General features: G+C 31.9%; 1 protein-coding gene across 5 annotated transcripts; it reads right to left on the reverse strand.

Annotated features, from left to right (window-relative positions):
- Nucleotides 1-7,906: 7,906 nt before the first annotated feature.
- LOC127725769 (uncharacterized) lies at nt 7,907-50,319 on the reverse strand. Of its 5 annotated transcripts, none has more exons than XM_052233035.1 (2): nt 49,528-50,319; nt 7,907-9,252 (listed from the first exon to the last, which is right to left on the reverse strand). In XM_052233035.1, the coding sequence occupies exons 1-2, from the start codon at nt 49,986-49,988 to the stop codon at nt 8,091-8,093; spliced, it is 1,623 nt and encodes a 540-aa protein (XP_052088995.1). In that variant the 5' UTR covers nt 49,989-50,319; the 3' UTR covers nt 7,907-8,090. The 5 variants fall into 5 exon arrangements, with proteins under 5 accessions (XP_052088995.1, XP_052088997.1, XP_052088996.1 ...); XM_052233037.1 differs by lacking the exon at nt 49,528-50,319 and adding an exon at nt 31,355-31,476; XM_052233036.1 differs by lacking the exon at nt 49,528-50,319 and adding an exon at nt 28,267-28,650.
- Nucleotides 50,320-72,089: the final 21,770 nt, after the last annotated feature.

Raw genomic sequence — 72,089 nt, forward strand, 5'->3', positions numbered from 1 at the left:
ATTATAAGCCTGGTATTTCTAATGAGTTTTTACAATCACTTGATCAATGCAACTGCTGGTTGACATTTCATTCAGCATTTCTGTATTGGCACGAAATATCAATTATACGGTTGTATATACTGTAGTTTTTCTGAAACTATTAATAATTCGAAACTCTAAGGTTTTCTACCCCTATGCCTATAGATAGCTTTAGATTTTTTTTTTGCACAACTTTTTTAAGTTGATGATAAAATTGAGAATGGAAATTTTTTTAAGTTGATGAGTTTACCGTAGACAAAACGCGCGTTTGCCTAACAAATTATAAGTAAAGCATGTTTATTGAGTTTTGTATAACCACTGGGTCATTTCACTGCTGTTGGACGTTTCGCCCCCGAGGATATCACCAGCCCATGACGTAGTCAGCACTTTTGTGATGTCACGAAACACAAATGGTACGGTTATTTGCTGTGAATTTTCTGTTTAAGAAGACCAGTAAAAATATCTGCAAATGTTGCATCTTTTTTTTTTTTACAAAAATATTTTTTTTAAAGATTTGACACCACATTTTAAATTCTATTATAAAATATAATCGTATTTGGCAAAACTTTTCGGAATTTTGGTTTTCCAACGCTCCTCAACTTCGTATTTGATTTAGTTTTACAACTGTCTTGGTTCGAGTGCAATTAAAGAGCCTAATGTATAGACGAAACGCACAACTGATGCACGTTCGTTTGACGTCTACTTTCGTGATTCATCTTCAGTCATGGACTTAACGAAATAAAAGCTACTAAGGAGTGAATATTTGAAATGTCTGAATAGCTGAGTGATTGTATACACATATATCATGCTTACAAGGGGTATTTGCCAAAAATACCGGTTGAGAGGTAAAACAATTTCCAGAGCCGTTACGAAACATGTATTTTTGGCAAATACCCCTTGTGAGCCTGATATAATTATTTCATTCCACCGAATGCTCTTTGTATCCATCTTGACCTTAGAATTTTTATTCCTCCTCAGAAGCATCTTCAAATGGATTTTCGACCTGCTTGGCTGACCATCTTGTGTGTTTGTACTTATTGTTTTCTAAACCAAAAGTCTAGAGGTCTTCGGAAGTCGTGTTATTTTTTGATATGGTATTTCCCATCTGCTGTGGTATTTGCTAGCAATTACCCCGGTACATGGAATTTCCTAATGACAAATACACCGGCAAAGAAAAAAATCTCAATATATAAAAATTTTGTGAAAAATACAATTTCTCTCATCCAATCAAAATACAGCTTTATTACATAATGTGGAATTATACATATAAACCACTAACAGAAACGCAAAAGTTACAATTTTTTGAAGTGATACATGTCTTAATGTGCATGATTTAATGGAAATATGGTGCATAAAATATTCCTGAGGCGAGCAGATTTACGATATTTAAATTTTCTATCTTTCCTGCTATGTGGAAAATAAGAATAGAGGGACTGTATGAGCTTTTTATAAAATGATACAGTCAGACTAGAATTATCTTTATTTAAACTAATATTTCAAATAAATATCACGCTTTTTTTTCATACTCTTCCTCGACGGTTGGGTATCACCAACAAAAAATGTCTCTTAAATACTGAAACAGAGTGATCTCTCTTTTACTAGATATATCATGTATATCAACGTATAGAGCAAAAACCGCGAATAAAAGGGCCAGTCCTTCAATTGATCAATTTTTGTAGTAGACATCTAAATAACTTGTGTATCGGCACATTTTTCATTTCTTGTAACCAATTTCGAAGAAAGAAAGTTAAAACCCATAGCCAAAAGAAAAAAGAAGAAAATACAAACAACAGTTCATAAACACTTCATAAACAATAAGCAACACAAAGTCCTAAAAATCGGAATGAACTAATGTGTTCTGGAAGGATAAGCCGTTTCTTTCCCAAATAGTTGTACTCCGTTGATCCTTTGCAATAGGTGTTATGTTATTTAAGAGGAGGGATTGCAGTATGACACAACTAGTCTTTAACGGTCAACTAATTCCATATGGCATAAGAAAAACCTACAATAGTTAGATAAAAACAACATGAACAAATAACAAGTCTAATTGTGAAGAAATATGATTATTCCGGTATTACAAAGGTCCACGGTTGAATCCCGTTTTACAGAGTAGACTCGACCTTTTGTACCTTAGTTACTTGTTGGGTTTATCCATGAATCACACGAAGGATTTCCTCAATTGATGTTGAACTGCTTGTCTGTTGGATTCCTTTTATATTGGTTATCGTTTTTTTTCCATTTTTGCAAATTTTGTGTAAACTCTAATTTCGGAAGTTATCGCTCTTTTGACAAAGAATCAGATTGGTTACTGTTTCGCATTTACTGCATGCAACAATACCGTGACAATATCAATTTGGTTTCAGGCGTCATTGACGATAAATGATTTATCAGAATATGCATATATGGTACATATTCATGTACATTGTAAATGTAGTAGTATTGTTATTAATTAATCAAATGTATTGCGAAACGTCATTTTTTGTTCTGTTTTTTGTTTTTATTTTTCAAAGAAAGATTAAGGATGTCAAATACAATTATGGTTTTAATTAATTACAATAAAAAGTATGATTTTAACCTTTGGGATGGGGTGTTGGAGTTTGGGTCATATTGCTTAATCTCTAGTGTTTAGGATTATATTTTGAATATATAAATGGGATTTGTCTGATGAATAACCACTCCATCGGCTCAAAGCTCAATTTTGAATCTTTATTTTGATAAAAAAAATATACAATGCATAAAGTTAAATATTTTGTAAAATGTACAAATGATTATTTTCAACATCAATCGTACATGAATATTAAATAAAGGCAACAGTAGTATACCGCTGTTCAATAGTCATAAATCGATTAAGCGAAAACACATCAAGTATAAGAGAAAAACAACGGAACAACAGAAACACTGAACCGCAACTAAAACAAACGACAACAAAGCTTTTTTTTCACTAAATTTGCTTTTAAAAATTGAGCAATTAAATAAACATATATGTGCAACAAAAGGATATGTTACGTCTTGACCAATAGCTGCACCGTCGTGTTGGTCATGACAGGTTAAATCCGTTGTCCAGTTGCTTTCGATGATGATATGTTATAAACGAGAGTTTTCGTCGTAACACAGTTATTTTTCAACAGTCAACAAAGTTCATTTGGCAGCCGAAAAACTTTAAAAATTATAAAGTCAAAACAACAATATTCGAAAATAACAGCGTATAGTATCTAATTTATCGAACAAGACTCGACCTGCTGTACCTTATACGTTGCATTTGACCATAAATGACGGGACGGATTACATCGATAGATTTAGAATAGGTTGACCTATTGTATTCCTATTATTTTGGTAATCACTCTTATTCAATTTTTTTCAAGTTTTCAACTCTTACTTCAAATGTCTAGAGTTATCGCTCTTTTCACAATGATTCAGATTAGTAAATGTTTCACATTTTCACATTTACTGCCTGCAATAAGACTGTGACATTTTTTTATTTGTTTCAGGCGTCAATGACGAGAAATGAATTATTAGAATGTATCACAAAAACCTTTGTTTATTTATATTGTAAATTTAGTAGTCTATTTATCGAGGCTCTATTTTGGAAAACAAAAATGTAATAAATAAAATCGAGAATGGAATCAATATAAATGAACTTTATTGCGACACGTATTTTTGAGTTTTCTGTCTGGTTTTCATTTTCAGATGAAGATTTAAGGTGTCAAATACATATATAGTTTTAAATTATTTGCAGGAAAATGCATATATTTGTTTACCTTTGAACGGGTGGGGTGTCTGATTTGGGGGTCATGTTGCTGAATCTCAAGTCTTCAGGTTTATCTTTGAAATATATAAATATGTGTGTCTGATGATTAATCACCCCATGGACTCAAAGCTCCATTTTAATCTTTATTTGAATTAATAAGATACAACAATACCAATGATTTTTTTAACATCAATCTTACATGAACATGAAAGCTTTTTTCATTAAGTTTGCCGTTGAAAACTGAGCAATAAAATTACCATAATTGTGCAACGGAAGGATAAGCAGTTTATTTCCCAATAGCTGAACCGTCGTGTTGGCCATGACATGTTTAATCCGTTGCTTTCGATGATTATATGCAATAAACGAGGGTTTATGGCGTTACACAAATATTCTTCAACGTTTAACAAAGTCCATTTGGAGCCCTAAAACATAAAACCTAAGTACAAAGATGAAATAAAAAATATTCAAAAATAACACCGTCTAATTGTTAAGCAAAACAATTATCTCGGTATTACATATGACACCGGATGTATCTAATTCATCAAACTAGATTCGACCTGTTGTATCTTATCCGTTTGATTTAACCATTAATGACGCGACGGATTCTGTCGATAGATTTAGGATAGCTTGTCCTATAAGGTTCCTTTGGTTTTGGTTATTGTTCTATTTTCTTATTATTGGGTGTACCCTCTAGATAATGTTGCTAACTTCAGATGACTTCATCAGAAGTATGTGACTATTTATATTTGGTTTAAGGTGCACTAATGAGGAATACATTTTAGAATGCGCATAAGGTGCATGAAATAGCTTCGATACATGTATGGACAACGATTCTGCAAAATAGGAAATAAAAGGCTTGTAAAACACTTACGACGTTAAACAACGCCCCCTCAAAAAAACAAAACAAAACAGATCACAACACTTAAAGCGTGAAGGTTAAAGTGATTACTCCGGGAAATGGAGTTTTTTTTGTAAATCTCACCATGCGTCTTTCCTCAAGTTATGATGATTTAGCATTCCTAATAAAAGTTTGTCTATAAATACGAACAATGATGACGTAAGTAAAAGACGCATGCCAATATGTGTCACGTCATCTCTGGAATAAATGTATTTAATGGTCAAACAACTGTCGATGGTGACCATTTACTTTTTCAATGAGGATAATATGTTGTTTGACCAATTCCTACGAAGACAGTGTTTTATTGGGTGTAAGTCGGTTTTTTTAAAAATTTTCACAAGAAAATGTTCGTCTGATAAATAGTACGTATGATGATATGCGAGACGCGTAATTAAGCATTGAATTGAAATTAAAAGTGTAGTTAATAATCTAAAGCTGCAGCCTTGTGGGGGAATTGATTGTTTAATTATTAACACGAGGCCTCCTTGAAGCTATTTATCCTAAACTGCATGTAAATTATCCATGTTCAACTTGTATATTTCAATTATTCTATGTTAATTTTAAGCAATTGTAAAGAAACAGTAGTGATTTATCAGTTTCTGTAAAGAAACTAGATCTGGTTAGTTACAATTACATAATATTCAGTGAGTGAAAATTATTAGAATTAGATTACATATGATATTTGATACATGTATAAGACTACATGAGCCATTGCAAGTTCGTGTACTCATATTTTGGTGACTATTGTTTTCCTTTCCTGTATATGGTGGTCTTCTTGTTTCCTTTTATGGTATTGCGTTAACGTTTTTACACTTTATAAGCGTAACGGGCGATGTAAACCAGGTCTTTTTTTTCTGGCACTCTTTGTTTTGTAATTTTCCAAGCTTGTTTTGGTTTTTCAGTTCACGCCAATGCTTGAAATACTCTCTTTCCCCTTTCAGAGGCATCCATAACGAGAGTTTACATCTGACATGATTTCCGGTATTGACATGTTGCTGGTCTTGATATAAAATACTGAATATGTCTTTGGAATAGTTTGAAGGGTCATGCATGCATATATCAGTTGATGCTTGATTTATCTGATTTCTGTTTAGATTTCGAGAGATTTTGTTGTGTCCTTTGTTTGACTGTCTGATTATATTTTTTTTATAAAATGCTCTATCGACTTATCTTTTTATCAGTGTCAAAATTTTTTGTTGTAAGTGCAGCTAGTGTTTTTGTCGCCCTGACTCGATTCGAAGCGGGGCTGATATGAGACTGTATGTGTCCTTGTATCCGCTGTAGGCATCAGGAGCGCTTTCGTCCATATATTTCTTGGATTTTGATAAAATTTGGAGAGAGGCCTATATTTACAATATCTTGTCAAAGTCGGAAAACCAGTGATAATCGAACAATTTGTAGTAGTTGCTGCCCTTTGAAATATAAATGATGTGAAAAATATGATGTTTTTTTTGTTTTGGTGTCGTTTTGTCCGGTTGTTTCATTGGTGTAGATGTAAACACCACATCTACTTTTATTCATACTGTAAGCGCCATCGTTCCATTTATTGCTTGCTTGTCCTCTTCCATAAGTTCCTATATTTGTGGTACAATTCACCATATTATGATACAGAAATCATTAATTTCATTTTGTAATATGTTTGTGGGAAATTGACAGTTTGCATAAATTTTAGCTTTCAGTTTGCATAAGGGATCTTTTTTTTTTGTGTTGATCGCGTGTTCCAAATTTTTTCCCCCGAGATTCTTTTAATTATTTGTTCAGGGATCCTCCGAAAACTCCTTCATTTACTTTAAGTCCAATAACCAAACAATAATTATTAAATTACAAAAACCGACTTTGTTAACAAGAATCCTGGTTAATGAATTAGAATTTATTTCAAACATAACATTAATAAACAAAATGATAACAATTTGCATAATCACATGTGTAGGAAAATATTTTTTAACAATGCATAGACAAATAGATAAAAGCACAACAGATTAAAAAGGCAACATTTTAACTTAAGAAAAAACTTATTATTATATTTTTCGACCATGCACTTTCGCTATCATTTAGTTCTTTCAATCGAAAAGATTCGAAGCATCAGTTCAAATTTAAGACAAAAAGTATAACATTATCATACCATCGCAATAAAAAGAAAAAATGTTTTCGTATGTTTCCAGAATTTGTAGACTATTCAGAATCATTTGTCGACTGATAATCGATAGTTTGTCTAGTTGTGAGATAATTTGTAAGCAGTGAAAACATGGCTTGGAAGAAACTTCTGCCACGATTACATTCAATAAATGAAATGAAGCTACATGTGATCAGGTCCTGAGATTGAGCAGTCACGTGAACACTTACCGATGCATACGACCCTATAAAAATGAAATGGGTTTTAATCAGACACAATTTTTCATTCAGAATACATATATTGCCATCTCGCTAACATTTGAAAATTTGAAAATGTAAGAAAAAAATCTTATTAATCAATTTAATACAGCTTTAAAATATGTGACTTTAACATGTTGGTCCTGATCTACTCTATGGTATATGTTTAGTATGACATAATCTGTTTTTTTTCTCTTTAAACATATAAAAACCTATTACTGGGTATCATTACTGCGGATACAATAGGATATTTATTCAGTTTGCTATTAAAACAATTGTTTTTGCTTTCGTGTAGAACTGATTTGTGTCTGCCATTTTGATTGCCGATGCAATATTGAGGATTTTGCAATCCTATACAGCAGATTTTTACTGTGTTTCCTTATGCACCTGCAATCCCAATGGCTGATAAAAGGGTGTGCATACGAAATGGTGTAATTGTAACATTATTTTTGCTTCGATGTTAATTTTATTTAAAAGTTTTCTTCTTTACTATATTGTAGTTTGCCTTATTAGTTATGCACTTAAACGGTGTTCCGTTAGGTATAGCGGAAGAATATATATTAAAAATTTTAAAACAACTCACTACTTGAATTTTGATTATTCATACGAGTTTGCACAGAGCTTTAAGACTATGCTGTAACGATCGACAATGGCACTTTTTTAAAAAAGTTAATGTATCTAAATAAAACACTATTTGTATACACCTTATCGCTAATCCCGCTTGACCCGAGAATCAGTCCCGCTCGAACTTTTGACGTCATACAACAATCACTTTTCCATTGTGGCGTCAGATATTTTCTATTATGACGTCAAAATTTTACGGGAACTTGTGTGATGTCCAGTAATGGCGGACAAATAGCGATAAGGTGTATTGTTGCAGTACTTATGTTTACATCAATTTCGGAATTTGTGACAGGTTTAAAACATTGTGACCTTTAATTTATCTTAGAACAGATTTAAGAGGCAATGAGAATTACATGTAATATAGATGGCTTAAATTATAGTGCAATCAAACTATCAGAGTGACATATAATCACAACCAAATAATATATGATGCTATGAAGTTGATTCTTGTGTCAGAGGTAATAAGCTATGGTACGGACAATTTTCGAAGTGACACACAGTGTCAGTAGTGTGAGAAGAATGATGGTCTTCTATAGATATCAAGGTATGAACGTCATTCAAATGGTCTCTGACCTTTTTATCGGGATCCGCAGCTGATTTTATCCTTTCAACTGTTTTTTTCTTCTTTTTGCGGAATGTATCCTGTCGCTTAAGTTTTCTACCCGGCGGATTTTGATATGATTTTATCTGATGAATAGAGTCAACTTTGATCGAGGGTAATACAATCGGACCAGATCTGTCAGTTTTACTCGAACTTTCATCGAACTCATCTGTCCTATTTGTTTTAGCACTTTTATTACCACTGCTAATTTTTGGAAGAAATAAATGTAGTTCTGCATGCGATTCATCTACCTTAAAGTCTACTTTAAATGAGTTATCCTGATCTTCTTTTTCGTCATCATCGTTTTCACTATCTATATCGTCTACATCTTCCTCTTCTGGTTCTTCACTTATTGTAGTAATATTATCCGGAATGTCAGAAATTGTAGTATTATCTTTATAATCTACCACTTCGTCCGTAATAAATGTTGTGTGCTTCTTCTTTTCAGTTCTAGCAGTGACATCTGGTGTTTCTGGTGTAACAGAATCAAACAATTCTGTCTTCTCTTTAACTATTTCCGGATCCGGTTTTATAAGCGAGACCACTTTCTTTTCGTTGATATTGGCATTTTGTTTTAACAAAGTTTTCACTGTTTCGTGCTGAGAAATTATTTTAAGTTTTTCTGTAGCTTCAAGAAGTCGCCGAAACGTTGGCGAATGACTTCGTTGATGAAATCCATATTTGGATGGAAAAAGTATTTTTTCCTTTTCTTCCTTTTCATGTGTGCGTAAACGGTATTGAAGTGGTTTTACCAGTTCTGCAAAAAACCTAACGTCTTGCAAATTGTCTGTTGTATCGCCATTAATGACATGATTTTTATTTTTACGAGATATTATTGAACCGGAAGTAATATTTGACCAACTACTTCGTAATTTCCTTGTCGAATGAATTAAATGTTCCGAATGTTTATCGTCACGGATCACGTACTCACTATTGTAACGTCTGAATGTATCTTGGTCTGCTGGTGGTCCTTGTAGACTTAAGCCTTGAAGTCTAAAAAGGTAAGAACAAATTATTAAAAAAAATCATCATAATATTATGACTTCAAAAAAACTAGAGGCTCTAAAGAGCCTTTGTTGATTAACCGCATCGTCAACAATGGCCACTTTTTAGCAAAAATCATCATTAAAGAGGAATAACTTTCTTAAGAGTTAACTGACAATTTCAGTAATGTTGACGTATTTGTAGAAATTGTCCTGCTGATCATTTTTCCTTGTTAAAGTTTTTATTTATCTATTATACTTTTCAAGATAATAGGTCAAAACGCAAAAAATTGAGATAATCGTCATTAAAGGACAATAACTTCAACAAGGTGTCTACTAATGATTTCGTTCATGTCGACTTATTTGTAGATCTTGTCTTTCTGATCATTTCTGCTATTTAAAGTTTCTATCTATCTATTATAGTTTAGCAAAAATTTAAAAAAATCGTCATTAAAGGGCAATAACTTCAATAAGGTGTCGACTGACGATTTTTATCACGTTGACTTATTTGTGGATCTTGTCTTGCTGCTCATTTTTCTATCTATCTATTACATTTTTCGAGATTATATGAAAAAGTGCAAAAAATGGTAAAATTCGTCGTTTAAGGGCAATAACTCCTATAAGATGTCGCCTGACAGTCTTGATGTCAACAAACATTTTGAAGATCTCACCATTCTTAAAATTTTTGCCCCGTCACATTTTCTGTATCTACAGCAGTATTCAAGATAATAAACAGAAAATGCATTTTACCTCTATGTTCTAATTTAGCCATTATTAATTATTGAAGATAGAGAGAGTATAAAGTTTGTTTCCATGTTGGTTTTGTGTGTGTCTCTTTCTATCATTCATTAACTTTAGTGAAGTTGCCAAAGTGTAAGGGTACATTTTTAAGTTTGAAATTGTGTTAAAAAATACTCTTCAGAGATCCAGTTTTTATTTAACAATTAATGAATGATAGAAAGAGACGCAAACACAACCAACATGGAAACTTTTATACCCTCAATGATTAATAAGAACATTTCGTAAAAGTGAATATTGAATCTGAAACTTAATTCAGTTTCGACCCGTGTCACATAAGAAAACTGTTTCAAACACAAGAAAAGGGGCCATTTTTGGAATATACCTTTTTAGAATGATATAATCTAAAGGATCAAAGTAAATTTCATTGTTCATACAATAATAACAGTACTTTCATGGTATTCATTGTATAAAACATTGTTCGCCGATCACAACGTTTTGGTGAACGCTTTTTAAGATATTACCCAGAATGCATTACACAATGCAATTGTGAACACAAAAACAATGATTTATGTACGTACGTAAAATAAAGTGTTTACTTTTTTAAAATAAAATCTTACTCGATGAGAGGACCAACAGGAACAACTTTCGTGTCCATGGTGATCTATTCAAATCTGTATATCCAGTACATTTAGTATAAGCAGCTTGTCAAAAAATAAAACAAATAAATATGAGCATTAAACTAAGTCGGGTGTCCTTCCATGGTATTTTCTTTGGATTTAAAATATTAAACGATAATTAAATATCGTTCCCAAAAAGAGACAGTGATATCTATACATCAACATTCTGACGATTTTGCTGTTTTGGTTTTGTTTAGTTGGATATTCATATTGACTTTTTTAGTTGGTAGTCCTATCTAATTAATATCTAGTCTGAAAAGTTTTTGTTTTTATGTTCAAATCTCGAGACAAAACCTTTCTGACTAGTATTTGGGTGGATATAACAATCAGATATTCTGAAATAAAAATAATATATTCTTTTTATATTTTATCTTGGATCATGATCAATAAATCGTAGTGAGAAATAATCATCTATTTTTTGTAAAAATTGTTCTTTTATGTTTCAGCGAATCCTCCTAAACTAGTTGACTGACATATTCTTTCTACATTAAGGCTTTGGATAAAAAAAAATTAAACTCACTAATTCGGGACAGAAAGAATAAACACATTTATAAACATTTAAAAGAAATAACAATAACAATAAATTGTTCCCACGCAAAGGTATAACATTGAAAAAATGTTTTGTGTATGTTATAGAAAATATCAGGTGCAAATAAGAGCTTAAGGACTTGGGGTCAATTAATAACCCCTTTGGAATTGTTAATTTGAATAATGAAAGAATATGTATGAAATAGAAATTGGAAAGCATTGTGGACTTGTTTCTCAGATCTGAGGTACCGGAAGCCAGTGATGGCTTATTTGCATTAAAGGTAGGTTGATTGTTTTCAACACAAGCCACATAATGTCAAGCATTGCTTTGGCTTGTAACGACAATCATGTTATTTGAATTTAAGATATGGGATCTATGATTGCTTGAAATTGCAGAATTCAACTTATAATGAATAGCGGTTATGAATGAGTGTTTTTTTCTTAGCAAATAACCTATTATGTATTGTTGTTTCCATAACAACACTGTTCTTTATATATTACAACATGTAATATGTTACCATTACATTTGGAATATTTGATGTAGAGTACATTCTTCGTTCGCATTTTGGAAGATCATCAGGAAATAACTTCTAAGACAACAATCAGTGAGATCACTAATCGGAAAATTCTACGTAATATAACTCCAGCATTTCAGAAATGAAAACAAAATTGCAACTACATAGATTTGCATCCTATAATAAATATATGGAATTGGTTTTTGATTTATTTTTCTAATATAAAATGTATATAATTAAAAGACTTGAAATGAACGATCATTTATTGATATTAAGATAGACATAAAAGACAAAAACCATGTGCCGCCCATCTTATTCTAACCTTGTTTTGTTTTTTAACCAGGACTTTACTTAAAAATTCAATTTCAAGGTACGTAAATGAAACAAAAGACACGTTTGTTTTACTTTTGTTGTTATGTCAGCGAAGTTACATCCTTTTTCCATAATATTCCATAGAGCCGATATCCGTTTTTCTTCAAATAAAGTGATTAATAAAAAATATTCATTTTGCATCATATCCTCAAGCATATACCGGTATTCAATTACTTTATTTGCTAAGATCCAAATTATTAAGTAGTAATTAACGTCTGCTTCAAATGAAATAAAAATATTGATACATTTAAAATCTAACCCGAAACATATCCTGTTCCCGAAAAGACACCAATTAACCATTCCTTTATAAGAAAACATTCAAAAAAATTATTTTACCATTTGCAGAAATGTCTGATAGTGAAGGTATTATTATAATTTCCTGAATCTGTTCAGATCGCGATTTTAGACATCAGATGCGGATCCAGGATTTTGAAAGGGGTGTGGAGGGGGGGCAAAGTACCAATATATTATTACCTCTCAGTTACCATGATGTGGTTACTGTAAAATTGTTCAAATACCAATGGAGCTTTTATTATTCGAAACATAAGGTCTCCTGTTTTATGAAACGCGGATCTGGCGTACAAAATTTTGAATCCTGGCATCTAGGATGAGCTAACTTAGGGGTGTTAAGGATATATTTTTTGGCGGACAGAAATATAAAGTTTCGGAGTATTTGTTATAGGAGAAAAATACTTTCAGGTACCTTAAAAATCACAAGAAATCTGATTTTTTAGTCTATAATGTTGTGAAATAAGATAATTGTAGTAACAATAGCAGCAACAAGAAATAATACGAAACATTATGTAATAATCAAACAAATAAAAATAATATGAATGTGAAAAATAGATAATAAAAAGTTATGAATATGAAAACTGTTATTAAAGTCGGTGAAATGAGAAACACGAAAACAGTTACGGAAAACCAATGTCAAAATGTAAAACTAAAAGAATTCTGTAAAACAATTTCTGTAGGGAAAACTAATATATGTGTTAGATAACGTTTGACCTCTCTTACCTCGAGAGTGTATCTTCCATCATGGACATAATCCTTAAAGTAAAGCCTCTCCCTTGCAGACCTGGGCTTATCTTGAATAATTTAAAATATTTGACTGGTTAATCTTCAGCTTATTTTCGCCCTTACCACTCAGTTATCTACAATTGTGATCAATACTATTTCGTATCAACTTTAACAAAGATGTTTTCAAACCATGGAAAAATCCACCCGACATTGTTCCGAGGATTAGCGGAAACAATTTCTTGATTCTTTCCTTCCAATTATATATTTAAGTCATTAAGTTGATGACGTTTAGAAAGAATCACTACAGATTAAAGTTACTTGTAATTGATTGAAAGTACAAACAATTTTAAGTCCTTTGTTTACGAGTTAAGATAAGGGTTTTTAAATAAAAATCAATTAGTTTGACATTCTGAATACACATTGAAAATCAGTTGGTTGTTTAGATCCACTACCCATGAGATGAATTGTGGACCTTCATTTAGAGCAAATACATCGGTTGTTTAAATATGTAATAAACCTACCAACAGATTCAGGGGATTTGTGAAATCCATTCAGCCTTTTTAATTACGAGTGAAATTAATTTTTCAGTTGTTCACATTTGACCAATTTGACAGCTGTATAAATGAAATGTATTCAAATGAACCCTGTCACGAACAATCACTCTAACAATGTTGAGGTCAGCAACAACGAATTTGTAATATAGTTGGTGCAAACTCATAAAAATAGTTGAGAACAAATGTCACTGTATTCCAAACAAAGAGAAGACTATGATTGAAAAAAAACCAGATTATTTACTTACAACTGTTGAGTAAGTTTGGAATTTTCAAATATTTTGGCCTCGTGCATCACAGAGATGCATTTATTATCGAAAGGCGCATCTGGTGCAGTTAAATTGGTACCGCTAATATTATTACAATAAGGACACATTTTATTATTATGATACTGGTACTACGCAAACTATCTTTTTAGACTTGGTGAAAGTCTCTCTTCCCGAATTAGTTTTAATAAGTTGCAGTTTACTGATACCAATTTTATACTGACTTCTGTACAAAGATTTAAACAATGAATGTGTTATACCTTTAATAGTTCCTATGACAAATTCTCAAATATCGATTGTTTTTTGTTTATCTTAAAGAGAAATCAGATCTCATATCAGCATACATTGGATGGTACATAAGATAGTTGTGGTCCCCAGAAATAAAAGATGCATGGAGTAGTACCTATGGCAGGAATTTATATTGCATACAAGCACCTAAGTTATTCATTAAAACTGCAACAGTTGCTTAAAAATTTTCATACATTTAAGGTTTAACTGAATAGTAGTTCCAAGTTTCAATATCCTCGATATGTCGTGAACATACTAGGGACGCACATATTGCCAGAAGCACACACTGGTATATTGTCAGAAGGATGATACTATTATACATAACGCCATAAGCACACTAAGAACACATATTGCCAGAAGCACGAAACGATCATTATAAAAGGTCATAAAAAAACCAAGGACACATATCACCAAAAGCACACTAGGGGCACACATTCTTTCAGAAGCACAATACGGTAACATATGTTGTCAAAACACACTAGGGGCTTTAATAAAAGCTACACAATATAAAACAAATAAAGCCTACCAACCTTGTTTCTTCAGGAACTGCAGTTATAACATTTCTTGTTGGCTTTCAAAATTATATCCAAACGTTACGAGCACACCTTGCTTTAAAGACTATCATACCTGTTCGTACCTATTAATCAACTTAACATATATAACACTTAATACACTTTTGACTTATCTTTATTGTTTCAGAAGTATCAATGCAGTACTTAACAGAGAAATGGCGTTGCTGGTTAATATAAAAGTAAGAGACTTCTCTTTTGTCAACAAGCTCTATATGACATGTCTAGCAAATAAAACAGACCTGATCACTCAATAAGTCATCAAAAGTTTCTACAGAAACAGTAAAACCATAAATAAAAGAGCACTCGACAAAGACGTACAGTTTCTACAGAAATAAACAAAATATGTAAAATAGGTATTTGGTTTGTTTACTCTCAATACAATTAGTTGTTAATATTGATGAGAGCCTGTAAAAGATTGTATAAAGTTTGACATAAATCGATCAACATACGTGCACTTTTAGTACTTTTAAGCTCTTGGAGGGATACAGAGAAACAGTGTTAAACAATACTTGGTGGTGTATTTAGAAACGTATTCACAATAGATTAATCGCTTTAATCCCATTGAATACAGAATTCAAACATGTAAATGCTTTTGAAAATGAATATGAATGTCGTGTTTAAAAGGCATGGAGTACGATATTTATCTCTTAAAATTGAATATTCATTCATTTATCATTATCGAAAAGCAAAATTTTGATAAACTGTCAAAAATGACAATATATAAAAGGTAGACTAGTGAAAACTGTCACGTGCGTGTTAAAGTTGTTTTAAGATACCAAGGGAACTTGATAAAAACCTGACATTAACAAAGCACACCAAAGTAAAACAATAAATAAACTTACCTTTAATTCATACAAATATTTTTTCAAGTGTCCCTTAAAGTTATAAAGATCAGGATTAAAAACAGCAGAACAAAGCTTAATTATATTTAAATCAAGTGCCACTGTTCTGCCAAATGTGTCATTTTGTTTAATAAAAATTATCAAGCACTTCATAATGATTAATATAACTTCAAGATACTTCTACACAAATCGGTTTTAAACGAAAAATTTCATTTAAACAAAACGTATTAAAAGTATTAACTAATGTGAAAACATATGACAGTACATCCAATAAATGAAATGCTTTTTCATTGTCACTCTTTTTCATTTCTGAAATTAACTCATTTTTGAAATTTAAGAAGATTGAATTGAAAAATCAAAATGTTGTGAAGCCCCCACACTTAAAAATAAAAAGATGTTTTTAATATCAATGTTTGAAATAATTCAAGAACCAGTGACGTAACATTTGTTCATGAGAAAACTAGGGTTATGAAAACTGTGATCTGATACTATGAGAAACAATACAGTTATGTAACCAATATTCATTTAATTTGTTTAGACTATGTGCTGACACAGCAAATACATCAGCTACTTTCTCAGTAAGAACGAACATTACTATGTATTGTATTTTGTAAGTTAACGACATCTTACGTATTCAGATAAATCACAGAGAATACATTTTGTTTCGGTCGAAAAAGCCGTTGTTATATTTTAGAGAAATAAAAAATATTTTTTCAATAAGCCGTGGATTTCAGATAGCTGTTTATAAACATAAACAACGCAAAATCCATTTCTTGAAACAAAGTCAATCATTTTTCATGAAGACTTCAAAATAAGGAATTGCAATTACATTTATAATTTTTTTCAAAGATATAAGTTCGAGATAAGTATATTTACTCATGAGATCAAAATGAGATACAAAAAACAAAAACCAAAACCATAAATATCGCTTATCCGTCCATTTACTAAACCCACCTTTTAAGGGAAATATAGGAGCTAAAATAGATATAGAATGAAGTTCACCATAATAACGACTCGTTAGTTCTTTTTAATAATGTGATAAAATTTACAAAGACACTACGGTGACGACCTTTAACATGAAAGACCTGTATATAAAAGGAAATGCCAAAAAAGCTATCAACCTCTATGATTTGTTTCTGTTAAAGCAAATACTTTTTATACATTTTTTTTAAACTGAGTAGAAAAATATCTTTCTAACAATAATTAACCGCTGTAGAACGATAAATTCATAGATCATGTAGGTTATTTGTAAAACGCTGAAGGGATATTGGACTAAACTTCTTACAATAGGACGAAGTATTACATTGAATACGTTTCTATTTGGCATTAAACATTTTAGAGATCTGAATTTTATACGTCGGTTATAGCATAGTATGTTAAATGTAGCACTTCCTTTAAATGACATGAAGAATATTCAATTATGTTTGAGTAAAGCGTTTCTTAAGAAAGGGAAGTACTAACGTGACTGTATTTAAATGAATAATCAAAATTCATTCGGATTCAGGACTAACTATTTCCGGCTTAAATATATTTTTTAGAGATTTTATTTGTCAAAATTCACATCTGGTGCTTGATACAATATAACATTAAATTTTGCAATTAAGACATCACGAAACCCAGGACAGACAGCACCAAACGTATGACAGTAAGGACTCAATAACACCAGTAGGTAAAAAAACAACTTACAATTTCTGATACGTTAAAGCATACATGTTGCTATCATCCAAAAAGTCCATATAGGTGTTATCTAATGTTGGTTAGAAATCTAAATGTCGAGATAGAAATTGCATTGTTTAATAATGATAATGAGATTTTTAAATGCCATAGCTACGGACCAGTACAGTAGAAGTCTGTTTTCAGTTTTGTATATTCTTATAAAATATTCAATATGCAATTTATCAGATGTATTAGGTTTCCCAACGTGAATCAATTCATCATTCATATTTTACAAATAGAAATCAATTTCACACTCTAACGCATTGTAACAAGATATTGGAATAAAGAGGCATGAAGTCTCGCAATGTTTCTGATAAAAATAAAACTTTAAAATAACGCATTGAAATGAAATGCAGTACTTGAGGAACTATTGCATGTATATATATATATATGTATTAAATTTATATTCTAATCCCACGTTTATTTATATATTTTTTTTATGTCTTACCATTTAAAAGAAAAGCCAAGATTAATTCGGTTTAAAATACAGTGCTTTGTTTATGTCATATCTTAATTGGTTTTTGTTGTTGATGGTATGTTTTTGATAGTTTCTGTTAAATCTATTCACAGCTTTTATACACTCGGTACAATTAAGAGCTTGTCAAAGTGTATTGACACCTGTGCTTCTAAAGAATGCTGTCCTCTGATGTTTTATGTTTTATCGATGTTTACTGTCCTATTGATGTATACTCCACATCTTGTATTCATAGTCAAGACAGAAAAACAACCTTTAACAGACATGGACTTGGAACGAATAGAATACAGTTACATTTAAATTTAAGATAAAACAAGACCCACTAAATTGGATTAAACAGCGTTTAGACGTTTGTAATAGTGTAATTAACGTACAATTGTATATTTGTTCAAAGCAGCTGACTTTATCTATTGTCCCCTTTGAAGATCACAAAGATATTTCTTCACTCTATTACGGATGGGTTTAAATATAATTAATTTCATGTTAATGGAATGTAAACCTATTGTTTAACTGATTTTTAATATACAGTATAAAAACAAGGAGAAGGGGTATAATTGTCAATGAGACAATTACAGTGTATCCACCAGAGACCAAATGACGTTGATGTGAGCAACTTTATATAGGTCACCGTACCAGGCTTAATATCTGTTACGCCAAAGGCGTTTTTGTCAACACAAGTTTCATCAGTGCCGCTCGTATCATAATAGTTGGAATTCTCATTTATTTCATACTTTACACTGCTTGAAAATTAAAATAGAGAACAGAGAAAAAAAGTTTCGTGTACTTTTTAGTATTGTATTTTATGAGTTAAGTCTTTGAACAAATTACAACCTACGTATTCAGATCAATCTCAGAAAAAAATGTTGTTTCGGTCGAGGAGGCCGTTGTCAGATAGTAAAGAAATAAATCTATTTCATTGAGCTGTGCATTCCAGATAGCTGTTTATAAAAATAAACTATGCAAAATCCATAGTTTGAAATGAATCGAAGTCAATTATTGTATTGAAACATGCAGGTTTAGGGACTGCTACCGCATTAATGTCAATTATTGTATTGAAGCATGCAGGTTTAGGGACTGCTACCGCATTAATGTCAATTATTGTATTGAAGCATGCAGGTTTAGGGACTGCTACCGCATTAATGTCAATTATTGTATTGAAGCATGCTGGTTTAGGGACTGCTACCGCATTAATGTCAATTATTGTATTGAAGCATGCAGGTTTAGGGACTGCTACCGCATTAATTTTTCCATAGATATAAGTATATACCTCAACAACAGTAAATAAAAATATATATAAAAAAATAGGAAATAAAAAATAAAACAATATACATAGCTTACCATTCCATTTTCTAATCCAATCTCTTTAAAGGGTTTGAGAGCAACAACTATCAGAAATTTAGTTCACTAAACTAGTACAATTACAACTCGTCTGCTCTTTTTTCATATGATACCAGATAAAGACACTACTGTTAAAAAATGAAATGATCGGAATTCCAAAGAATTACCACCGTGTATAATTTGTTTCTTTTAAAGCAAATACTGTTCTGCTCTTAACAAAATTTAGAACTGAGTAGAAAAAAACTTTCCATTATTACAACAATTAAAGGCTATATAGAACTCGAAATCAACAATAAGTTCAAAGATAATATAGATTATAGTTTAAAACAGAAAGAATATTCAGTTAAGGTAGCACAATACAACAGCAACTAAATTTTATCAAAATTTCATTTTCAGTTGTTTTTGTTACTTCTTAATATTCCAAAACCACAGAAGAAAAAAATATTTATATATCTTGCACTGTTAATGAGTGCAATGTGTAATTAAACTTCTCAGATCATTATTGTAAAGGTTTATCATGGTAGGCGGAGTTTTGACAATATCGGTAGCAACTGACTTACAGCAAGGTCAATAATGATATAATATCTCCCGCCAGATCTGATGTTTGATGCATAGGGTGTGCATTTTCTTCATATATTTAGAATTGTTGAAAAGGAATGCTTTCTTACTGGTCAACACCTAATTGATTTATGATTAAAGGCCAATCCTGAATTATCCCCATGGTACATGTGTGAATTGTATTGCAGTTAATGGGGTATAATTAGGAAAATTCTTATTTATTCAATTGTGACACATTCATTTTCGTCATGAAAATGTAGTTTTAAATGAATTTAGTGCCTAGATGGGTGCCCCTATATGCCTGATTTTCATACATGTTGTTCCTTGACCAGTTATCTTCAAAACCGCGTCTAACAGATTTCTAAAAACATCAATAGAACAAATTTTATACCCAATTAAATTTAGTGATCTCTCATGAATTGAGGTTACAAACTTCATTAAAGGTTTATGAGAGAATGAAGTACAATAGGGAAAATCTGAGACACTATTTTGGAGGTCAACACAAACTGTGTTGTGCAAGAATCTATAAAATATTTTGGGATGGTATGAATAAAAAAGAAGCTAATTTCATTGAAGTGTGGACATCACAATATAGCCACTAATTACATAATAATTAATTATGTAATAATTATGTCATAATACAATTATCACCATTTGAAAGATTAATCTTTCTTCTTTCTTTTGGTACCTCATTTATAAAATTTAAAGCTGGATGAAAGAAATTAGATCAGTTTAAAGTTGTCTGATTGGGGGTGAAATAATCTTTGTATTGTGCTACCTTAAAGGGAAAATTCGCGATTTTTTACTTTTCATCTTATTATGTTCATAACACCATAAAAAACATATTTACCAAGTTTTATCTGGATATGAACACTAATAAAGAAGAAAATTGGGAATTAATAATTTAATTTATTCTAACTTCCTGACTTATGTGACGTAGTTTAAGTCTTTTTGCATGCCGGGAGTGAATAAATCTCATTGTAAGTCTTGTTCGTTAATCAACTAACAACGCGATTTAAAGCGCATCGACGACTTTTGGCGTAGCTATTAACCAACTAATAATTAAGAAAGTAAAGTGATCAGCCGTGCAACTTTCAAAATTAAAATGTACGATTTATATTTAAAGGATTTCTGATATGATAAATTATAGTAATAAAAGTAAATCATACAATAGAATATATTTTTATGAATTATTTTCCGACGAATATTTTGAACAAACATATATAACTGATATTGTTTTACAAATGCATGTTTGTATTCTCACCTGAAGGCTTTTACCTCAGTCTAGCAAACATTTCCCACTGTTACTGTGTAAATACAATGTGTATTGTACTGAGACACTTAGTGACTATCTGTTGAATGCGTGGTTAAATTCAAGGTAATTAAAAGATTAGCATTCTGTAATTCTATTCTTTTGATCTTCACTCGGTGAATTTTAGCCAACACGGTTCACAGTTACAGGTGAGAACAACATTTCGTATGAATGATAAAAACATTAATTATTTGGGGAGGAATATGGTGGCAAAATACCTGAATCGCCGTTATATACATGTATATCTTTTATATTTTGCGTAAGCTTAATTTTAAAATAGATAGGTGAGTATTTTGTTGTAACATCGAAATTCTGAATTACTTTCAATTAAATAATTTTATAAATAAAAATGGCCCACGAAAACGAGCGTATAAACCAAACACTGTACTTACTTTTTCAAATTATCATGGGTATTAACCTTGAATATTTCAATGTTTAGAGAAAATTATCGCGGTTACATGATTAATATGGCTTGGTCCGTCCACAGCGATCTATATTTACCTAATCGGGAATGCCCTTAATAAAATAATTAAAATCTCACAACGGTATACATACTTTAGCTATTTGACCAACGATGTTTAAAAAAAATAACAGAATCAATCTAACGTCAACTTTCCTTTTTTGAATGGAGACAGACCGGCGGAATCAATTTTCAATGTGCTTTATAATATCTTGTACCTTTGCAAGACTTATCATTCATTCATAAACCCACTATATACCAGAGACATATATGTCAGTCTTAACTGACAAGAATACACCTAAAGCGGACAAGCAGTATATTCTTTAAGTTTCTGTGATTTAATACCAACAGAGACATATAATACAATTGTATTATATGTCTCTGATACCAAGAAAGAAAAAAAACCTGAAATTAATTTGATACTTTGATACTCAATATTTTTTTTGGAAAATATTCACATCCTCGTTTGGTTTGAAAATAAGATAAGAATTTGGTATACAGAACATGCAGAATTGTGAATGTCATAAAACCTTGTTATATCAGAAACCATTATAAATGTGAACCTGTATACGTAAGACCTCATGGGACGTCACCTAACCACATACATGTAATATACAAGTAGCTCTGTTATACCCGGAAATGTCAAGGTAAATCACTACCGATACAGAATGTACCAATGCAAAGAAAATTCTGATGATTGTGAAGCATGACCATTCATGATTTTAGAGGAGTTTTAGGTGGAAATTGCCGGTACGATTTAAATTCTGACTAGATTTATTTCTCTCAAATTAAATCACTGAACTTTAAAAAAAAAAAAAAAAAAGAAAGAAACCTACGCCCAAGATCAGAATTCTTCATGTTAATTCATAAATACAACGTTCATATTTTGTAACTTTCGATATACTTCACCTCCGGTAAACGGACAGAAAGTCACAGGACAAAAAGTCACAAATAATTTGTTGACAATTGTTTGAATATATAGGAGAAAGATCTTGAAATATTTTCTTTTTATTACATATATTCATTTTTAAGTTTAGGAAATTGTTCATAAGCCTTGATAAATGAAAATTTATTAAATTTTAATCATGCAAAGGATATATTTCTTGGCACAGTGAAGCCATTTAAGTACCAAGCCACTTTGGCATTTTGTTTTCATAACAATTATTTAATCATTATTGATATTTATTGAATAAATTTTAATTACAAAGTTGCTTCATATATAATAGTTCAAGAAAAAACAAAAATTAAATTTTTTAAATTAGCGTTTTCTTGTTTGAAGAAAAATAATCTTAAAACTGAATTGTGACTTTTTTTCTGTGACTTTTTGTCCTGTGACTTTCTGTCCTACATTCTTCACCTCCAACCACCGCCCCCTCCCAACCTGGGAACAGTATATCTAACATTACAATGTTTGTGTACCTGCCCAAATCAAAAAAAAAAAAAAAAGAAGAAAAAAAAAAGAAAGAGATGAACGGTAAGTCACATCAGATTTAAATATTTATATGGTTGATTGTCGTTAACTAGAGATGTATAGTTACATGTCTCTGCGTTAACTTATAAGAATGACAGGAAAGTATATACTTGAAATAGATTTATGATGAATAATATGCAACTGCAGCACCCCTTTTATCAAAGTGTACATGCATGTATTTTAATGACTGTCCGTTATTTCGATTAAGAATGACAATTGTACGTGAAATTCTATAGTTGCCAGTGAGACTTTTTTTTTACCAGATATGCGACTTTTCGTATTTATATTTTCTCTTATATTACTCTCATTTAATATTTTATGCATAAGTATAATATTAGGAATGGTTTATCCCCCCTCCCTTTTAAGCTAACTAAATAAATTAATCAACCCTCTAGCTGACCAGACGTAATACATCTACTATCAGTCTATTCGGAGTGTAGTTTCTTTATTTCTTCAAATAAGCTTTTTGGGGATCATTAGTACATACGTCCACTGGCATATATATTACATGCAAGTCGGAACAGGAAAATTGACATGAGGTATTACCGGTATAATAGAACCATGTTAACATTATTACATTATTATACATAATACACAACCATTGAGATGATGACGACTTTCTTAAACTGTTCAAAATAATCTAATTGAAATAAAAATCTGTGATTTTACTATGTGCATAACTTCGATGAACCAAAGCAAGTTAGATATCGACTTGTATTTAAATCAGATTGGTTTTGGATGTTTCTCTCGTATATTCAATATACATGTATATATTCCAAATTGCGACTATCTATAGTTCCGTAACCTTCTATCTAGGCGTATAATCCAATGATCGACACGTGCGTACTTTTTGTTAAATCAATATTTGTACGTTTCAAAATGTCCATAATTATTGACAACGAGTAATTACTTACATTTTCCCCAATTTACGTTTGTAAAATATGTAAATATATTTTTATTTTATCAAATCTTTTTTTGGAATTATTTAGATTTTCATAATTATTCTCTACGCCATAAATGTTATTTACAAGCGTATGAGTTTAGTCATATATATAATGGCTATTATATCTATGGTTTAGTAAAGACTAGCATATCACTATCGGACATGCAAGACAAAGATGTATATTCACCTGATAGTTTCAAAATGGAAAGTTACAAGTTATCGGCCGTGTACACTTCTCAATACCCTCAGAGGTGAAGTGATGCACGAACTTGCTTTATGTAATTGTGTAATAAGAGTTTTAAAGCCCGACAGGAAATCGCTTGAATACCTGGACGTGTCAACTCACAATACCTCTGGGAACAATTCCTTTAGCCATGGCCATGCTGGTGATCAGATAAGGGAAGGTCCGAATTTATTTAAATAAGATTATTACATAAATGAATTATGAACCAAGGATTTGTATAGTGAGAAGGATTGGAATCTCGCGGTATATCGACACTTCTCGCGTATCGTGAGATGTTGCGTACTCGCCACTATAAATTTTATACGCGCCTGTTAGTAAATATCCGGTTGAACAGCGTGTATTGCAAGATAATCATTTCTGACTTTGTTTGTTGTTTGGTTTAGTTTGTTTTAGCATCTTTGATCAATATTTTGTTTTAATTCGCAAAGATTTCATGATTCCTTCTGAGTATGTCATATTGAGGACCTCTCTCAAGCTGGAAAATATTTTTTACATTTGGCAGTTGCCGAAAATGATCGTAATTATGTTGTTGTTTTTCTTGTAATCGTAACTTGAGTAGCCCAACACATCTTTATGATACTAGTAATAGCTGTTTAAGATAACCCCAAAGAGAAGGTCAAAACAATTATTTATTTTCGCAGCTTGTCTTTGTCCTTTCTTCTAGTATATGAAACTGACCCAACTACCACAAGAGCATTGACCATGTTGACAGTTAGAACTTAGAAGAAATCATACAGTCTTCAAGAATAGTCAGTCTCCATACAATATCTGTATGTTGATTTTTTTTTATCATAGTTAAGTTATGAATAAATTTAACAGAATCAATATACATGTACAAATGTACGTCACTGAAAGGTCCGCAACAAATGAGAAATTAAATGAATTCATTGATTTTCAAGAATTCTCGTCTGTTCAAACTGCAAATACATGAGTTGTGACTGGAACTATAGAGGTTTGAGTTCATTGAAGGACTGACAGGAAGTTCAAAATAAGTTCATGATTATAAACAACAGTAAAATAGAAAATGAAAAGATATGGAGTAAATGTACATGTACATGGGACGAAATCGCACACAATACATAGAAAACATAGAAAATTATCAATAAACATGGCTTTTATTCCTGTTCTTCATCTTACAAATCCTTGTATGAACACACTAGATTTTCGAAAACATTTTTACACGGAACACTTAATTTATCACTTTGAACTTTTAAACTAATTTCCATTAAAATTTCTTGTTTCAAAAACTTAGTAAAAAAAATCAGTTTTAAAACGACAGACCATAGTACTAGTTATTCAAAAAAAAATTATATATAATTACATTTTCCGTATCAAGTTAGTTAGGAAAGGTTGCATGCACAACTATGTCTATTATAATTTGTTTTGTGACCCGGGAAACTGTTTAGGCTTTCCTTGTCGGGTAAAACTGTGACAACCGTACGCTTGACATGATATCGACACTCAATTACGGCTACGTTAGGTTACTGCTTGTTTTGGTCCTTTGTGGTTTATAGATATATCGTGGTTTCTATTCAGGGATGATGTCAAAATGGCCGCACGCGGAGAAGTGATACTCTAAATTTAAAATCGATGGTGATCTCTTATCTAGCAGAATTAAACTTTAATATTTATGAATTTGTGGTTTTTTATACACAATCAACATAATATCAATTTTTCATTTTTTTGCGAAGTTTCCCTTTAAGAGACTAAGAGACAAGCACTTATTGACCACCTGTGTAGAAGTTACTGTTATCTAAACAATAAACAATTATAATCCCCTAAAAATGTCTAGGGTTGTTACCACATAATCTTCATCAACTGAAACTGATATTTAACACATGTTTACAATCACTGAGTTATATACTGTCGAAGACGAGGCTCATTTTCCTTTTGATTGCAACAAATTTGAGGATGATAGAAATTATATGTTAGCTAGCATTAATTTAATTTTTGTATTAATAATATGAGCAGTCAAAACAAAATCATCTGGTTATTTAGTGTAGAAAATGTTGATTTACTTAAAATAATATGTAATTCTATATACAAACATCTGCCTTAGTGAAGATTATTTAATGGAAATTTATGTGTGTATGTACATTTGATTGGACATCTTAGAAATATATATTGTTCTGAATATCACAAACATACTAGCCGATTTTTTTTTATATACATATTTATAGAATACATAATTTATTCAAATGTTCTCTTATATCCTTAAGGCATCGTCCCCTGGTATCAACTACAGTAAAATATGTGTAAATGTCTCGTTCCTACCTGTATCAAAAGCAAACAAGGTAGCATCATAGGTAACTTGAATGCAATTGATACCAGGGGACGATGCATTAGGTATATAAGAGAACATTTGAACAAATTATGTATCTATAAATATATGTAAAAAAATAAAAGTTTTAAAAATCGGCTAGTATGTTTGTGATATTCAGATCAATATATATTTCTAAGATGTCCAATCAAATGTACATACACACATATATTCCCATTAAATAATCTTCACTAAGGAAGATGTTTGTATATAAAATAACATATTATTGTTAAGTAAATCAACATTTTCTACACTAAATAACCAGATGATTTTGTTTTGACTGCTCATATTATTAAAATAAGAATTACATTTTGCAATGCTAGCTAACATATAATTACTATCTTAAGAAATTAGACTATGTATATATGCTATTAACTTTAATAGTTTATTCACATAGTTTATTTCTTGCTATTGTTTTAGCTTTTGTAATAAAACAGTCGAAGATAGAAAAGGCATCCTTATCAGATAAGAAGAACTTTGAACAATTTAAATACGTTTAGAAAAATTAAATGTAAGCTCTGATGTAAGATAAAGATACAGATTAAATTAAATTAAACCGCATTCATATGTTTTTAATAGTGTAAATAGCATGCAATTGTACTTTATTTAATCAGCTGACTTTGTCAATTGTTCTATTTGGAGATAACAAAAATATTTGTTACCTCTATACATGACTGATTTCATGTTAATGGAACGTAGAACTATTGTTGTAACTGATTTTTGATATCTATCTATATTATTATAAGATTATTCAATAACAATTCCCGTCAACTTTATTCTTTTCACTAAAAAAGATTGAAGGTATAAGCTACAAATGTACTCTTCATTCACGAAATGATTGAGAAGTCAGTAACTTTAGAAGTTATTTCAATATCAACCCATAAAACAGTATAATAATAGATAATAGAAATATGTGCTTAATTAATATGGTTATTATGATTTCGCACCAGGGATGTTGCTTTAATACGTCTTCACGGTCGATCGCTCTTATGCACATTAATCCCCACACCTACAATCTCCTAGCCCGGTTGTATGATCTAAATTGAAATGAGATATGGTCGACCTAAGATGTGTGCTATCTAATTATATATCTTTAAAATATTCTTGATTATTTATTTTAAACATAATTCAAATGGAAGTAGTGGAAGTTTATTTTCTACTTATGAGTTTGAATGTCCCTTTGGTATCTTTCGCCTCTCTTTTTTAATCTTCAGTGACATCGAATGTTTAGAGTATCATTTTACCGCAGATGTGTCGTGTACCAGTTTTAGAGTTCTTATTTTGTACGATTATTTTATCATACTGTAAACTATGTCATGATTTATATCCATAGCTACAGATAGTATTTCAACATAACAATACTGTTTAATAGTAATGTTTATCTATATCCTTAGAGTATCATACATCAAGCATAATGCTAAGTTTAATGAAAAACGTTTTAACTGACTACTAGCAAATTGGTAGCTTAGAGACTTCATACATATATATTGAAACTATTGCTATCTTATAGTTCGTTTCTGTGTGTGTTGCATTTTAGTGTTTCTGTTGTGTCTTTGTTCTCCTTTTATATTTGATGTGTTTCCCTCAGTTTTAGTTTGTAACCCGGATTTGTTTTTTTTTCTCAAATCGATTTATGAATTTCGAACAGGGGTATACTACTGTTGCCTTTATTTGGCCAAAGGAAATATATATTTTTGCAATCCAATTTACTCAGGAGTATCCTTAAATGTCTAGTCAATGTAGGAACCTTGTGTAAAATGATTACAATTTTAATTTCAAAGAAATTATCAATGCTTATCACTCATCTTATAGGCATACCTTGCAAGTCTCCGATGTGGAAATCGTCCAAATGTTGGATTTATTCTCTTGTGTAATTTGTAATCACGATGCGTATATAATAATTCGTGTATAAGCACGGACATACTGAATGGCCGCCGCAATACTTTTGAATCGTTCCGAACGTTATTTTCTGTTAATCGCACTGCCATCATATTTCTATTTCTTTAAATGAACTCAAACACAAATATTCAAGTTATCATTTTATATCCTCTTAATATTCCACAAAACAGCTATAACAATATTTACAATATATTACTACAAACCGCAATGTAGAAAAGAAACTAGTAAACTCTTAGAAAACTTGTTCATGTTGTTACTAACATACTAAATTTATGAAGTGTGTCAATTTTGCCTTGTTATGCCAACATTTTTACTTTGTTCTAATCATTAGAACATTTGATCTTATATTAATTCACAACAATAGATCCAATAATAGTCTTTAAATGTGAAATTCAATATATTCACATTTTGAAAATGGATCTGTTTTGAAGGTTAAGTTGGACTGATTACGACGTAAGTATGTACATTGACGCATTGTTTCATTACACCATTTTATCATACCGAGTTGGTAATTATGCATAATTTGTAACTTTGTCGAATTAATTTATCAGTGCTAACATGATAGTCAGCAAAGCAACATTGTATCACAGGTGGCAGTAACATAAAATAAATAAATTATAGAATCATTACAGTTTTGGTTTTCCTGATGAAGGTGGATTCAAAATCTACTACTATAAAACTGATCACATATGGTAATGACAGTATCATCTGAATATGACAGAGATCAATTACATTTGAAGTACTTTTCTTGTTAAAATTCGTATATACAGAGCTCAGTCAAAACTAAGGAGAGTAGAAGAAACTCTATTTTGGCATAATACCAATCATCAAAGGTTTATGTTTAAACATTACTTTTGTAAGACCAGTTTTAGAAATAATAATTATGTCAATAACTTCGACAAGCGATAATAGTAAAGTTACGTACAGACATACTTATTATCATATGATAGAAGCGGACTATAGTCAAAAGAGTATATCGACACATCTTCAATTCAGTGTATATCTTAATTACAAGCCTATGTCTTTGATGAGTGTTTTTTGGAAAAAAGTAAAATAACAAAAATACTTGACTCCAAGGAAAATTCAAATCGGAAAGTTATTCAATACATATACAAATCACTAGTTAATACAGGAATCGAACATTATAATCGGTGAGCAAAAAGATGTAATTGACCATTCATAAAAAATGAAAGCAACACTTTATAAGTGTGATGCGTCCGAAGCTCTTTTTATTGATTACTCTTCATCATTAACGCCCAAAGCCGAATATTTGAAAGCCAAGGATTTATAAGAACAGAAACAGTTGAGGAGGAAAAAGAACAAAAACGACTTTAATATAATAGCCAAAACTCCATCTAAAGTCAACTTTGCCTGCAGGAGTTAAGAACTTTTTTTTTTAAATCATGTACCGAGGTACTGACTTCGGAGCTGACGATACCCTCTGTTAATCCATAAGTTTGGCTAAAAATAAATAGAATACAAACTGACAAGAAACATAACATGCTTAATATTTGGAAACCCAGAATAAAATAAGAATCTCGGTTAGCATTAGCTGTCATTAAAGCAACGGAGTCAACATTGAATCGAACAAAATATATCTTATTAACATAGCTTTTCCAAACAAAACAAAAGTTGAGTTATAAGATTTGAAAAAGTGGAAGTAAAAACATCACTGTCCCAATTTCATATACAAATGTATATATTATAGAAACATGCTATCTAACATTATCATTGAACTATATATGAACTCATGACGGCAAAAAGATATTCATGGACTACAAACGCCCAATGGTACGACTCTACTTGGTCGCATTGACATTTTTTTTTTTAAAGTTTTGACTGTATAAAATTTACTGTAGGCCTAATTATTGTAATTAAACCAAAAGTGTTATTGATAATACTTCGGTTAAAGAAAATTGCTAGTTCAATGACCAACTTAGTTTTTTTTTTAAAGAAAGCCTTCACAAAAAAAAAACTGTTAACATGATTAAGACATTAAGAAAGACAATGCCTATAGATTAACAGCAAATGTACACTTCTTTTCTGTGGCTATATTTAGGCATAACTATACATAGCTAATGTTTAGAAAGCTTTTTGAATAGTTGACTGACTTTTTCAGAAAAAAATAACATTTAAATTCACTCAAAATTAAGTTAACTAATTCCGAAATAATTGTTTACTTAATGTCAAACAAAAATAAGAAGGGAGACCACTGATGAACAAATTTATCTATAAATATGCACAGATATACATGTCCAATTTATTGATATGGTCATAATTATAAATTAACTGTATACAAAACTTTAAATTTTTCGAAATACTAAGGATTTTCTACCCCAGGAATTTATTATTTTAGCTTTATTTGGCAAAATCTTTCGGAATTTATATCCTCAATGGCTCTACAAATTCGTAGTTTATTTGGCCTTTTTAACTTTTTTGATTCAAGCGTCACTGATGAGTCTTTGGAGATGAAACGCGCGTATGGCGTACAAACTTTTAAACCTGGTATCTATGATGAGTCTATTTACAAAATTTTCAACTATCAAACAAAAAAAATATCGAATTCACGTCCATCAAATATGGGTTCAAACGCAAATTACAGGTAAAATCATGTCGAAAGCATAAGTAAAAGATAACTGAAATTTTATCGAACGGCTACCATGATTCTTTTAAAGGTCAAGACAAGTCAAGAAAATAAAAAAGATCCATATGAATATCTGTGTTAACCCCATTTCAAAAAGATGAAAGCACTAAGCATCAAGCGAAATTTTCAAATGAAAATCTTAATTTGACATTAAACTGTTTGAATTTCGCGAAAACTGACAAATTCCCTTACATATGATACATCTATTACATGATACATATTCGCAAGAATAGCAATGTTATAATATCTACATTTTTTAATTATTAATAAAGAACATTGAACATTGCATTTTCAAAAGATAGACGAAAGAAAAAGTCCTAATACAACGGATTATGTCATGATAATTGATGGTACAACTTTTACCTTTCATAAGATAGCAGTTCCAGATGTATTCCAGTAAATTCCAATATAATATTTGGCCGCTTATGGTAATGATAATTACCATAACCGGATTTTTGTGATAGACTCATCTTATTATTAATCTAGGTATTTCAAACATCTGCCTATTTATTTTAATAAGCTTTTATATAAACTATTTAATACTATCTTTTAGAATATGGACATTATTGTCATTGATAATACAAAAGGTAGCTAAACTGTTTACATACCAAAATGACCTTCAGTGCAATAAACATTCAAAATAGGTTCGTATATTATAAACGTAATTACTTGTTCATTTTAAAGGCCACGTTTTGTTTAAGACGGGTCTTAAATAAAGTACATAATCTACACATTCACACAACACATTTACTTATAGTGAGCTATGTAATTACAACCTATTTCTAGTATTACAAAAAATAGCCAAATCCTCCATTGTAACATGACTAACTGAAAAGAGTTCTGAAGCATGAAACTCAGTTACTACTAAACTAAGGTAAATATTGTGCTGTAAAAGAAAGGCGAAAGATACCAAAGGAACATTCAAACTCGTCGTTGATATATTAACTCATCATAGATACCAGAATTGAAATTTTGTACGCGCAGACGCGCGTTTCGTCTACAAATGACTCACCAGTAACGTCGTAACTATGGACAGATTCCTCCTGACAATCACAGGGAAAACGAACTGTACAGTAATTTAGAAATATAACAAAACTGAATATAGTTAGAAATATTGATAACATAATCTGCCACTGGATTTTATCAATCAACTCTCTGAAAATCAAGTCGGATGAAATCAGAGTCCGAAAAACGGGAAAAAACCTAACATTTTCCATTGAACATTCCATATTCATGTAAGAATAACTACTGTGTGAAATTCTAAATAACACACATATCCCACTTTCATTGTACAAAGAGAATTGACGAGTAATTGGCATTTCAACTACGTTAAATGCCGTCAATAAATCATTCCTTCGAGGCTGTACTTTTTTTTAATATATGATGACAATAATTAGTAGAAGAACAAATATGCAAAATCTGCACTTAAATCCAAATGCATCTAAAAGCAAAGGCTAAAATCATTATGAAATTAGTCATTCTTCTTCGAAACCCGGCCTGTAATATAAAGGTAGATCACATATTGAAATGTTTTGCACATTTCAATCATGCTACTTGCACAAAGCATAATTTCATTCAGCAAATTAATTTATTTATTATTATGTTACTTAAATAAAATTTGTTCAATCTCGTCGTAAAAGGCGGAAATTAAATCTGGTTTACAAGATTTTTAAACATAGTTATCCTCTACTTTGACAGTTTTTTGCCGATAAATTATCGATAAATCAGTACGATTTTAGAATTTGAAATAATTCGATAATAACAAAACTGGATTTATTATATCTGTCTATCATGTATACTTTGTCGGAAGTGCTTATTTTGCTAATGCGAATATTATCTGTGAATGTATCAATGATGACGTTATTCGTTTTTTAAAGTATTTTATGTAGACTTCAGAAATTAAGGCCACATTACGTTGAGCCAAAAATACAGTGCCCATAAAGATAGGGTCATATACCATTAGTAAATGAATTTTAGTCATAAATAGTCATCTTGATCTAAACATAATCTTAAAATAAAAACATTGAGTCTTGTTAAGAGTGTTATTTTCAGACATTTTCTTGCTGTAAATACTGGACTAATCGGACATTTTTCTTGAAGGCAACCCTGTACTGTTTAGTACCTTTTCAGACATTCAATTCAATATGTTGTTGTTTTTTTAGGTATTTATCACTATTATTATACTTCAGGTTAAAATGCCAGATTTTGATTGGTTAATAAGAGGGTGATAATTTACTCTATCACATGACTTATCCTTCACAGAGACGGTTGATCAATTGTGCGCTTTATTAAATAGGGATGTTTGTTATGCACAAGACGTCATAGTGATAGAGCAGATTGCTACCCCGAGAACACATTGTCAACCGAGGCTATGTGTTATTCATATACTAAACTTAGACTTAATTATTCTTAATTGACTTCAAACGAATTTTCGGAACAGTACTGAATTTATGGCAGTGGATATGTCCCCAAATCTACTGTATGACTCGTGGCATATTGATTTATTGTTCAGTCTTTTAGGAGCTGTTCTGATCAAACTGTCCGTTTTAATTCAAAATTGGTTGACTAGTGAACGTATTATATTGAAATCCGATGATCTTATCCTTTAACCTTTATGTTATTTCTAATTTAAAAACTAAAACAGATATTTGTTTTCAAACCTTTCAATTCTCTATCATTTGATGTTATGGTGACAATACGCAGTCAAGTTAAACAAAAATACAGCACATATGTATTTGTGGGATTATTGTTTTTTTTAATTTTTTAATAATGAAACCAAAAAATAACAGAACGTTAATGTTGTTACTTTAAAAAAAAATTAAAACCCTTCGATAGATTGATAATTTACAATATTTCCATTGACAAAAAGAACTTATCGACTCAATTAGTTTCGCTTTGAGGCAGATCAGTGTATTATACAATTCATTTGGAAAATTTTTATAACTTGATATGGCTTTGCGACACCGTTAAAATGATTTGCATACGGGTGATATAGTTTTTACATAAAGTAGTGATATATGCAAGATATTAATATTGTCTTAAGTACACATTCTTCGTACATGTATATATTTAATACAAATTTCATTTCTTTAATTTCAGTATTTTTATTAGTTTACAAATCCTTTAAATCTGGAACTAATACATAAGATTTGTGTCCTAGTAAAAGTGTTTTTATAAAAAAAGAAATTAACGAAAGAGGTAAGAAAAATGTCTTTATCTTTAATTCACACAAGGGTTTCAAAAAGTCTTTCAATTGCTTAGCTTCATCTGTGTAAATTGAGCTCATAACAACATGTTCTATTTTTATCTATGTAACCATATCATAAATGCAAAGATTCGGGCATATTATGAATAGTTTGATGAATAAAGAATTTTTAGAAACCCAAAATTCTATAGGAAGTAAAGTAATGTGTTGTCCTTCCGATACAAATCAATTCGTTTTGGTTCAGGGCGTCTTTTGATGTAAAATTCTGCTAATACATGTAAAAGAGGTATGGCCCGGCATGAAAAATTGTGAAACAATTCAAACGAGAAAACCAACAGCAAAATTATGCTAAGACCACAAATGAAAAACAAATATATCAGACAGCAACTAACGACAACCACTGATTTACAGTCTCCTGACTTGTGGCAGGTACACACATTATATGGCGGGGTTAAAGACGTTTGTGAGCCCTCAATCCTCTCCAACCTGGGACATAGGTGTAATAGCACAACATAAGAACAGACTGTAAAAATCGGTTGGAAAGGGCTTGTCTCATGCATAAGCTCGGTACTAAGCACAAAACCAACTGACAGAAAGACAAAGGACACAAAGAACTGACATAAGAGTACTCATAGCTACTGAAAGCATGGAATTATTATATCAACTTTTCTCTATATTGCTTACATGCTGAAAGCTGGTCAACTTTTAAACTAAATACTGTTTACCCCAGACTAAAATATCAATCAGTAAACCTCCAACGGATTTAGTGTACATACGTTATAAGTAGTATGAGAAAAACATTTCCTTGTGCAATTCTAAAATATTAGTATCGACAGGCTGTAGGAATATAAGTGTTCATAAATGGATATAAATACATGTTTAGTTACAAGTTAAACTATAATATAATTAAAAAATGTTAATGTAAGTACCGATAAACACAATATTCAAAGATTATACAGCGTTAATTTGAATACCTGAAAGATTAAATAAGTTTACATATATTATTTCCAAATTTACGAGCTCTATGAATAACCGTGGTCAACGTAAAAATTAGGATGTGACATGCCGTAAGTGAAAGATTTCTAAAGGCATAGCCAAACTTCCAAACCTGTATCTATTAAAGAATTTATTAAAGGGTTTAAGTAATTTGCTGTAACGAAATCCCTAACTTAATAATTTACCAATTGTACAAAGATCACGACCATTGAAGTCTAGAACGTCATCTTCATAACAATACAGGAATAAATCTGCTTTTACAGCTTTAATTCCAATAGGAAATTGAATTTGGTTAAGTATGTAGATAAAATAATCCAAATTTGCCATAAGTAAATCTATGAAATCGCAGATCAAAGTTCATGAAAGTATTTTCTAATAAACCGTAATTGTCGTCATTTTTTTAAAGTTAAGTATCAGACTTCAGAGAATTATGATTGTTGATATGATCGGATTTTGATAAATCGTAACTGACGTCATTTATCCTAACTGAAGTACTTAACATAATGGGTTTGTTCACTTTTGAGAAAATTGACATAATATAACATTGTGAAACACGGCTATAAAAAGTGTCGTCAAACACAATGAGCCATGAAATAAAAATTAGAATAATCCTATTTTGACAATATGTTAGATTTCTATATATATGAAATCAATATCTACAAATTTCAATAAAATGTCATCTGTAAAATGCCTTTTGTAACAACACCTTGTGGTAACATATAAAAGTGTCATTACACAGAAAGGTCTTTCATCAACAAACCAATAAGATGTAATTTCAGATCTGACTAAATACTTGATTTAAAAAAAAAAAAAGATTTGACAAATTCATTAAAGAATCTAGATTTACTTTTCTTACCTGTCAATGTTAAGCATGATAAATGAATTGAATTATGTCACAAGTTTTAAATTATACGTTAAATCGATTAAGGCCACACTAAATTGAATTTTAGTTCTTTAAAATCACTTGCACTAATTTATGACAGATTGATTGATTGATTGTTGGTTGCTTAACGTCCAGTGGCAAATATTTCATGCATATTCAGGACGAGAACAAATTAACAATAAATACAATAGGTAGGTTCTGTAATAGGGGCGTCCGGGATTAAGGTCGGAGAAATTTAGACTGCCACGGGAAATGGGGGTATATTGGATAGGGACAGTAATTTAGCCTTGCAACAGGTCACCTACGGACCCCTCAAAGAGTTGTTGCAAGGGTTCTTAACGTGCAAAGAGCGTGGCACTCTCTTTACACGAGGCATCGGATTGAACGTCCCCATTCTGACCGGACGTAATTTATGACAGATTACGTTTGTATGTAATACTAATAAAGTAGCATTGCACATAGTAACCAAATGCCTTATTTTCGCGTACATTTTAATAATTGAAAAAAATATAATCACGCACTTCTATTAAGATAAGATTGAGATTTATTCAATAACTGAAATGCAATTAAATAAAAAAAAATTGCATCAAAAGTTTCCATACACTCCTTTCTACAACTGAATATCAAAAGCAAAAAAAAAAAAACAAAAAATCCCTCGCTTTCACCTTAAAACTAAAGAATTACATATAGCCTTGGTGTGGCCTAAGTACCTACCACACCAGTCAAATTCACAGCCATGAACGCGACAATCGTAAACATGAATAGTATACCTGATATGGATTTATTTATGTCACTGTAAAAGTATTATTGTTTAAAACCGATAAAACAGTTTCTATGATCTTTAAACTAAAAGCATATGTTTTACGGTATGATACACACTTTGAACAAGTACTTGACATGGTTCCTACGATCAAACATTCTCAGATTATTTTAATCCGGTACGAAGACATTGGTCAAACGCTATATACAATAATCTTTTACTTTAAACACCAGGGCGGATTAACGTTGAATGAACTTAAAACTACTATCACGCGACAGGATATTGGTCTCGCACCAAGTTCCCGTAAAATAATTCCACTAACTGAAATGTCAATTACATCACAAATCGCGTGACGAAGTAACATAACTGTCGATATATCGGAAGAAGACATCGAGTTTATGCTCTGACAAAAAGGAAAACACAAACTTAATATTAAGTATCAAACGTAACAGCAACCATGGAAGTATTTCATCCATACTAAAACAGTCGTCTTTATAACAGATATATCAAACTAATCAAATTATATCACATTTACCAACTTATGAAATTAACATGTTCAACATAATGTCATGTCAACAAGTCATAAAACGTTATTTAATTATTGTGTTATTTAAATTTTTTCTTTCTTTCTTGCAAATAGTTAAAGCTTGAGTTGAATAACTTGAATAAAATTCAGGAAGTTTTAGGTATAAAAAACAGAAACGTTGCAGAAAAATAAATCAAACACAACTACAACAATATTCCTTTATGATTGATTAATTGATTGATTGATGTTAAACGCCACTTTCAACACTATTGTTCTACTTCGTTGCAGTCAGTTTTTATTGGATGGGGGAACCGGAGTGCCCGGAGAGAACCACCGACCCTCGCAGGAAAAGTTACAGTCCTAGTCAATTAAGATTGGAGTCGAGAGCACCTGCCTAGTGCGTGATTTCAACTCATAACCTCAGTGTTGACAGGCTAGTGATACAGCAGTATGACTACTTAGACCACTCGGCCACCTAGGCCCCATATTCTTTTTTGTATTAAAGAGAGGCGAAAGATACCAAAGGGACATTCAAACTCATAAGTCGACAACGCCATGGCTAAAAAAGAAAAAGACAAACAGACAAACAACAGTACACAAAACACAACATAGAAAACTAAAGACCGAGCAACACGAACCCCACCAAAAACTGGGGGTGATCTCAGGTGTTCCGGAAGGGTAAGCAGATCCTGCTCCTCATAGTACCCGTCGTATTGCTCATGTTAGTACAAACCCGGTAATAAGTATAATTCGGTAGGTCACAATCGGGGAAAAGGGGACGGGATTGTATATCTATCATCTGTGAAAAGGATATTCCATAACGGTCGTGATGGCGTCCGTAAAATTTACGAAGGGATGATTTCAACTTCACCACTTGGAACTCTTGGTTTAATAGCTTCTTTGTGAGCATCAACCCTCTATCAAGGAAATCATGATAGGAAATACAAGCCCTGGAATACCGTATCAACTGGGAGATATATACTCCGTATGCAGGCGCTGCTGGAATGTTGCTACATAGAAATGGAAAGTTCACAATTGGGGAGCTGAAATCATCTCTTTTGTCTTAAAGTTTGTTTAAAACCGACCCTCATTGTCGATTTCTCGATGTAAGTCAAGATATGAGGCAGACTTAACTGTATCTGTTGTATCCTTTATCTCAAGTTCGATGGGATAGATGCGTTCAACATAGTCACCAAATTTTGAATTATTTAGTGAAAGAACATCATCCATATAGCGGAAAGTACAGTTAAAGGATACTGCTTACATCTTTTCTTTCTTCCTAAGAAGTTCCTGTATGAAGTCAGCCTCATATGAATAAAGGAACAAGTCGGCAAGAAGAGGGGCACAGTTGATTCTCATGGAAATGCCGATTGTTTGTTGAAAAACACGTCCTCCAAAGTAACAAATATGTTGTCAATCAAGAAATCAAGCATCTTGATAATGTCATTTTTAGAGAATTTTTTGTTTGAATCAGGGTGATTTTTTTTTTATAAAGTATGATTTATACCTCCCTGAGACAAGATACTTGTTTCTACGTTGGTCATTCTTTTCATGAAACAAAGCAGGACCAACTCTTTCAATTTGTCTTTTAGTTTGGAATGGGGAATACTTGTGTAAAGTGTTTTAATACTATTGCAAGATGAAAGAGTCTTAGATTGTATTTACTCTAAAAGATCTTTGGAATTGTTTAGTATCCACATCTGATTCACGCCACCTCTAGAATAGGTAGTTTCACAATAACTTTGAAGCCCGGCTATTACTGTATCCATTTCATATGGAGCCCGGCATTTGAAAAGTACCTTTTGCTTTAGTTTACCAAGGAAAAAATAATACATGAGCAAAGAAAACTGATAACATTAAAGGGATAGTAGCTACGATTTTGACAAAATTATGACCAAGTTTAAAAGCTGCTAAAATCAAAGACGTGTACTAAAAATTAAATTCGGGTGTAAAACGTTAAAAAGCTTCTAAATGCTATATGGAGAGTAAACAGTGATGGTTTTATTATAACTTAATTAACTTTTTGTACAAAATCCGGCATATAGATTAAAAAAATAATTTTAATGAAAATCGTAGCTACTATCCGTTTAAATAATTCAAAACCCCATCCTTCTCTCTCTCTAAAACAACAAAGTTATTTCAATAGGCATGATCTAAGAAAAGTGTGCAAAATTTATATTTTTCTTCTTTGAAAAAAACATCACAGCCAAAGTGAACTACTTAAAATAGGCCTTAATCATCAAAATCAATTATTAAAAAAAGAATAAATCATGACAAAAACAATTTGACTTCTTGGCTGGTGTAGTAGTGTATAGGACTTCTTGGCTGGTGTAGTAGTGTATAGGACTTCTTGGCTGGTGTAGTAGTGTATAGTTGAAGTAAACCAATGTAAAACCTACAGTATATGCTTCACGTTCCTGGATTTATCTTCATATGGAACATTCTGATGCAAAAAGCTGGGGTACTTCAAGTATAAAATATATTGGAAGCTATATAACAGAAAGGACAAAAAATAAAAGCTTGACAAGTGGACACACATTTCAATTATCAATACCCTAAGAAAAAGAGGATATCTTGCTTTTTATAAAAAAAATCTAGACAAAAAAGCACTCCCGGTTGTTTATAATGCCATTCAAAAAGAAAGAATTAACGACATTGGGATTCAACTTAAAGATACATTTCAATATGTAATTTACACTCATAAAACTAACATTCGAAATGATTCGCTTCTTTAAATCGTCTGATGGATCTAAATTCAATTCTTATCATTTAATCTATAATACATTGGCAACATTTAATACTTTCTATCTATTTCTAAACGTGTTTCATGCAAAATGTCTTTTCTTCAATAGATCAATTTTCCCCTAGTCACGTATAATTACACAAGTTTAAAATCATACCCTATTTATAATACTTATGAAAAGATATTGAACATTCACATTATACTGAATAAGTGAAATATAAATACATTAATAATACGCATTTTCTACTAAAAGCAATTAAAGTAATATCTGCCCAGAATTAAAAGTGGTTAAAAAGACTGATATACAATTTTGAAAATACCCAAAATAGTTCAAAAGTAAATCATTTGTACCGGTTTTGCATAATTTTTATTTTTGTTTAACCGACTTTTAACTTTAAAATTATAATTGAAGTTGTACGTAGTAAGATGAAGTGCATGTGGGATAAAAATTAAACTTTTCAATTTAGAAAATCTAAATTATGTAGATAAATATGTCGTCTATATATTTGCTGTTTATTAAAATATCCCTGGTTCTTTGAAGTCAAATGACTCAAACAGTTTTGCTGTTACCTGTAGATAAGGTGGTCTTAAAAATGGTCCATTTCATCTCCTTAATTTACGTAAAAAATGCATTCTCGGTGGTCGTTAATCTCATTTTCATGATTCTTTGTAGCCTAAGCGACATTTATATGCTAAATAATACTTAAACTTGGATATAGAATTTCATGCTCATGAATTGATTCGTCTTTGTTAAGTTTAATAATTCTGTATTTAATTCTTATCATTTGATCTCAAGATTGGTAACATATTATTACTGAATAAATATTCTCCAATATGGTTAATCTAAACTGTTCTTAATTCAATAGATCAATTTTCCCCAAAGTTACGTATAATTACAAAGAATTAGGACCCACGTATAATTACACAGAATTAGGACTCAATTTATCTGGTATATGACTGAAGAACCGATATTAAAAATAAATCACATTACAATGAACAAGTGAACTTTGAATAAATACAGACATAACATGTACGCACTTTCTATCAAAAGTCGTTTAAATAAATTAAAAAAAAAGTGTTGAAATTTGATCGAGATATAGAAAACAGACCTTTAAAATAACGATATAATTTATTTAAATGAAATACTCAATTTTGAAAAGAGTAAAACATTATATGACTAACGAATGTTTCATACCATATATATTACCACGATAGTCTCACTGACGCTGAATTTGATCATTAAATAAAAAGGAGTCAAGAATCGGATACATGAAAATAGATTTTTGAAATAAACGTCAACTTTTTGATTTGAAACCAAATGTTGATACTGATTTGGTCTTGTACATTTGTACTAAACAATGCTGTTAGTCAGATTTTCTGCTAATTCTATAATGCATGCACTGTTGTAGATTACATTACGATCAGATAGAATTTATTCAGTCCATTTTCAATCAGGCAAGTTTGAATAATGTGTCGATTACTTCAGAAAATATGAGGACTGGTCCAAATTGAATGCGAATAAAGAATTTAAAAAGAACGACTTTAAATGAATGAAACATTAGACAACCAACAATGAATTTCTATAATATTTAGAGAAATTGTATAGAACGAACTAAATAAATTATTTAATAAAGGGAAACAATTCAGATTGGCTGGTTGTGATAAAAAATGTGGAGATATTGCATGAATTCAAACTATATACCAGCCGAAATAACGTGGATGTAAGCGACTTTTTGTTGTTTACTTTCGCCGAGAGGCAAGTATTTCATGCATATTCAAGACGAGAATAAGTTAAAAATACTCGGATAGGAAGGTTCTGCAATATTTGATCTGATACATTGCACTTAAACATGCTGTTAGTCTTCTAATTCGACAATGTTATGCACTGCATAATAGTTGTACATATATGCAATGAGGGTCGACCGAGATGGGGTTGTTCTTAGGGTTCTGTAATGTGCACAACATGCAGAGAGCGTGGCATTTTCTCTACACGATGCATGAGATTTAACTGTCCCATTCCGACCTGACGTGTCATCATATTTATACATCCCATACAGCTTAACGGACACGTCTCTATAGATAGGTTTTACTGTCATATGAAAGAAGTCCACTAATTATCATATTTCTATAACTAAGTCAATCATCGGGATGAGGCTAATTATTCATTTCCATCTTATTCACTGAAAATTTCGCCGACAAATTCTATCCTCTCTCTCTCTCTCTCTCTCTCTCTCTCTCTATATATATATATATATTTATAATTACTCTAAATATCAGCACAACAATGTTAAATCTGCAAATTTGCGGAAGCAAATTTTTGTTCTTTCCTCGCTGGGATTCGAACTCATGCTATTATGATATCGAGACAACACCGCCTGCACTGAGTACATCGCTCTAGACCACTCGACAACCTAGACTGAACTTATAATTCAGCTTTCGGTGGCCTAGTGTTACTTGTTTCAACTCTAGATTCTACTGACGAGGAAAGGTAACACTAGACCACCGAAAACTAAATTATAAGTTCAGGCTATGTGGCCGAGTGGTCTAGAGCGATGGAGACAGTGCAGGCGGTGTTGTCTCGATATCCCAATAGCATGAGTTCGAATCCCAGCGAGGGAAGAACAAAAATTTGCTTCCGAAAATTTGCAGATTTAACATTGTTGTGCTGATATTTAGAGTAATTATGAATATAATATGTGTTTTTAGCCGTGTATCACCTTCACTGGTGATCCAATGCATAGAGTTGTCACTTGTTTAGACCTACTTATCTATATATATATATTTGTATATTATGTGTGCAGAAAAGACACCATCAGCGATCAGTACTTGTTTACCAAGCAATGTGATTATGTTCAAGTTTGTTTATCTACTCGTGGACAGAAAACTAAAGATTAAATCGTCAATATAAAGGACTGTTGTTGCAAACATGGCTTTAATAATGACTTTTATAATTACCAGAAAATAATGAAAGCGGTCTTGAAATCGAAGCCATCATCATAATTTGCTGAACGAATTAACAAAAATAAGCACCTCCGAAGTGTGCGTTTGATTAATATAAGTATATAGGACATGTTTATGACTATCCTTACCTGTTTTTGATGATCTAGGTGTTTATACATACTTATACGATGTCAATGACACTTCAACAGTTTTCAATGGGTTATTGAATAATAATGTGTTTATTCACTCGCTTAAAATTTACGATATACACATGCATATAAGTCTGAAAATAGCCTGCCAAGTTATAATAAATAAAAGAGACGTGGAGTCAACGTAAGCAATGGACCATAAGTAGTGTACAATACGGTCAGCATTTAAAACACATGTTAAGCACTGAATCTCTCTAATTCTTGACAAGTTGTGAATGCATTCATGTAAAACAATCGAAGTTCTGACATCAGCATGTCAAACTGACCAGAAAGATACAAGACAACAAACAGCTCGAGTTTTCAGACAGAAACATATACATATATGGTAGAGTTAAACTGCTTTGGTTATAGTTGTCAGCTCTCCTACTGCAATGTCTGTCAGTGAACTAGCAAGATACAGACATAAATGCACAATAACATATCAGTTCAGACAAAAGGACCTAACTTGCAAACAAATGCTTTTTTAGATAACAAACACACAGATACATTTAATATCGACGATTCTATATCATTAAAGCTAGTTGGATTCTTGTAAGTGATTTTTGAGGGTTACTAGTGTAATGACAGTTCTGCAGTCCTTTTGTATACATATAGAAAAGACCCACTGTGTGCTTTCTATTTATCTAAGAAGGGATAGTGAGTAGAACAGAATAACCCGACTATAACCAAGGAAAACTTATCATGTTGTAAAACTGACCCTTTAATTAAACTCATTTTGAACTATTTACATGCATGGAAACGACATACAGTTTTATTTACCTAATTATAACATTTAAATATGCGAACTTTAAAACACATGTCAAAACCATTTCTGATAAAAAATGAATTTGAAAGTAGAGTTGTATTCTGGTTACATGTATTCCTTTGTCGTTTCCTTTTTTTTGACATTTATAAATGATGGTCTGGATGGGGGGTACTCCTTTTCTGTATTCTTTATTTTTTTTTAGGCTATTTTTCTCTATTTTTTATACTTTTTATCCATTATTCTCTATTCTTTATATTTAAGCACTTCATTATTCTCTATTCTTTATTTTTTAGTCCATTTTTCTCTATTCTTTATATTTTTGTCCATTATTCTCTATTCTGTAAACCCCAATCCACACCCTCAAAAATGAAGTTGTCGAAACGTTTTGATTCAAATGTAACCCAATATGATTAAAACTTTAATAGTATAACTGTAATAAAACCCACCAAAGGGCTTCATCGGTGGTTCAAACTGCAATATGACAAATATTATGGTTATCACATTTAATGTTATTTACAGAATTCTTAAGACCAAGGAAATACGTGATTGACGGTACTATCTTTAATTGCTTGATATAAAAGACGGAGACTGGGTATAATTGTCAATGAGACGACTGTCTACCAGAGTCCAATTGAAGCGTCTTTATCTGTTACTGCAGTGAATTAAATATTAAAGTTCACGAATTTTTTCATACAGGTAACTATTGCCTATCTTAAGAATAATAACAAATTCAACTGTCTAAATGTAGCAGTCTTATTACATGAGATGTTCCTTATGATGTGCTGATATATCAAATGATTTCACTGAAGTATAATGAAGACCTCAGTAACCTCATATGTTCGGTGTTGACATGAATATCAATTATATGGTAATTTTTATAAATTTACTGTTTGCAAAAGTATGAATTATTCAAAATACTAAGGATTTTCTTATCCCATGCATAGATAACCTTAGCAGTATTTGGCACAACTTTTTGGAATTTTGGGTCATCAATGCTCTTCAGCTTTGTACTTGTTTGGCTTTCTAGCTGTTTTGGTCTGAGCGTCACTGATGGTCTTATGTAGACGAAACGCGCGTCTGGCGTATTAAATTATAAGCCTGGTACCTTTGATAACTATGTATCTATTTTCCACATTATCAAGGGGTTTAATTTTAAGTCTGTACTACTTGATCGGTGTTTAAAAGAATCTTTCTAATTGTCACATGTCTAATTGCTTCATGTAAGCTTGTCCCAATAACCTAGGAATAGTCAATAAATTTTGTCCTAGAAACATCGCATGTGTCTTTTCTAAGGGACATAACTCGAGAACATATCGGAAATGTGTTGTCTACTATTTATTGATATCGTTTCTAATGATATAGATATGTCAAAATCAAATTCGACTTGTGTTTATTCGTTTTTAAATTTTCAAAATTATCATCTAATATTTTTAAATCTGATCTTTTAACTCATAATATTTATTTTGATGGAGGGTGTGTTCTCAGGGTGTGTTCTGGGGAAACAATGAGACCAATCCTCTTTTAGCCACGGTAATAAATGGTTCTTTGTACACTTATTTTTTTTCAGTTTTGTTTTACCTTGACACTAAAAGACGTTGTAATCTTTAATAGGATACACAGACTAGCAGAGAGATTTAAAGACATGCCAATCACAATTACTAATTTAATCTCGATTAAGATGGATTAATTTATATGGCACATTAAGATTATACCGAGTCGGGTCAGTCAGAGGACAGTAAAGGAATCAGGTGTTAGCCTTAAGACGTAAAGCCTCTGAATTTAGAATCAAGCTCGTCTCCACTGTCAATTTCTCATTCATAGAAATATATTTTTCTATATTTTTAAAGATGTTATAAACAATTAAAACGATACAAATTTAAAAAAAAATCCATGGCAATGTTTAAACCATCTAATTTTTGCGTCAACTCGAGCTCCTTGAGCTAGTCAACATATAACTTTTTTTTCGTAATCCATATCCTCGCTTTTGTAACACTAAACTCTTGCATATTTCAAGGAAACAATCGGGATTTTAGACGGAAGCACCTTGTATTTTAGACGTTACGTATTATGAAATACACCCTTAACAGTTTCACTTAGGCTACATGGCATGAAATTAATAAATAAAATAAAAATATCATAATTTTTTCATTTCAATGATTTTCTGATTTCTTGTGTCGGATTTATTGGAAATGAAAATATCACTGCTTCCGAAGCGATTATCGTGATTTAACTTCAGCAGGAACGCTCAAGACCAAACATTTGTAAGCCGAGGGAGTAGAAATACTTAACGAGAGACATAACCATTTAGGACATAAACAGAATAGCCAAAACCATCCAAGGTCAATTTTGGGAATTTTTAATGGTAAAGGTATGCTCTTCCATCGTAGATGACGCAAGTTTGCTTTGACTGATTTTCATCAAATTTTTTACACAAACAGACAGATATCTCAAATTTGATTTGACAATTGTCGTTTTGAGTTATTTAGGACTTTAAGTTACAATATGAGAAAAGGGATGACAATTTTTCAAATTTAGTATGAAAACAACATAACAGTTCCACCGTAAAGCATGTAATGAGGAAATGAGTGATTGATTGATTGGTGCTTAATGCCACTTTGAACACTATTGGCTATTTCGTGGCGGTTTTGTGGTAATGACAATGATATTACAACCTATATATTAACCTACTTTTTATTTAGATTTAGGACATGAATCTTTTATAGTATAGAAAGGGGACTGGGGTATTGTTGGTCGTATGTGCTATTGGAACAGCTTATGTTATGATAATAATCATGAGGTAAATACTATAAAATAAGATTTTATATGGATGGCATGCTCTTTATATCCTGAACTTTTGTTGAAATAAAGAAGTGGCGTTTATGTCTCATGTGTTCTCCAGAAGAAAATGCCATTGTGCACTTGTCACTTCTTACGGGATCTACAACTCTTCTTAGGTGACAAACCTTCAACAAGAACTAAAATTAACGGTTGATAAAATCAAAACCTTCCTTTCAACTGGGGCATACGTGTCAGAGGGACTCACTTGTAGATGTTTAACTACCGTATATATCTGTACTATTTTCAAACAACTTCATTATATCCATATGCTTCTTACGTCGTGATACTAAAAGGAGACTTAAGTAAAATGTCAACGATACTGACCCCAAGGGTGACTGGGGAATAGAAATATGGTCACCATTGGTCTTCCTCCGACCGGCAATAAAACCCTCGCCAAAGTGGGGCGTCCGTTTGGCTGTGCTGGATGTACAAGTTCGCAGCCACGTCCGGTAAGAATGGGGACGTAAATCCGATGCCTGTGTAAAGAGATTGCTACGCTCTTTGCACGTTAAGAATCCTTGCAACAATATTTTGAGGGGTGCGTAGGTGGCTTGTTGCAAGGCTAAATTTCTGTCCTTATCCAATATACCCTCATTTTCCCGTGGCAGTCCAATTTTCCCCGACCTTCATCCTGGACGGCTTCTATTACAGACCTACCTACTGTATTTATTGTTAATTTGTTCTCGTCCTGAACATGCATAAAATATTTGCCACTGGACGTTAAGCAACCAATAATCAATAATTCAGCGATACTTAAATGCTGTTTGAAAATATATCACGTGATTGAATGCACCCATTTTGAATTCTTTTAATTAATTCCCCTCGAAGGTTAAATAAATTGTAGACAGTGTTGAAAGATCGTTGATATTAGTTTGATATGATAACTAACAAGTAAATACAATCTTTCAATCTAACCTTTTAATCTGCCCTATAATTTAGTTCTATTCAAATTTTAAACTACCTACAATTTAGATTTGATTGTTTATTGGACGCGCTAATGATCTATTTGAAAAATTTTAATCAAATTGTCTCTGTGTACGTCTTGGATAATTTTGTTGGTAAAATTTCATACATGAATTAATTGGTAGAGGACATATCTTCAAAGAAGGCAAAATATAATATCATGTTATGTTCACCAGTTTTTAATTGAAAATTCCGAAGCTCTGACTTATAGAACATGAAATCAATGAGAATGTACGGCTATGGAATGCACATGAAGATTATGATTTTCTTTTATATATTCGAGGCCATTATCATAATTGTTTTAAATCAAAAATCAACTTTCTCCAATTAACCGCAAAAAGTATGATGAAGGAAATTTCATCTTTAGGAAAATAGTGTAATACTCTTTTAAAATTAAGGGGAACAAGAATCTAAAGGGTAAGTGTAGGATGTTCATGTGTCTATCATAAGTCAAAAAGCTTCGGCAGTGGTACTAGCAGTCTTTTTATATATCTTAATATTTTGATACAGAAATTATAATTCTCTATCTGAAGAAACATTATTGTCTCCCTTACTTGTGCTTTCCTTAGAAATATTCTCAACAATGCGTATACTTATAAAATAAAATTACGTTCTGTTGCTTGCCATATAACAACCTCATTTCAGATTATGTGTGTCCGATGATTATTTTATTCACGACTACTGAATTCTGACACAAAAAAACAACAAGTCTAAAATGTGAGCTGTCTGAAGGAAATACATTTCTGTCATATAGAACGCAATTTAAATACTCAGACATGCAATAGACAACTGTCAGTCTAGAACATGGTACACAAGAGTTCTTGGAAACCAAAACAAAACAGTTCGTTATTTTTTTAGACTGAAACTCATAACAATAATGATCCAACAGATAGGGACTACTGTATACTTCTGTATCTTGATGAAAACTAAGATAAAAGTCGCACAAGCAGGATGACAAAATACAGTCAAGCAACCTTCCCCTACAATATATCTGTCGAACAGTCAAGAAACCTTCACCTACAACATATCTGTCAAGCAACCGTCACCTACAACATATCTGTCAAGAAACCGTCACCTACAACATATCTATCAAACATGATGACAATATACAGTCAAGCAACCTTCCTCTACAATATATCTGTCGAACAGTCAAGAAACCTTCACCTACAACATATCTGTCAAGCAACCGTCACCTACAACATATCTATCAAACATGATGACAATATACAGTCAAGAAATCTTCACCTAAAACGTATCTGTCAAACATGATGACAAAACACAGTCAAGCAACCTTAACCTACAACATACCTGTCAAAAAGGATGACAAAAACAGTCAAGCAACCTTCAACTACAACATATCTGTCAAACAGGATGACAAAACACAGTCAAGCAACCTTAACCTACAACATACCTGTCAAAAAGGATGACAAAACAGTCAAGCAACCTTCAACTACAACATATCTGTCAAACAGGATGACAAACACAGTCAAGCAACCTTCACCTACAACATATCTGTCAAACAGGATGACGAAACACAGTCAAGCAATCTTCACTTACAACATATCTGTCAAACAGGATGACAAAATACAGTCAAGCAACCTTCACCTACAATATATCTGGCAAACAGGATGACTAAATATAGTCAAGTAACCTTCACCTAAAACCCATTTTTGAGCCCTAACAATTGTAAGATATTATCATTTACATCTGCTTTATACTAGTACTTACTTTTTAGATTTGTGTTTAAAGTATATATCTGTTTGCTGTCTAGTAGGTCCTAATATTGGAAATTTGTGTCCTTCCTTCTTCTCCAATTCATATGCAGACACCTCTGACATAGGTCGACTCAGGTTCGAAGGAGTGTTTTCGTGTACACTTTTTGGTTTGGTTGTCGACTTCTTGTCTGGAATGACACTCCAGACATCGAAGTCTGTAGTTCTATGGCGGACAATTTTCATGTTGTCGAAACCTTTCCCACTGAACATAATTGGGTTAACGGTTGTATTTTGCCTTCCTAAAGCTAGATCCATGTTAATCTGAGTTTTTGTGCGTTTCATTACCTTTCCTTGTGCTGCAGAATCCAAAGTTGTCATCTGACGTTGAACTAACGCGTGCATATCACTTTCTGGTAATGTCGTCTGCAGATTTTCTGTAAAGTTTCTAAAGCCTTGTCTAAAATCCAAGATCATCGCTGAATCGAGGTCATGTCACATTTTCCATTATTAAACTTTACAGATTTTTAATTTGATTTAACTTCATTTATCAATAAATCATTTCTAAACACACAATAATCCATGTATATAAAATTTGTTGACAAAGTTATAAATTCTTAATATTTAGATACCCAAGAAAGCTAATATTTTCTTTGGCGACATAGTTATCCTCTATGAAAGGTAACAATGCCTTATTTCCTTCTGTTAGCCATGACAGTGTGTGAACTGGTGAGGGTTAACATTTTTTAACACCAGATGACACAATAGCCTAATAATCCTTATGATCTTTCAATTGAATGAACCTGTTCGTACAGAAACCCCACACTGATGATAATACGCTAGCATTTAAATGGTATTCGGCCTATATTAATATTCTTTAAATTATTTTTTCATTGAATATTTATTGTAATGTACACAACAACGAGAGCTTATAATACTGTATTATACCCGTACAAATGAACAGGGTTGTTTCGAAGGGATTACGGACTTTAAAAGTTGTTTTTATTTAGAAATATTGATACCTTTATGATATAAAAATCATATCTTTTGACTTGATCCAGCCTTATTTATTTTCCAAACATATCATTTAATTTAACTTTTGAGACTTGAGAGAATTAGTATATTTTAATGAACTTCCACGATAGTATCTCCAAAATGTCGTGTCATGGATTTTATTACGTATTTTGTGTCATATAGATATCAATTGTGCAGTTTTTATTAAAACTCTGCAATAAAAATGTTCAAAAGGTGATCGTTAAGATTGGAAAATATATTAAAATACAATAGATGTGATGATATAACTTGTCAGTACGAAGCTCTTCCCAGGAATATTCATATCAAGAGAGTAGTTTTTACGGTTCCCGCACGCAAAACGGCATTCTAAACTTACAGCTGTGAAATGAATGAAATATCGGAATTTACATTGAAAATATGTAATAAGCTTCAGTAAATTTTCACAGGCGGGTTCTTTTTGTTTGAAACTCAGCCCCGACTCATCTTTCCCCCCTCTGTATGAAGAGTTAATGTGACCACTGTTTTTGGCATGGAGTGGAGGGAGAAGAGGGGTCCCTTAACATTTAGTAATAAAGGCGTTTACACAATGGATCATCTTTTAGCAGGATTATAAAAAAACGTTCATGGACGTTTTCCTTTAGCAATGTAGGAAAATCAGAATTTTCTCTGTAGAATAATGGCCAATCTATTTCCAACACAGATCTTTTGTTTACGCGTCGCTTGTTTATAACCTTTTTTAATTTCGAAAGTGGGACAATCAGCATGTTACAAATAAAACCCTCTATGGGTCTGTTTTCCGTACTTATTGATAATACAAAATGGATAATTAAATAGCAGATCAGCATAACAAATTGAGTTTTTTCACTGACAGTTTGATTTTCAATTAAATCATATTCTCTGCAAATGCATCATTCATAATTATTTAATTTACGTTTATTGTTATGTTCCTTATTATAAATATTAACCACATATATCAGCAAAAGAAAGGTCTCACTAACTTAACTTGTACATGTACTGCCATGTCAATAAATTTAGACATGAGTGTTTTGCACAGCTTAATTTTTCATAATCTAGGACAGAGGACTGGATTCCAATAATTCTATTTATCTAATTACTTATTATCTCTGTGACAGTTTTGACAATAATATAAAAGTACGTATCAATGGCAGCAGTGGACACTAATTGCACTTTTGATTTATTTTTATTTCTATTTGGCATTAGAGCTGACATGTTAATCTTCTTAATCCTTAATTGATTGTTCTTAATTATAACATATTGTTATTATTGAAATGTTACATTACATTTAGTTTGGAGTTCGTTGCGCAGTGTTGCCGGACTGCTAAAACTTCAGTCTTTGGTTTTCTATGTTTGTTTTGTATACTGTTGTTTGTCTTTAAAATTTTGTTTTTTCTTTTTTTGTCATGGCGTTGTCAGTTTATTTTCAACTTATGAATTTGATTGCCCCTTCGCCTTTCTTTAATATCTAATGTCCGAATATTATTTCTTCCTGTTGATGCTCTACTGTTGATATATTGTAAGCGCAAATTTATTCCGAGTTTTAGGTTATCGATTGATTTGAGTTTTGTACTCGACTGAAAATATATACAACTGTCACAAATTACACCGTAAAAACTCGAATACCTTTATTGAAGTTAGTATTTGAAAATACATATTCAGAATGAAAAAATAGAACATCAACAAAACTATTATAAGAAGTCTATCAATTTACTAATCTTAAAGGCGCATGCACAGTTTTTGTTATAATAAAATAAAAGTCTTTTTATGGAAATTAATCATTTGAATACTATAGCGACAGACTCGAGCCGATTTAGAGCTTGACATATTGGGAAGACACCTGTGTATTGTTAAGACTCGTACGTTTCCTTCTAGGGTGTTGTAGTAAAATGAATTTAATGGAAAAAAAAAAGGACAAAAAGACAAAAAATTATAAAATAGAACACTTTATACTATCAAAATTGTGTTGAATTAAATACTGAATTAATAATGATAAAATAGAATTTTAAAATTGTACACTTATATATCATATATAATACTTCAGAAAAATATATATATATATATTATATATATATAATACTTTAGACAAAATTATATAAAAAAAAATATTTTAATTGTGAATTTTTATGAGAACTTTTTTGTAAATTATTTTGTTATATCAAATATGAAACATACTACAAATAAGCAACACAATATATACAAAAATACCGTACTTTAACAAAAATTAGTTTAAAATCAAATTAATTTTGCAATATGAAATTTAAAATAATTTTTTTTTTTCATTTATTAGACAGCGGCTTTCCAGTGGGAAAGTGCACCCTGTATTTACTTAGTTTGACCAGAGACATATAATACAGTTATATATCTCTGGTTTTACTTTTGAAAAAAGTACTTTGTGTTTGTTTTCATTTATTAAAATTAGTTGTGAGTTTATGATATATTACATTTTGTGTCGCTAATTTGTAAATTGGAAATCCATCATTCGCAAGTCAGTGTGGCAAATGCACGGTTAGATATTCAGTTTTTCACCAATAGATAAGAGTTTAATCCACAATGGATACCAAAATGGCCTCGGTGGCCGAGTGGTTCTAGTCGAACTACTGTATCACTAGCCTGTTAACACTGAGGTTGTGAGACTCTATACCTTTTATGCTGTTGTCATTGGTAAACATTGAGGAAACAACAAGCAGCTATTGGGTTTAGAATAATCCAGTACTCAACAGGTTGTAAACATCTTCAAAGAAAGTACATTGAAAAAGACAAAAGGCTAGCTGACCTAAACCAGAGAGCCAAGGATGACAACATGACGCCAGTTGAGTGTGCAGATGGCCCTAGAACACAGTTATTTCGTAGTGTATTTCTTTTTGACAATAAATTCAAATTTAAAAAATCGCACCTGCTCTATCTCAAAAAGATTTTTACAGTGTAGTGTACTACTATTGGGACAAATAATATCAAAATTATAGAAAAGTCTACCAGCTCTAACTCAAAGTATTGACAAGTCTATGTAAAGGGGGTCTAAAATTCAGTTTGACAGCTTCAAACATACATTTGTACTAGTTTTTGGCCTTTTTGAACTGGACCAAATCTCTACTTAACATAAAGATTCAGCACCCAAACTTTTTTAACATGTAATTTCATCCCTTTACTTTATATTTCATGCATAAAATATAAAGAAATAAATTTGGAAAGTGTATGAACAAAATTTGCAAGTTATACACTGTCCACACTAGGGACTATATTTGACAACGAAAATCTAAGGACGATAACTGTGTCCTCGGACCAGATGCAGCATCATATCTTCTACATATTAATTAGTGTATGAATTTATGAGACAATCATATAAGTGATCTTAATCTTATTCTCTATGGAAAGCCATTACTTTTTCGGTGTATAAGCCTCCTGTAAGTAGGAGCACCGCCATATGGAATATATACCAAAGTAATTTAAATCAATTATAATTCTAGAATTATCATGGTACTAGATCGAAATATACTAGGAGGTGTCCCCTCAATATATTTTGTTAATGACCATGATCGTAAAACCATGAAACTGTTTATTTTTTACTACACGCGTCACCTACATAGTGACAAGTTACGAAGTAAGAATTTTGACCCCGTTGGCTTTCCATAATTCTCTGTATGTGTCAATATTGTAAGATTTAATAGTGAACATTTAAAATAGATATTTTACATGAGTCAGTATTTATGAAATATGTGTTTCAATATTGCAATAGTCATGATAGTCAGTATCTCATGATCAATGTATTTGAAGGAACCTTTTGAAATATTATAATTAAATATTTTGATCATATATTTTTATATTATTCATGTGAATGACACTGGTATATATTTAACATGAATAGATGATTTTTCCTTAAATAAAAAATTATAGAAATTTTTATTTTCCATTGTTTTATTAAATTAATTGTTTATTAATTCCTATATAAAATTGAGATCCACATTCAATTACCTACATTTTCACTAGTACGTGTAAAAAAGGTATTAAGTACACACCAACGCTAAGTTTAAACTCATTGTAAATTGATAAGCCCCTAATCAATTTATGTTTTTATAACACTTAATCTGTTACAAATTATTCAACCTATGCCAACATTTGTTCATACAATTTTATACCTAAATTTCAAAATGTTGGCATAGGTTGAATGAACCCCTTCTAGATGTCCGTTTAATTATTTTTGTTCTTGGTTTGCTGTCTCAATGACGTTTACCTCGAAACTCATTTCATTTATATGATATAACTTTCCATGTATTGTTAATTGTTTTATTTAAAGAAAGCAGTAGTTTAATGATAAAATTCGAATTAGGAAGAGACTTGAAGTAATAAAAAGAAGTTTGAAATAAAAATTAAAGATTAAAAACAAAGGTATTGATAATCGCATTTTTCATTATAAAACTGATTTCTTTACGTGCTAAAGTTTGCATGCTTCCTAATCTCGAGATCAGACAAGATACAGTTAGCCAATAATGGGATTATGAGCTCAGACATTTGTTCAAAATTTCTTTTCAAACTATAAACTTTTTAACAAGACAAAAACAACCAAGACATTTGAAAACTTCAATTCTACTTTGATACTGACTTTTATAGTTTTGATATATCATTTACATAGATTTTTATTTATTTACCACTTTTTCAATATATGTAATGGCTAAAAAACGACAACCTAAAATTGAATAAATTTTATTGATTTTTATTTCATATAAAAAATCGCTACGGCCACTTTTATATATACTAGACCATGGAAGTAATATTACTTCCATGACTAGACTCAGATCGACGTCTGGGATCTAATTAACGTCCCATTCTTAAATCAGTATCCAATATTTCTACTCTTTAATCGATGTCCAATGTCACGGGTGTCATTCGGTATATCGAGAAAAAACATCGTGAAAGAATACCTTACGGTGGTCAAGTATTACGGTTGGATCGTGAAAGCTCTGGTATAGGATCGTGAATAAAATATTATCGATAAGACATATGCAAGGTCAATTACTAATCTAATTTAATGAATTACACGGACAAATTTACCAAAAAATAAAACTGTCTGTCTAAATGGTTCAACATTATGATCAGTATCTGAGAAAAATCAAGGTTTAAAAGTAAACCGTTCTTGCAAAACTACAAAAGGCAGATTGCTCCTCGACATTTCAATGACATTAAATATGTAAACAAACAAGATATTTTTCATAATTCGAATGACCAAACAACTTTTCTTTGAAAAATGTCATTCCATTTTAATGATTGAAATGGTTCTTAAATGATTATCTTATAATACCACACCGACTAGGTGCCTTATAGCAATATCAGTCTACTTGTCCGTCCTTCATAAGTTTTTATTTCTTATACAAATTTAAGATTGAAAATAGAACCTAATCGGCTAAATTACGGTTCAAGCAGGGCATCATGCACAATCGATCGCGAGGTACGTTGAATGGTTATTTCCCCACTAAGTTGGTACAATGACGTATAGCTATTGTGAACAGACTGATCAAACAATCGAGTATAAATAACGTTATATTGGTACCTTTTTAGTTAATGTCAGCGTAACCACGATATAAACAATAAATTAGCCAATTTTGTCATACGATGTACGCAAGAACGACACTTCTTAAAACTGAATGTAACAACCCTTACACAAAAAAAAAACCAAACTGTACACATGCATATATTCCCAGGGCGGATGCATTAAGCAATACAGATACATATATACTTTTACTTTTTCAAAAATTTACGCTCCTGAAGGTCTTTATCTTGGAGAACTACATATCTAGACACGTTTTTAGTTATTTTAATAACTTTGAAGGAAAAGTGATGAATTAAAAAAAAATTGAAAAAAATGAAGGCATTAATGTCCATTCTTATTAAACTAATTACATGCTTCAATTAGTTGCAAGTATATCAATTGGTATAAGAAATATTGTTTTCTGATTATTAAGTCTGGTCCGGCGCGGGACGTTTGCGCTTTTTGATAGGACATTTGCACTTTTTTTAATTGACATTTGCGCTTAAATGAATGTTTAGGACATTTGCACTTTTTATAAAAGGACAATTGCGCTTTTTCAATAGGACATTTGCTCTTTCTCAACATAACATAAAAAATCATTTAATATAAAAAAAACACAAAACATTCATACATTTATATACAGCTAAAAGCATCAACCTTTCTCCCTCATGCTAGTGTCAGATGAACACGACAACACTCCAAGAGGAGTAAATTCCTTATAACGACCATGACTCTTTCTAAAATTCAACAGGTACAGCAGTTGGTTTAAAAATAAAATTTCGGTCTTCACAAATTGAAACAATCTTAGATGAACTATGATGGTACAGTTCCTCGGACTATTCATGCAACAAAATAACCACAAGAGGAATCCAATTCTAATCCACTAATAAGGTTATAAGGAAGCGAATTGAAGAATCTGGTCAAAATTTAAATGTTCCATCCATAAAAGTTTCGTTTTCTCTATCGTTTACCCAGAAACGGGTGCATTACATTTGCGCATTGCCATTTCATTTGCGCGCAAAAATCATAACGTTTGCGCGCAGCTTTTGGTTACATTTGCGCGCATTCTTTTACAGGTAAACTCAGGATAATAAAAGTAGATTATACTTATTTATTTATTTAACTATTATTTTCGAGCAGGATAAGTCTGTTTTATTACGCATACCGCTTAGACCTGGAATAATATAAGATGAAAATTCAAAAATTAGTAAATCTAAAGATTTAAAGTACTGATTTCACACGTCGTAACTTGCTCAAAAATACATGTCGTACGCTTGGATTCTGCTGGATGCCCAAAGACTTGGAGGAAAACGGGAGTCCGGTGAAATACCTTTGCAATTATTTACGATGCATCTCTATGAAATATCCCCTGACTTAAGTGTTCCGTCCATACGGAAAGTAAATCCATCGTACACCCCCCCCCCCCCCCCCCCCCCCCCCCCCGATTTGTTTCTGACAAACGAAACTCCATGTGTGTGTCTTGATGCAATTTTGCAAACTGACTTAAATTATTCATTAAATTGCCATTCGGTGAAATAATGAAACAGAATGCTATTTACTCTGAAATATTCGCAAATGTAAGCAAATGCTGCGCGCAAACGTAAAAAGAAATTAATCCTCAAATGCGCGAAAATCTAATTCGCCCCCAGAAACGCATACTATATTCTTATTAATATGTCTGGTTTACCCGAATATTTTTTTCTGAATTTGTCATTTGTTCGGAAGAACTTTTAAAGAATATGTGATCATCTTTCCATGACTTTGGAAAATTTTCTAAAGATTACATGTATTCAACTGAAGGACGCCTCCTGGTGCGGGAGTTTCTCGCTGCATTGAAGACCCATTGGTGCCCTTCGGCTGTTATCTGCTCTATGGTCGGGTTGTTGTCTCTTTGACACATTCCCCATTTCCATTCTCAATTTTATTTCAGGATTATTTCTCTCGATATACCGATTGACAGCCGTGAATGTGATGTCATATATTTCCAAAACGACGTCCGATCGATCGGAGTCTCCTCTCATCGATGTCCAATATTATTTTATACTTTTGTAAATTATGATCTTTGTTTATATCACCTGTTTCGTTTTGTCTTTGTGTCAAGCTGCTTAAAGAAACTTATTGTTTCATTATATCTTTATCAAAATAAAAGGGCAGACATCAGAAAATTATAATAAGACAAGCACCGACATCATCTTACATGTACATGTATATTAATATTTTGGTGAAAGAAGTTCACTATCGAATCCTCTCGATCTACGCTGTCATATTCCTTTCATCTATAATACTAAAATAACGAGGTCCAATTTGTTAGCCGGCATGACGCAAAAACGACGAATCAAAGAATTCAACTTTATATATAACTAATAGAGGACAATGGCGTTGATTAAAAATTACACCATTCCAGGTCCTTTTGTTTATAACCAATAATTAACAGGTTCCGAATCCGATACCGATACCAATAGTATATGTCGCATGTAGTTTCCGGTTGTATGTATGTTCTATATGTTCCTCCATTATCAGGAGCATCACCATGGGTTATGGTGTAAAGGAGGACATTTAATACACTGTATTATTTAATATGATTAAATATGAGCATTTGTCTACACAGTTTCCCAGCCTGGCCGTGACGGGTCTTACATTTGTGTACTACCAGAAAGTTAACCTTCCCCAAAACAATAAGTACAATGCAATAAAACATACGAACACACACTTACCTGATTCCCTCATCCTCAAAATATAAAAAATGCAAAATATAAAAACAGTTAAATACAAAATAAAGGATGAGGTGACTCCGGATTCCGCAAAAATGCTTTGGCAACGAACGGGAAACCGGTTTGGACATACTGTAGTGAGAAAACCAGGACGGGTTGAAACAGAAAGATTTTGAAAGCAGAGAAAACGGTGCACCTTATAATCAGCATGACTTTATCACATGACAATAAGAATACTAAAAATTCAGGCTTAAAATAATGCGAGGGTACTTAAAATCAGTAACGGACCCGCGATGTCGCGGGTGTTATCTAGTATTTATATAAATAAATGACATGTGGATATACGAGAATAAGACAACAACCCAATGACAAACATAATCGAAAGACATCTATATATAGGGAGCAATATGCATGTAGTATATATAGACAAAATAAAGAAGTTCTGGTGAAAAGAATTATTATTTGGAATTAATAAAAAAAAATTCAAGAACATTTTTAGTTTTAGGTTCTTCCAATTATTTGATAAATCATGATGTCATTGCGACAATTGCAAGTGCGTAAAAAAGACGTCGATTAGAGAAGGAAAATTGGACGTTGATTAGAGGGGCATACAATAGACGTTGATTAGTGAGGCATATAATTCGGGCCGTCGATTTGGAACCTTATTTTATTATGACGTCAGATTTGGACGCCGATTTGAGGAACGGACGTCGAATAGAGACCGGACGTTGATCTGAATCTTACATATATAAAAATAAGAAGATGTGGTAAAATTATCAATGACACAACTCTCCACCAGAGACCAAATTACGTAGAAGTCAGCAACTATAGGTCACCGTACGGCAACAATGAGCAAAACCCATAACTCATATTGTAAACTATACAAGGCCCAAAAATGAGAAATGTAAAACAATTCAACGATAAAACTAACGGCCTGATTTATGTACAAAACAATAAACAAAAACAAAAATGATATACAGCAACAAACGACAACCACTGAATTAATGGCTCCTAACTTGGGACAAACCCATCATACCGATTGTGGCGGGGTTAAACATGTTTGCTGGTGCCAAACCCTTCCCCTAACCTGGGACAGTGGTGTAACAGTACATCTTCAGAACAAACTTTAAAAATCAGTTGGAAAGGGTAAACTCATCAGATCGAAACAAAGCACAAAAAAACCCTATCAAAAACACAAATAGTTCTTTTTCAACTAACGCAAGTCCGCCTATTAAAACACGATCTTATAACGCGTTCGGAATCCTCTAATGAGATATATAACCAACTGTTCTCTTGCTTATTTATTCTATCCAGTTTGTAATGATGTGTTTATTCATATTGTTGATGAAAATTCTATCATTATTGGACTCCCCAAAAAAATAACAATGAACATGATGATATCAAACTTAATTAAATAAATTCTATTTTAATTATACTCCTTAAATATAACAAGTAGAAAGTTGCACTTAGACGATTTTACGCTCATCTCAATTAGTGGATATATCATTTTGAAAAAGATTTTAACTTCCAGCATAAAAAAATACAGCGACGATTGAAGTTTACAAGTTTACAACTTTATTTGATCACTCAGACACATTACATACGTGTAACACGAGGAATACAATATTTACATATATACAAACAATACAATACAGTGGTGGGTATGAAAAAAAAAAGAATACATTACCGGATATTATACAACCAATTCACAAAATGTTTATAAGTTTACTAATAAACAGTGATATATTTTTTTTTAAACTTTTACATTACATAGTGTTAATAAGCTTATCTTTTTTTGATAACTTGGATATCTAGTATAATCAATAGGAATATGTTAATTTCGTATGTGTACGACTGTCGGAAACTGACACTCAAAAAGGTAGCAAAAATTTGATATTTTTCATTTAAATGCAATATTTCTTATTAAATTGGTATATTTCTTCATTTAAATGCAATATTTTTTTATATGAATGGTATATTTTTCCATTTAAATGCAATATTTTTTATTCAAATGGTATAATTTTTCATTTAAATGGTATAATTTTTCATTCAAATGGTATGATTTTCATTCAAATGCAATAGTTTTTATTCAATTGGTATAAAATGTCATTTGAATGCAATATTTTTTATTCAATTGGTATAGTAGTTTTTTATTTAAATGCAATAATTGCATTATGGGAAATTCTTTGACGTCATAAGGTCAAATTTGCAACAACGTTTGTGATTGGTCGGAAATTGTTTGGATTTCTCCCCTTTCTTTCTAAACATGCCATGGGTGACCAAGAATTAAAAAAACGCGTCAGAATATCGCCCCTCTAACTAAATCTAACGTTCGTGCGAGTCCTGCACTGGCTGTTAATGCCAATAATGGCCAGGACGAGCAAAAAATGCGAGTGACAAGTAATAATAATTAATTTGACACACAACTTGTTCATGGATAGCGCTGAAACAGATGCCTGCCACGGTGTAGAATGGTAACGAAAATCAAATGTGTAACATATAAACAAACAACAACCACTGAATTACAGGCTCCTGACTTGGGGCAGGCACATACATACATAATGTAGCGGGGTTAAACATCACGGTTAGCGGGATCCCAACCCTCCCCCTAACCTGGGACAGTGGTAGAACAGTCCAACATAAGAATGAACTATAAAAATCAGTTGAAAAAGGCTTAACTCATCAGATGGACAAAAATACAAGTGGACGTGGCCGGGTACTTGTACATCCCAACAACAAAAAGACACTAGGAACAGATCTGCGAATACTCGCAGTTAACTGACAACTAGTTCAAAGCCACTAACAACTAATAAAACAATCATGCATCTAAGACTAAATGGGTTAATAATTTAGGTTGTCACAGTTATTCACCGGCTCCATCAACAATTGTTTTTCATGACTGAAACATAAAGCTTCACTCATACATGCATCATTATGAATACGTCGAAAGAAGACTTGGTATGAATATATATATTTAGATATATAAATCATGTAACGTAAAAAAGGCTAAAATTGAATTGAATGTTGCTGATTGTTTTTTAACATCCTTGCCCTTGGCCTTACATTTAAACGAGAGACATTAATATTAACCTGTCTTTTCTATTACGCCGGAATGAATGTGTCTTCGAAACATCCATCAATAGACCTGCACATGTTAATCTGGGAAAGAGCAGAAATAAAAGCCTTATTCCTTGACCATTTGTGTTTTGTTTGGCATTGCATATGATATTACCCCATACCGGTGTACTTTTACTCAATGTCCCTTTATTTTCTATCATAATGTAAAAATCAAGATTGAAAAAAAACACTTGTCCGTGATAAGTTCCAGACTTGTATATTCTAGCACAAGATGTCAAATGGGGTTATTAAAATCTTTTATTTTTCATTTCCCAAACAAACAAAAAATACGAAAACATCATTTTTTACCCTGTTAAAACAATAAAAACACAAAAAGTCCTTTGCTCAATAAACCCCAACAGTTCCTTTCCAAAAAACACGTCATTTTAGGGAAACCCGATTAGTCCGCTGCCAAGCAATTTTAAAAAAGCTTTAATATATGATATTTTTTGTTTTTGAATGCACACAAGTGGTTCTAATATGTATTTTGCATGAAATAAAGGAGCACAAAAAGTCCACATTCTAATATACTGTGTATTTGAACGGAAACCACACCACTAGTAGCTGTGTTCGGCCGGTTGTCCTGTTTAGTGTGGAGCTCTTTGAAAAAGCCAAGAGTGGTACCGAAGCAAAATGAAAAATTTTGCAAACTTAGATCATCGGTGCATTCCGTAATCATATAAACATAAACACTAACGACTTATTTTCGTCTATTTGGCTCATTTTGTGTCACACTGTCTGGAAACAAAACGCGATAAGTCCGTTGCCGAACCCGATTAGTGCGGAAACGCCGACAAAACCCCGATAAGTCCGCTACCATTCTACACCGTGCCTGCGTGCATGGCAAAAACACCTCCAATGAAAACCTTTTCTGAAGAAACTCTCCTACAGTCTACACATTGAAATAAAAAAAAATACATAGCTAGCCCCCCTCCCCCTTCTAAGTCCAGATACATGTAATCATGACGTTCTTTAGTGCTATATCATTTTTTACTTTTCTTGATCCTCAGAGACGTTGCAGGAAGGCACATGAAAAAAGAATAAAAAGCATCCAGGACGTTACAATTATTTGGACTAAGCCCCCTCTTTTTTACTACATGTAGAAAAAAAACACCTAGTTACGACAGCAGAACCAGAAACCCACAAGTAGAGACATAAGCTGTTATACTCCGGAACTAATTCTTTAATAAAGACAATTCAGGATAAATTGGAACCATTTACTAACCCATGTTACAACAATAGTCCTATGACATAGGACTTCACTATATGAGGCGTGAACTTCATATTTAATACTATCTATAATATGTGCTCTCATGTCTTATGCTGCAAATCCTTTTACATTTAGGATTCGTTGCTGAGCTTTTTTTTACTGTTCTCGTCTCCAAATCCCTTAAATAGATTTTTTTTCAAGCCCCACAGTAGTTCAATAATTACTATATGTCTTTGCATAAATAAGTATGCAGGGCAAATTTCAAAACATATTTTATCTTCAGGACTTTTAAATGATTTACTTTTCAATACTGCATTGGGAAGGGGGGTATACAAGTTTATTTTGTGACACATTATATAATATAATTAGGTATCCAACAAATTATATGAGTGTACGTTTAGCTATTATCTAGACCCGTACACAATGTATATAATTAGACACATTTAACAGGAGCGGATCCAAAACCTCGGTGTCTAGAGGGGGGGGAGTAGGTTCAAATTTAGATATTTGTATAGAGATGTATATATGCGAGTATTGGCAGTAATGGTTATGGTGTGTGTGTGAGGGTAGGGGTTTCAGATCAAAGATCGTTTCTATAATTCTATATCTTTTAGTTTTTACCATTTCACTCTATTCTTTATCCTTTGATCTCTATTATATTTGTTCTAAACATGCGTGACATATTTGCCACTGGACATAAGGCAACCAAAAGTCAATCAACGTATTCTGTATATTTCATCATTTCTTTATTATGTTTTCTATAGGTTTGGTCCCGCCCCTTATCTATTTTTTGCACATTAGGGACGACATCAAAAGTTAAATGTAGGATAAAAAAAACTTAATTCATATAGTTTTTTTCACTGACCCCCTACCCCCCCCCACCCCCCCCCCCCCCCTCCCTCTTAATTTAATTTCTTAATTTGGGAAAAATTGATTGACCAATAAGGATATATATAAAATCGATGTTAATTAAACAAAACTTGCAGCAATTTTGACCCCCCCCCCCCAACTATTTGAATTAAGTTTTTTATCCTTCATTGATTTTCTGATGTCGTCCCTTATCCTCTCTATGTAAACCCAATTCATGTCCTGATAAATGGTGACTCATGCATAGCATCATATGTGGTTATTAAAACAAGAAACATATTCATATTATAATGTATGCTAGGACTTATAGATAGATGTCATTAGTCCCAGGTCATGTAATAAAGTAGGTCTTATAAAAATACAATAGCATTTTAGTTTTGATGATTATATATATGTTTATATATTTAATAATGCCATTTTTTTGGAAAAAAGGGTAGGGGCAAGGCGTTTTTAAAACATATCAATGGGACGCGTTTTTTTTTTTGTTCTTCGGAAGTGAGCCAGTAGAAGTCCATTTCTGTTTTTTTTTGCATTGGGAAGATCTTCTGGCTCTCTTCTACCTCTTCTTTTTTGATAGGTTGACGGCAGAGGCACATAAGAAACATGGCGTCGTTTAGTCTAAATGAAATTAATAAATTTATGAATGCAGATATATTAGAATGTGAGCTGTTTTATAAACGTTTTTATGGTATGACAGCCTTAGTAGGACATCCCTGTAGGACGATAAGCTGGATAAATATAAGAACTACACGGACAATAACAGTTAAGGGACGATTATTTGAAATTCTAGGGAAGGGATTTTGATTGATTGGTGTTTAACGCTACTTTCAACACTATTGGGCTATTCCGTGGTGGTCAGTTTAAATTTATAGATGAAGGATGGGGAAGGGAAGAGAGGGCATTATTATTCAATTCAATCTGTCGCTAATCATGCATATTTTTCAGCTCTTACCAGGCAACCATATTCATATATGAAATCCTTCTGTCCCCCGACCCAACAAATAAATAAATATCAAATGGGTTTCCTCTAATTTAACACAAGTTTAAATTGATTGATTGTTTGTTGCTAATTTTAACGCCCAGTGAAAATTATTTCATGCTTGTTCAGGAAAACACGAGTTCAGAAGTCACGTATATAATATAAACATGAAGAGATGGAATATGATTGCTAATAAGGCAACTATCCACCGGAGTTCAAATATGAAGTGGATGTAAGCAATTATATATAAGATAAGATAAGAAAAAATTATTTTAAGTCGGGTTACATGAAATACTACAAACATAAGCTCTGTAGAGCTTTTTGCCGTCATGTAGACAAATGATTTTTGTAGACAATCGTAAGGCCTTCAACAATGACAAAAACTTTATACTGTAAAGTCGTCTGTAAAAGGCCCTACATTAAAAGTGTGAACAATTCAAACGAAAAAACTAACAGCCTAATTATACATAACAAAACAATTTACAAAATATCAAAAATGAGTCGAGACAGGAACCAACGACAACCATTAAAGTACAGGCTCCGTCCTTGGGACAGGCAAATAAAGAATATGGCAGGGTGGATATAAAAACGAAGATGTGGTATGATTGCAAATGAGACAACTCTCCACAAGAGATCAAATGACACAGAAATCAACAGCTATAAGTCACCGTACGGCCTTCGACAATAAGCAAAGCCTACACCGCATAGTCAGCTATAAAAGGCCCCGAAATCAAAAATGTAAAACAATTCAATCGAGAAAACTAACGGCCGAATAAATGTACAAAAAAATGAACGAAACACAAATATGTATAACAAAGCAACAAAGGCAACCACTGAGTTACAGGCTCCTGACTTGGGACAAGCACATACATTCAGAATGTGGCGGGGTTAAACATGTTAGCGGGATCCCAATCCTCCCCCTAATCTGGGACAGTGGTGTAACAGTACAACAACATGTTTGTGAGCAACCCATCCCGAAGCTGGGACAGTTGTGTAACAATACAACAAAATAACAACCTGCACAAATCAGCAAATTACTCAAAAGATCGGTACGAGACACACAAAAAACCTAACACTAAGACAATAGACACAAAGCACCGACATAAGAGTATTTGCAATTACTGGAAGTTTGCTCAAACCTAATTACAACTGGTACTGAAATAAATCTTGTTCTTCCAGACTGAGTTGTCAATCAGTACACAACACGCGGCAAAGGATTTATTAAAAAAAGAAAACAGTCTGAGAAACGTCTGGTTTACGTTGTATATAGATATAAGAAGATGTGGTATGAGTGCCGATGAGACAACTCTCCATCCAAGTCATAATTTGTAAATGTAAACCATTAAAGGTCAACGTACGGTCTTCAACACGGAGCCTTGGCTCAAACCGAACAACAAGCTATAAAGGGCCCCAAAAAATTAGTAGTGTAAAACCATTCAAACGGGAAAACCAACGGTGTCTAATCTATTTAAAAAAACCGATATACTTGCATATAAATCCATATACAATGAAACGGTTTTTGAAAAGTGGACCGAACGTTTTGACCATCGAAATTTTGCAATAGAAATACTAGTTATGACCACAAGATTTTAACAGCCAGTGCAGGACTCGCACGAACGTTAGATTTAGTTAGAGGGGCGAATTGACGCGTTTTTTAATTCTTGGTCACCCATGTTTAGAAAGAAAGGGGAGAAATCCAAACAATTTCCGACCAATAACAAACGTTGTTGCAAATTTGACCTTATGACGTCAAAGAATTTCCCATAATGCAATTATTGCATATAAATAAAAAACTACTTTACCAATTGAATAAAAAATATTGCATTCAAATGACATTTTATACCAATTGAATAAAAACTATTGCATTTGAATGAAAATCATACCATTTGAATGAAAAATTATACCATTTGAATGAAAAATTATACCATTTAAATGAAAAATCATACCATTTGAATAAAAAATATTGCATTTAAATGGAAAAATATACCATTCAAATAAAAAAATATTGCATTAAATGAAGAAATATACCAATTATATAAGAAATATTGCATTTAAATGAAAAATATCAAATTTTTGCAACCAATACCATGCCATAGCCAATTCCTATACGACATAAGTTCCATATTCTTTCTTCTTTTGAAATAATTTTCCCTCTTCCTGTTTCTATGGGTATTTTTGAATTACAACACCTCAGTTTTGTTAATAACTGTCGTTCTTTTGGAAATAATTCAAGAAGCTAGTTTTCTAGATTAAATTCTAATTCAAATTGACCATAAAATTTTCTTCTTGATGAATTTTCTATTTGACTATACCATTTTTGGATAAACTGATCTATGAGCCTTTGTTTTACAGTGACTGTTAATTGATCTGAACTAACTGGTAATTGCTGAGTCCATACATAGCCAAGTCCGGTGTTATCAAAAATAGACTTTAAATGATTGATCCACTTAAAACTAGCATTTCCTGATTGACTAAGTTTGTAAGTTACTCTATATAATACACTACTTAATTTGTTTTGATTAATAACAATTTTGTTCCAAAAACTAACCATTTTAAAAATCAACAGCTACTTCAATAGGAGCTCTGCCAAGTTCACCATAAGACATGAAATTAGGCGTAGTTGTTCTTAACTTAAGTATGTTTCTACAGAATTGTAGGTGATTTTTTTCTACAATCTGAAAGTTTTTGAACCCCCACACCTAACACCCATAAGTCAGGATGGGAAGTATGAGGGTATCGAATAAACTAATTGCAAATCAACAGGTAATGGTATGTTACGTATTTTTCTATATAAACTAAATAGTGCTTTTTGTGCTAACTCGACTATTTTTTTCTTGGCTCTAACAAAATAACCATTGTAACTTAAAGAAATTCCTAAATAAGAGTAAGAATCTTCTATGTCTTAATCATGGTCAAAAAGTTTAAAAGTTGGGTTATGTTTGGATTTTCTCTTGCAGTACTTTGAACATTTTCCCAGTTATATTTGCATTTTGTACTGAGGCTCTATATATTGTATCGAATGCCCTTGAGAAAGCCACAATTGTACAATATAATTTTTTGCCAAGTGACTGGTAGATAGAAATTAAAGCATACAAAGTGGAAATATTATTAGTTGTGCTATAGCCTTTTCTAAAAGGTGTTTGAGTTTCTGATATTAATATCTCATCTGACAATTTGCAAAGTCTTTCATTCAAGATAGCATTGAAAGATTTACCCAAACAAGACACTAATGTGATGGGTCTATATGAACTTGGTTCATATATATTACCTTTATTCTTAAAAATTGGTAGGATAATACATTCAGACCACGAGAGTGGTATTTTCCGGATTTTAATATAATATTAATTTGTGTGATATGGATTTTAATATTATATTAAACAGTTTACAGTATATTGGCATCATAAAATAAACAGTATTTTCAATATGTTCATTTAAAATATTATCATACCCAGAGTCTTTATTGTTTTTTCAAAACAGCAAGAATTTCGTCCTCTGTAATTGACGAATTTAGAATATTCTCAATATTCTCTGGAGGAATTTTATCAAAATCAACATCAAGTCCCATCAATATCCTGATTTAGATTTTTAAAATATTCATAAAAAGTATCCAAAGTAACCTTGTCATTATGACCAAACTTGGATTTGTCAATATTGTTTAATATTTTCCATAAGCCTTTAGGATCAGTCTTAAATTTTTGTCTGAGAGTATTCGCAGTTCCATCTGATAATCTTGAAAACGCTTGTTTATCTCTCTTTTGTACTCTCTACTTGCCATCTTCATTGAGGTTTTATTAAGCTGACTTTTCAAATGCCCATATTTCCTTTTGGCTCTGTGAAAAATCTTTCTTTTAGATGCACATTTTGTATTATACCTAGGTTTGTTATCAATTGCCTATATTTTGAATTTTTACATGTCATACAAAATACATTAACAGATGATTTTTTAAACATATCACACAAATTATTCACAACTGTATCAATATCAGACTGTAATATATTTGGTTTTAAGGGCAACTCATCCAACGTAGATTCTATATTTCTAATATTAGTTGCTTCATTTACTCCTACGTGTTCTATAAATTCTGTTTTCTTATCACTTTTCCATCTTATATTTAGTTTTTTTGTAATGATGTCATTAACAACTGCATCAACTATGAGTGAGAAACTTAACTGACAGTGAACATCTGAAAACAGGGGATTGAAATCCTCTACTTTAAAATATTTATATCAGAAAATATATTAGAGGATAAAGGGAGAAAATTAAACTGCATCGACAACATAAACTATCTGAAATTCCTTTGAAACGACATTATTGCCTTTGTAAAAAGTATTGAGTAAAAGATGATTAACAGTTCAAAACATAATGTTTTTTTCTTTGCAGATACAACATTGCTTATTTTCTTGATACATATACAAAGATATATATAATGATAAAAATATCTTTCGAATATCCAATTATGTATAAACGTCTTTCAAATAACTAAAATAGTGATAGAAGTATATTTAAAAGCTAGTACCTATAGTCATATCATCGGCGGGTCTTTTTGGCACATCAGTCGCGAAGTCTATGGCATCAATGGCAGCAATGAGGTTTTAATCATTCAAATATATTCATTGAACAGAACTATAGAAATATCGTCATGATCGAAATTCCAACTCGTGCAGCTGGAGCCTCATTGGCAACATCGCCTAAATTGAACCCAGGGATATCTATGTAATATACAATAATAAAAAAATACTTGAAGAGCATTTAGGATTATTTAAACTCACTCTTCGGGTTTTATCGGTGTGTAAACTGGAGTATTTCACTCACAAATTTAACATAAACGTCCTTTAGACTTTTGTTATGTTGTGAGTAAATTACTTGTATTTCATTTACGTAAACCCCTCATCTCTTTTTATAATTTCATTTATGTTTGTAAGAGCGCTATAGCCATCTCTGCGATAATTCAGACCAAATGTTTCTGAGCTATAGCCTAGTATTCTTTGGTATTGTTTTGGACTGTATTGTAAACTCATAAAGGTAAAATGGACATGCCGTGAGGTAAAATAAACAGCACGTACCACACTGAAAAAAAAATCCTAGAATTATTCTCTGCAACAAAATAACATACTGCAGTGTAATAAGAATTTTCCCCTGTCAATATTTTGTAGTCCCATTTATTTGCCCATTTGTTGCGGATGTACTTATTCGTTTCGACAATTAAGTGTTTGAAGATGAGTGAAATTAAATAACTTTAAAAACTCAAAATTCCGCCAAATACGGTTAAGGCAATCTTTACCTGGGAGTAGTAAAATCTTAGTGTTTTGAATAAGTCAACATTTTATAAACAGAAAATAAACATATCAATAAATATTTTATGTTAACACAAAAGTGCTGACTACTGGGCTGGTGATACCGGCCTCAAGGACGGAAACGTCCGCTAGCAGTTAAAATTTGTAATAAATATATCTGATAAATGTTCAATCCGTCCGCAATAGAGTGGTTTATTATACCTGCTACTTTAACGACCTTTTATTTGACACTCTAATGTGCTACTTTAAAAGATCACTGCATTAATCTGATATCATATAGTTTTAAAATGATTTAAAAAAATGGAACACGATTTGTTTTACCGTCTTCAGTTTTGATAAAAAAAAAGAAAATAACACATGAAACCATAATTTAATTTTTTCCCGTGTTTTTTTTTAATTTGTGAATAAGAAACTAAATCTGAAAACAAAGTTTTATTTTGCAATTTGGATATAAAACATAAACTGTATATTAATATTTTCCCGCGTTTCGATCAGTATAGCGGGAAAATGTTGTATTCTCGGTATGGAATCGTTAATTTTCGGTAGGCCGATGTACATCTATCCAATCAGGGGGCTGAGTTGTGGTCATATATAAGGTGTTTTTTGTGTGGTAACTTCACTTCTAGCCGTCGTATTGACCGAGTAAACTTATGGACGCCAATTTACAGCAAGTTATTCAGACAGAGGTACAAAATGCCGTTCAAACTACGCAGGACCAGTTGTTGAACAACATGACGAAGTTACTGGATTCACGTCTGGAGGGTTTCCAAAAGAGGATACAAGACAACCAGAAAGTGCTGTCAGATACTCAAATAGCAAGAATGGACGAATCACTAACCGACAATTACAAATTTCGAAAGAGGGGGAATGAGGAGCAACACAAGCACAACCAGAAAGTGTTCGTTAAAATTAGAGAAGCACACGCCGAATTCGAGACCGACAACTTGACGCAGTCAAACATTAACAGTGCCAAGAGAAAAATTTCTGAAGGTATGGACTTGATTAAAAATTGACAAAAGCTGATAAAACTTGCCGATTCATCAGACGCGGGATGGCGCGTGGTAGATGAATACGTAACTAACCCACTCGCAGAAGATTCAGAGGACGAAAAGGAGATGTATAAAGCGCAAAATAGAGCAGAAAGCAAGCTGAAGAAGGAAAAGTTAAAAAGACGCCCAGACCGCAAGAGCGTGCCATACACACAACAGGCCCCAGCAAAAGCAGCAAATTCGATCCCGGTGAACGTTAGTGGTGGATCCAGGTCTGATGTACGACCCGGTAGATGCTTTCATTGTAATGAGTACGGGCACTGGATAAGGAATTGTCCAAAGTCTGCTGCAGAGCAAAAACACAAGATAAGTATTGATACTACTATATGTAAAATCGATAACGTAAAACTGAATACACACCCAGAGACCGATCTAGCATCGGGTGAACTCTATTCAATGAGTAATGTAAATTCAATAACACAGACATCACGTGATGTCCAGTCAATGAGCAATACACATACTACTACTATAGTAAAAAATAACGGTACAGGTGTAGGTCATTTAAAAGAGAGCTTGAGCGAATGGAAGAAAATAGGTGCCACGGATTTTGTAATAGACATTATAGCAAACGGGTATAAAATTCCTTTCAGTACCATTCCATGCACGGTTGAATTACAAAATAACAAATCGGCACGAGACAATCCCGATTTTGTAAAGAGCGAGATTGAAAAACTGCTGAAAAAAGGATGTATTACTCGATTGTCTTGTAAGCCATATGTAGTTAATCCTCTAACTGTAGCTCATAAAAGAGGTTCAAAACTCAGATTAGTATTAGATGCAAGACATATCAATCCACA

This window comes from Mytilus californianus, unplaced genomic scaffold (genome assembly GCF_021869535.1).
Source record: "Mytilus californianus isolate M0D057914Y unplaced genomic scaffold, xbMytCali1.0.p SCAF_15, whole genome shotgun sequence".
In the NCBI taxonomy this organism is placed as follows: domain Eukaryota; kingdom Metazoa; phylum Mollusca; class Bivalvia; order Mytilida; family Mytilidae; genus Mytilus; species Mytilus californianus.

Bases quoted from the DNA above. Each gene is read 5' to 3' on its own strand.
- LOC127725769 (XM_052233035.1), bottom strand. From the start codon at position 49,988: ATGATCTTGGATTTTAGACAAGGCTTTAGAAACTTTACAGAAAATCTG. The intron at 9,253-49,527 runs GTAAGTACTAGT...TTACCTTTTTAG, and splicing joins TTTAAACACAAATCTAAAAA to ACTTCAAGGCTTAAGTCTAC.